The sequence below is a fragment of the Saccostrea cucullata genome, unplaced genomic scaffold (genome assembly GCF_032062105.1).
Source record: "Saccostrea cucullata isolate Sc308-1 unplaced genomic scaffold, CSIRO_AGI_Scuc_v1 ctg47, whole genome shotgun sequence".
NCBI classification, from domain to species: Eukaryota; Metazoa; Mollusca; class Bivalvia; order Ostreida; family Ostreidae; genus Saccostrea; species Saccostrea cuccullata.
This window is the reverse complement of record NW_026936653.1, coordinates 577,766-649,854: the sequence shown is the minus strand read 5'-3', so window position 1 is coordinate 649,854 and position 72,089 is coordinate 577,766. Positions and strand designations below refer to the sequence as shown.

The 72,089-nt window shown below is 33.6% G+C and overlaps 7 protein-coding genes across 16 annotated transcripts in view; 4 read left to right on the top strand and 3 right to left on the bottom strand.

Moving 5' to 3' along the window:
* The window catches only part of LOC134246157 (1-phosphatidylinositol 3-phosphate 5-kinase-like), a 33,746-nt gene extending 29,821 nt beyond the window's left edge, over positions 1–3,925 (top strand). For all 5 annotated transcript variants that reach the window (XM_062728471.1, XM_062728468.1, XM_062728469.1 and 2 more), the window contains 4 exons: positions 1–26; positions 1,525–1,686; positions 2,231–2,290; positions 2,400–3,925. The exon at positions 1–26 is cut by the window's left edge and continues 77 nt beyond it. In XM_062728471.1, coding sequence (XP_062584455.1) covers positions 1–26; positions 1,525–1,686; positions 2,231–2,290; positions 2,400–2,521 — 370 coding nt within the window. In that variant the 3' untranslated portion in view covers positions 2,522–3,925. The remainder of the gene's footprint in view (positions 27–1,524; positions 1,687–2,230; positions 2,291–2,399) is intronic.
* A 1,834-nt stretch (positions 3,926–5,759) lies between these two features.
* On the bottom strand, positions 5,760–13,057 carry LOC134246156 (androgen-induced gene 1 protein-like). Of its 3 annotated transcripts, none has more exons than XM_062728464.1 (6): positions 12,803–13,057; positions 8,796–8,939; positions 8,407–8,508; positions 7,332–7,447; positions 6,848–6,999; positions 5,760–6,543 (listed from the first exon to the last, which is right to left on the bottom strand). In XM_062728464.1, exons 1-6 carry the CDS (start codon positions 12,965–12,967, stop codon positions 6,503–6,505), a joined length of 720 nt encoding a protein of 239 aa, XP_062584448.1. In that variant the 5' UTR covers positions 12,968–13,057; the 3' UTR covers positions 5,760–6,502. The 3 variants fall into 3 exon arrangements, with proteins under 3 accessions (XP_062584448.1, XP_062584450.1, XP_062584447.1); XM_062728466.1 differs by lacking the exon at positions 12,803–13,057 and adding an exon at positions 11,591–11,759; XM_062728463.1 differs by lacking the exon at positions 12,803–13,057 and adding an exon at positions 11,138–11,358.
* Positions 13,058–18,729: 5,672 nt separating this feature from the next.
* On the bottom strand, positions 18,730–21,287 carry LOC134246155 (uncharacterized). The gene is made up of 3 exons (XM_062728462.1): positions 20,772–21,287; positions 20,059–20,202; positions 18,730–19,853 (listed from the first exon to the last, which is right to left on the bottom strand). Exons 1-3 carry the CDS (start codon positions 21,043–21,045, stop codon positions 19,396–19,398), a joined length of 876 nt encoding a protein of 291 aa, XP_062584446.1. The 5' UTR covers positions 21,046–21,287; the 3' UTR covers positions 18,730–19,395.
* Positions 21,288–30,274: 8,987 nt separating this feature from the next.
* Positions 30,275–32,286, top strand: LOC134246121 (uncharacterized). Its single transcript, XM_062728397.1, has 3 exons — positions 30,275–30,392; positions 31,459–31,757; positions 32,017–32,286. The coding sequence occupies exons 1-3, from the start codon at positions 30,296–30,298 to the stop codon at positions 32,134–32,136; spliced, it is 516 nt and encodes a 171-aa protein (XP_062584381.1). The 5' UTR covers positions 30,275–30,295; the 3' UTR covers positions 32,137–32,286.
* Positions 32,287–33,571: 1,285 nt separating this feature from the next.
* On the top strand, positions 33,572–35,007 carry LOC134246160 (uncharacterized). Its single transcript, XM_062728481.1, has one exon. It carries the CDS (start codon positions 34,114–34,116, stop codon positions 35,005–35,007), a length of 894 nt encoding a protein of 297 aa, XP_062584465.1. The 5' UTR covers positions 33,572–34,113.
* A 5,328-nt stretch (positions 35,008–40,335) lies between these two features.
* On the top strand, positions 40,336–55,054 carry LOC134246154 (uncharacterized). The gene is made up of 3 exons (XM_062728461.1): positions 40,336–40,386; positions 40,773–41,020; positions 54,893–55,054. Exons 1-3 carry the CDS (start codon positions 40,338–40,340, stop codon positions 54,968–54,970), a joined length of 375 nt encoding a protein of 124 aa, XP_062584445.1. The 5' UTR covers positions 40,336–40,337; the 3' UTR covers positions 54,971–55,054.
* Positions 55,055–55,226: 172 nt separating this feature from the next.
* Positions 55,227–68,606, bottom strand: LOC134246152 (uncharacterized). Of its 4 annotated transcripts, none has more exons than XM_062728458.1 (8): positions 68,277–68,606; positions 66,069–67,103; positions 60,946–61,118; positions 60,526–60,600; positions 58,827–58,910; positions 57,795–57,923; positions 57,418–57,664; positions 55,227–56,604 (listed from the first exon to the last, which is right to left on the bottom strand). In XM_062728458.1, the coding sequence occupies exons 2-8, from the start codon at positions 66,985–66,987 to the stop codon at positions 56,180–56,182; spliced, it is 2,052 nt and encodes a 683-aa protein (XP_062584442.1). In that variant the 5' UTR covers positions 66,988–67,103; positions 68,277–68,606; the 3' UTR covers positions 55,227–56,179. The 4 variants fall into 4 exon arrangements, with proteins under 4 accessions (XP_062584442.1, XP_062584443.1, XP_062584441.1 ...); XM_062728459.1 differs by lacking the exon at positions 68,277–68,606 and adding an exon at positions 67,833–68,059; XM_062728457.1 differs by lacking the exon at positions 68,277–68,606 and adding an exon at positions 67,458–67,770.
* Between the last annotated feature and the right edge of the window lie 3,483 nt (positions 68,607–72,089).

The following is a 72,089-nucleotide window of genomic DNA, read 5'->3' as shown; positions in this document are numbered from 1 at the left end:
GCTACTCGATGAAAATCTCCTCAAGTGTAGGTTCAAACTGAGCATTATTCAAGGATTTGTTTTTTGGCTCTTCATTTTATGTCTTGAATGAATGATAAAAGAAATCATGGTAAATGAACTGGAGGATGTCTTGTGTTATCAATTTTTATGACAAAGACTCCAGAGGGATCCCTTCCATTATATCTTTTTAGCTCACCTGAGCCAAAGGCTCAAGTGAGCTTTTCTGATCACAATTTGTCCGTTGTCTGTCGTTGTCGTCGTTGTCGTTGTTGTCGTCGTCGTTGTCGTCGTTGTCGGCGTTGTCGTTGTAAACTTTTCACATTTTCGTCTTCTTCTCAAGAACCACTGGGCCAATTTCAACCAAACTTGCCATAAAGTATCCTTATGTGAAGGGGATTCAGGTTTGTACAAATGAAGGGCCACACCCTTTTCCAAGGGGAGATAATCATGAATTTGTTAAAAATTAATGGCATTTTTAAAAAATCTTCTTCTCCATAACCGCTGGGCCAGGAAAGATGAAACTCATGTGTAAGCATCCTCAGGTAGTGTAGATTCAAGTTTGTTCAAATCATGACCCCTGGGGCAAGGGTGGGGCCAAAATGGCCGACCAAAGTTTTACATAGGAATATATGAAAAATCTTTTAAAATCTTCTTCTCCAGAACCACTGGTCCAGGAAAGATGAAACTCATGTGGAATCATCCTCAGGTAGTGTAGATTCAAGTTTGTTCAAATCATGACCCCCGGGGCAAGGGTGGGGCCAAAATGGCCGACCAAAGTTTTACATAGGAATATATAGGAAAAATCTTTAAAAATCTTCTTCTCCAGAACCACTGGCCCAGGAAAAATGAAACTCATGTGAAATCAACCTCAGGTAGTGTAGATTCAAGTTTGTTCAAATCATGACCCCCGGGGCAAGGGTGGGGCCAAAATGGCCGACCAAAGTTTTACATAGGAATATATAGGAAAAATCTTTAAAAATCTTCTTCTCCAGAACCACTGGGCCAGGAAAGATGAAACTCATGTGGAATCATCCTCAGCTAGTGTAGATTCAAGTTTGTTCAAATCATGACCCCCGGGGCAAGGGTGCGGCCAAAATGGCCGACCAAAATTTTACATAGGAATATATAGGAAAAATCTTTAAAAATCTTCTTCTCCAGAACCACTGGGCCAGGAAAGATGAAACTCATGTGGAATCATCCTCAGGTAGTGTAGATTCAAGTTTGTTCAAATCATGACCCCCGGGGCTAGGGTGGGGCCAAAATGGCCGAAAGTTTTACATAGGGATATATAGGGAAACCTTTTAAAATCTTCTTTTCAAGTACTTCAAAGCTATGATTAGTGATATTTATATGGAATCATCCTCAGGTAGTGTAGATTCTAGTTTGTTCAAATGATGAACGCCTGGGGGGGGGACTAAATTAAAGCCTGATGTGCTCAGGTGAGCGCTGTGGCCCCTGGGCCTCTTGTTTCTTTTTGTAAATAAACCTGTATCATGAACATTTATATGTTTAAATTAATTTCAGTGAGTGTTGATTCCCCATTGTATGTTTACCCTCATTCTAAGACTGTCTTAAATCGGGCAATAGAGAGAGACTCAGAATTCCTAGCCAATAACTTTGTTATGGATTACTCACTCCTTGTGGGGATTGATGAGGATAAAAAAGAACTTGTTATAGGCATAATAGGTGAGTCTTTTGAAAGAACATTATGTGAACAATTTATGGATGCAAAATTTGAACATAGACAATTAGAATAAAAATAGATTGGAGTGAACATATTTTAAGCCTTAGACAGTTAAATATTTTCACCAGGAAATTGAGGTACTTTGCATATCTTCTGGTGGGTGCTAAAGGGTACAGTGTATATGCCCCCCCCCCCCCCCCTACTCGTTTAGACCCTTTGACCTTTTTGAGCTTTGTTTTAATAGAGAATTTTGCCAAGCAGTCCAGACTTAATCTAATACAGTCATGTATATTTTTAAAAGCAAAGTTTTTTCCTGATGTAGAGTATTGAATGCAATGTAAAAAGTGATGGAAATAAAATGTAGGGAGAAAGGTCCCAAGTCTGAAAAAAAGGGGATGAGTTATCACATTCTCAAATACCTATAAACCGTATGGAGCAAGTTTTGGATAGCAAATTTTGATTTGTCTTGCCAACTTTTGTGAATTTAAATTTACAATCAAAAAGAATCAAGAAAAACATGAAATGATCTCTAGATTTATTTTTCAGATTATATCCGAACTTTCACATGGGATAAAAAGTTGGAGACTTTAATCAAATCAACAGGAGGTAAATGATTTATCACATTAGGGAAGAAAAAAGACAAAAGTTGTAATCTTTAATCTTATTCAAAGTAAATAAGGTATTCATATGTGCATTTCTTGTTCATTATCAACAGGCAAACAGCCCACAGTTGTGTCCCCTGACATCTATAGGACCAGGTTCCTGGAAGCCATGGGGAGGTACTTCCTTCCTGTTCCAGACCAGTGGAGCTTCCTGGGAAGAGAAATCAATTACTAAACACTGATACAGGAAGTAGCTAAAGAAAATCCCTCCCATCCTTATTGATGGGCCAGGAAACAGGATATGCATAATCAGTTTGAGAAAATTTCCTTTTGATGATGAATATGGGACCAAGATTAAAACCATAAAGTGTTCAGCAGCATACAGTTTGTGTCTCTGTCTCTGTTCCAATACAACTAATGCTGAATTCATCAAATTTAGATTTCATTCGTGATTTGATATTCATGAAGTCACAGAGTCCTCTACCTAAGAAAAATTGGGGACATGTTTACTGGGTATTAATGACAATTCACCATTAGGAAATGAATTTTGTGACTACTGTGATACTCAATTTTTGTGCCAAAGTTTGAACAGAGCACTTCAGGCATTGTATTTGTAATTTAATCATGTAATAACTATTATGTCAAGGACACCACTTTCTTTTAATTTCATTTTGCTGATATACAAGCTATGACAATTACCTTGACCTTGACCTACAGATATACTGTAGATCACTAAATTTTCACGACACCTTATTTTCGCGAGATTGTCATTTACTCTTTGTAAGCGAGACATAATTTTCACGAATAGTTGTTATTCCTCTATATAAGTATGTAAGGAATACTTTTATATGCGAGAATTAAATTTTCGCGAACGCATTGTCTCGCGTAATTACGCGAAAATAAAGTTCTCATGAAAAAAAAGTGATTTACAGTAGTGAAATCACAATGTGAAGGATGCTTGCTATTAGAGGAATCCAGTGTTTTACTATGACATAAATATAAACTTGGATCTTTTTTTTGTGTATACTCAGTACATATCATTTGAGAACAAACGTGATGAATAATGACAAATACGGTATAAGTAGAATTTTTAGCGAGGATTTAATTTTGGCATTATTAGCGAGGTTGCCAAGATAGCTAAAATTTAATATCGCTAATTATTAATATCGGTTTATTTGTAATATGTTCTTTAGTGAGCTTTTCAAAAATCGCTAAAATTTCTTCTTGCTAAAAATAAATTAACAATTTTAAGGTTAAATCGCTAAATGTGTAAATTTGCGTCTCGCTAAAATTTTCACTTATACGGTATGTTAATAATGATTAAATATTTTAATCACATTTTTGTCTTAAGTGATATTTTGTTGGATATATAAAGGCCATAATAAGTATCATTTTCTAAGTTTTTGTTTATTTGTACGCAATATGTGTAATATTGTTATACTTGCTTCATTGAAGCAAAAAATAATTTTTGTTTTTTTCATATTTGAAGTGTTTGGTTTTTTTTTTCCATTTTTGTACGATACATTCCTATAAAATTTTAATCAGAATCACCAGGGGAAGTGTGCAATCATTTTCAAAATTACTAATATATAGGATAAATTCCATGCATTCAATTTAATAAAGGAGAATGTAAACTGTGTGCATGTTTTTTTTTTTCTTTTAATACAGTAATGTTTGTGGTATGACTTATTTAAAGAGGAACTTAACAATCCAGACTTTTGCTTTTTTCTTCATAAAAAAAATTATAGAAAATGAAAGTTCTGTTTGCGTGAGCCAAATTTATCTATCTTTGATTGCTGAGGAGTTTGACTTCCATGTCTTTATTGTTTTTAAAAGATTTCAAATTTACAATGTACCGGTATGTGAATTTTAGAAAGTACATGTTGATTATGACTAAGTAATGTCTACTATAGGAGCAATATCTATTTTTAAACCCTTGGCAAAACAAGTTGTTGGAGGATAGATTTTATATTGAAAGAAATTTTAAGATTTGGAAAAGGGTCTTGGAGCCATCTCTTGAGGCCCCCAATGGGTCCAATGCAAAGCCCTTGTGGTTAAAACCCCCTGAAGCTATTTGGGCAAAAATTTACCTTTTCTATGTAGAAAATTTCAATATTTCTTGCTCTTGCCTTTATGATCAATAGTATGCATTTAAAAAACTAGAAGTATGTTCAAGTCTGAGGAATCAAGCCCTTTAGGAATATAGAATTAATCCCATTCATGTCTGATAAGTCATTTCTTTTCACAGATCCCCTTGCAGTAGAGTTTAAGGGGATATAGTACATGTAACACAATCGTTTGTGTTCATTGTGGGCGAGTTAATTCTGTGCAAAACAGGAGTGATGTAATTTGCACCGGGATTGATGTTGAATGCTGCCTTAATTTATAAATATGCTCTTTGTGAGAGGATGCTCCTCCTTGCAGTGCCCTTGTTTATCTTGAATTTGACAATTTAACTCCCACCCCCTCTTAAATCCTCCACTTTATACATAGTGTGTATCTTATGTTCCATTCAACCTATATTTTATGCTCCATCGAGTCCATTCACCGGTATATGCAAGGTTATGGCAAGCACTTGGGTATCTTTTCCATTTATTTCCATATAATTTAATTCTGTTTGTATTCTTGTCTCTCATTGGTTGATTTCCAAAAAGGAACGCATAACATTTTGTATAATCTGGTTTGGTATGGGGACACACCCCCTTGACAACCAGCTGAATCATCTGTATCCATCAATCCCCTCATTTCCAGTCCTTCGGATTCATGAAAAATTCAAGATTTAATGAATGTACCTTTAACTTCAAACAGTTGCTCGATCTTACCTCATGTAAACAAGCATCATGGCTGCTAGATCTATGTATCAGTTTTTACCTCCCCTTGCTTCCCATCACTTCCGTTACTACGGTTGTATTATTGCGCGGTAAATTTGAACTAATAAAAACAACACAATTTTACATCCCCAGTTGTTTAATTATTTTAAAATTAAATTATAAGGAATGACTCTAATTCTTGGCCAGATTATCGAGTATAATATGGTTTGGGTCAGTTTACGCTTTTTTATAATCCGCTTCGCGGATTAAAAAGCGTAAACTGACCCAAACCATATTATACTCGATAATCTGGCCAAGAATTAGAGTCATTCCTTAAGTATTTTGCAGATATTGGAGCATCTAGAAATATTTGTTGTATGTTCCAGTAACTCCTATGACCTGCATTTTATGGATAGAAACTGCAGGCGTCTTTCCAATTATCACAAGTACTTTGGGATGCTATATCTAGAGGCTACTTCAGATGCTGTCTCTGACCTACATTTTATGCTAGACCTACCCCTTTTAGGGTCAGCACTTATATAAGGTTTGTTCATTGCTCATAATTTTTAAATGGTCTTTTCTGAAACATTGATTTAAGCACCATGAAAGAGTATACAATAAAATACATGTATTTTATTTTGTGTAAAACACAAAAGAACTTAATTGATTTACTTAATTTATTCTGATTTTTAAAAATGTACAAAAAAGTCATACAAAAGACAGGCTTCATAAATTAACAATTTCATTTGCTCATAACTCTGCATAAAAATTTTCTATTCTGAAACTGTGGTATTTTGCTGTCACAGTATTAGACAAAGTTAATGTTTACCCGATTTTAACTGCATACATGCTTGAAGAAAAAAAGATTCCATTCAATATAAAAATGAAATTTTGTTTTAAAAAAATAATATGTAAAGTTATATTTCACATCTTTGATGTACATTCAATCTTCAAATATTAAGAATGTAATAAATACAGTAAATCGTACAAAAATATACAACATATATAAATTCTATAAAATCACTGGTGTTGAACTAACGTACAATGATCCATTCTGAATTTAGTCAGGCTCACATTCATTTTAACACACTGCTATAATTTCAGTACTGAATTCAAAATTTCATAATTAATACAAATACACAACTTGTGTGTCCAACAAAGATTTTGAATGATAAGCATGACTTGATATGTAGCAATCTGTGACTTTTAGCCATAATTTCTTTTTTTTCAGAAAAAACAAAAGGCAAGATGCTCTGGGGTTGATTTTAAGCATAAGTTGACCATGACTAAATTAAACACAAATTATCTATGTCCTTTTTCCCTGGTGAGCTTCAATGACAACAACACTATGTAAATTGATACAGATCACATGGTTTCTAAAAATAAACATCTACATTGCTTTGTCATCAACTGGATTTCACTTTCTTTACATGTTTCCTCTCTTTATCTGAAAATGAAAGAAAAACTGTATTAAAAAATTCATTCTGCTAAAATATTTCAAATAGATAAGTAGTCCTATACATATACATGTACATCTATAGCTCACTGTCCGGAATAAATTGAAAGAACAGAAAGCTATGACTCCATGCCTTCCAAGCCATGGAGTCATGTTCCAGGCCTTTAATCCCCATATTCTTAAATGCTAGTGTTGCAGATCTGCTGATATTCAGCTAAAGACATGTATATCTTTTCCATTTCCACACAAAAATACACATTTTAAAAAGTTATTGATGCTTCAAACTGTAACTTACCCCAGAGAGTTTTGTTGATAAATTCTCCAAGGAGATAGAGAAATACAAAAAAGACTAGCAGGGCCATAATGAACACAGCCTTCTGGTGAGGTGATAGAACCTTCAGGATGGGATAAACCCAGATATTGGCATAGAATGCCACCCATAGGATCCTGTAATAGAGAAACCAATTACAAGTATATCATTATACTGTATACCAACTATTATTTGCGTCATCTTTTATTAGTAAGTTTGAAATCTATCTGCGGCGATTAATTTTCACAAATAAGGAAAATTTTTCTGCAAAAATAAATGGTTCGCAGTGATTAATATTTGCAACTTCAACAGGTCGTGAATCTTGCAATATTTCTTGCACACGAATAAAAATTGGGTTACAGTATACAATTAGCTTAATCGCCAATACGAAATGGACTATATATATGTGTGAAAAGTATTACATGTATGCTAAAGTGACAAAACAGAAATATACTGCTTATTGACTTACCAGGCAAGATAAGTTAATGCTAGAGACAGAAGAGTGATGAAGCCAGCCTTTCTGCTTGGATACTGATGGTAAACTAGGAACTTGTCTATCAACAGGAAAGGCAGAATGGTGGTGTGCTGAAAAATAAATTTTCAATATTTCACAAGATACCTTTTGTGTACTGAAGGCAATAAAATTATGTGTTTATGATATTTGCTTTGGTGATACCTTATAAGAAATAGAAAACTGATATCAGTAATTTTTTGCCACCACAAAAAAGAAACTTTTATATGCATTACTACTAAACATTTTCCAACCACGAAATCAAATCTCCACAAACCAATACTTTTTCCTCAAACCTCGAAAATTTGACCTCATCAAAATATGTGATTTTACAGTACACATCTTCGCTAGCCAAGGATTTCTGATACGCTACTCTCCTCATGAACCCTTGGCATATGGTGAAGTCAAAAGACGGGATTGTTTTCATCACGTGATCTCGAATCTTTCAGGTATGCACAGATTGCATCATCGACAGGAATAAAGACGCGTGTTTAAAAAAATTAAATCAAAGTTTTTTTTCAAGAATAATTAAGAAGCAATAATTGAGTTATGTTTATTTATTATTAATAGTACAAATAGGAAGCTTCAATATAGATTCTTAATCACATATTCAGAAGATATTGGATGACACCATAGCTATTCATAGAATTGCATGTTATCTTACGGATCGTTATTTACTTGCGTTTTTCATTTCCAAGATTAAAGAGTCAAGAAGTATTCCGAGTGCAAATATCGTAATTTACAAAAAACAATCGCTGATTGGTTGACCGGGTGTACCGAATCCCAATCAGAACTAGAGAGAAAAAACCTAACTTCTATCAACACCGTATGCCAAGGAATTATGAGGAGAGTAGCGTATCAGAAACCCTTGACTAGTGAAGATGACAGTAACATTTTTAAAAATGAAAGCGACTTATCTTTGACAAACAGACATACAGAGATTATTACAGGGCTTCCTCATATTCTTACGACCCTAATTATAACTTGTGAAACATGAATGGTTATTGTTTGTCAATTCCATAAATCTTCTTACCATAATGTGATTGAGCCATGATGGAATGATTTTATCCAGTTCTTTGGGATACACCAATTCTCTGTCTATGGCATATATTCCCCAGAAGGTTAAAACAACAAACTGAAATAAATGGTACATGAATTAAGTCACGGTGAAATTCTATCTTAAATTACAATATAAAATTTCCTCTCTTATCTTTCGGAAAAAAGGCATGGACTTTTTAAGTGTAATCATTTTTATCAAAATACATTTTTCTTAAAAAAGGTGTACTGTTTTCGATTCATTCATCACTTTTCATTAAATAAAGCTTTGCATTGCTGTAAAAAATTCAAAATACAGTAAAAGTGAGGTTAAATCAAATAATTTATAAAACATTTGAAGCAATTTCTATCGAAGCAAATACATACCATTCCCACAGGAAACACAATGGTCGCCAAGAAGTTGTCCCTCCATCTTTGTAGGCGGCTTCGCTGACCTTTCCCAGAGGGTCGGACATTTGTTCCGCAGAAATCATTGGCTACACACAGCCCAAAATATACTGTCTGGATTATCTGGAGAAATAAAAAATTAGATATCTTACACAAAAAATTTCAAGAGATTCACACTTGATACTTGATAAGACATAGCATGTGCATGATAAAGCTAGATTATGTCACTTTGATACTGCATTTATGAAATAAAACAAAAAGGTGAATTTTCGTATGATATCATACTCAGTATATTATATAATCATACATAATCAATACACATGATAAAGAACTGGTACTTGTACATAAATATTACATGCAATATTTACAACTTACAAAGAACCAAAAAGTTAAATATTTGAACTTTCCACCAAATCCATCATAGGTCAAAAGAGAAGTAAAAACATCAATTTCCTGACTAATTTTGATGAATGTCACATTGTAAATCAGTGAATAAGACAGGAGAACCCAAACTGCCACATGGAATAAGTGTAACAAAGCAGCCATTTTCAATGAACAAACAATGCAAAGGGTCACTAATCATGGCCATTAATAAGATTACAGGTCCATTGATAAACTCAGATGATAACAACACAATTTTAACATCTATACATATATTTAAATTAAATGGACCCAAGAGGTCAAGTACAGTCTTCCTGATACAGTGACTGTTGCAGGAGGGATAAATAAATGGTCAAGGAGTTAAACCAAGGCCAGATAACTGTAAGAAGATGTACTTATTGTAATATCTCCTTGAACAATTGTTTACAAAATTTTAACTGCATTATGCATTGGGGTATTACATGCATTTGAAAGGAGGACCTATCAATTAGACTAGGAAAATTAAATTTCACTGTTCTGAAAATCTATGTCGGCTATTATTAACTTATGTATCTTAAATATATAGAAGATGCTTTTAGAGGGCCAGTGCAAATGTAACTAATTTAAATGTAGAAGCAATAAAGATGAGATCAAACATCACCCTATGCCACAGGCACCTGACGTATAGGAGCTAGGATTTCCTTGTATCACACACTTGTGTCTACGTAATCTAAGTTAAACTTTTAGTGAAGGTGCATCAACTGTTGGTGTATTATGAAGGTCAGTATTTTCAGCTGTTACTAAATCAGATACAGGTACTGAAGTATTTCTTCAACTGTTGCACAGAACATGTGGCAAGAGAAATATTTAAAAAGCTCCTACTCCATTACAAATCTTGTCACAGAAATAAAATTTTGAGAGTAAGTGAACAGGTAACTAACAGGAAATTATGTTAGAGACAGGGGGTTTGAATCATCCATGTGTGAACGCTCTTGCAGTTGAAGAACTTCAATGCTCCCACAATAAAATGCAATCAGGAATCAATGCTGGAAAGGAATTCAATATCTAAATTGATGATTAGCTTATCCTTTCTCAGGTCAGGCCCATCTTTAAATTTTATGCCTAGTCCTTAAGACAAAGTCATTTAAAAAATGATGGCATTCTAACAGATGAATTATTAATGAATAATGCATTAAACCTTTCCATGAACTTTGCTGCAGGATAGTTGACTTTTAACAATCTGAAGTCTGTATTAGTTTCTATTAATTTGAATGAACTACAGTCACTTTCCTCCCTCCTTAATATTGTCTTCAGCTTTGAAGTAACCAACCTAGGTTTATCCCTGGCAGGTTTCCCCCGTGTTGCTTCCAGGGCATGGCACAGCATGACGCCAAATGTAACAGGCAAGAAAACAATATCAAATAGCAGACGAAGATTCAAACCTGGGTCCCTTGAACTTGAACATGTTTAAACAACTAATTTGAAAAATGACTTATCTGGCCTCTATATAGTGAAAGAATTTGTTTAATCATCAATATATATGTCCAAAATACATGATATGAGTTGCATGTGCTCGAATTATTTTCTTCATGTTGTGTGTCACATATACATGTATATTTGCTAGCAATTGTATTATTTTTCAGCAAACCCTCACTTATTGCTGACATCTTCATTTTACAAATAAAATAACAGGACTGTCTTTCTACTTTCAAATCTATTAATAAACAGCTTCCTGCTTATGAAATGATTGAAAACAGAGATTAATCATGTTAATAAATGTTGATCGATTTAAAAATGATAATAAAAAATTATAGCATAGCACTGTGAAAACTAAGTCATTTAAATCAAATGCTCTTAAACTTCGTTTAATCTTCGAGTCTGTCCTTGGATTTAATCTCTACCTTGAGTCAACGTGACACAATGACACATTAACCCAGTCTACATCACATGTATCTACTTACAAAATACCAAAAGGTCAGATATTTAAATTTTCCTCCATATCCTTTGTAAGTCATCAAAGTTTCGCCTGGCCTTGTTCTTACGTAAAAATGATTGTAAATAAATGAAGAAAATATCACTACAAAAACAGCAGAATGGTAACACTTCACTTTCCACTTTGTTTTAAGATGAACACGACGAAGTTCTGCCATCCTGCAGATCAAAATGAAAGTAAAACTACACCCCACTAGAGTTATCTGCCCCTTTACATTTCGTCGAGATAAAATCTATGATAAGTACTGTACTCGATGTAATATTTGTTTATATTATGAATTGTGCAAATAAATTGAAATATTTCTTTTAATCTCAGACAGGTGATACATTGCAGAATGAATCAAATCTTCCACACAAGTAAATTATATTGAACATCCATTGATCTCAAGTTCATCAAGATAAAACATGCTCACTCAACCTACCATATTAATGAAAGTGAGATATTTGAATTTTCCACCATAAGTTTCCCATCCCATAGGAAGGAGAAAAATGTCCCATGCTAGTCCATATACCTGGACAATATACACAGGTAAATAAAACACTATTGATTTCGAAACCATGACTTGTTCTGTCTGCTGCGGGAGCCACTAATACAAGAAACGCCAAAGTGAAGAGGCCTACTTATTGATAACACTTAACCATACGCTAACAGAGAGCGTTTCATCATATAGATAGAATATTATACTTTTTTTGGTTACCAGACAAATGAAAATATAATATATATATTTTTTTAATTTAACTTTATTTGTTTGTTATTTCCCAAAAATATTTTTAAAACCTAAAATATTATTAATTCACTTCGTTGAATAACTTGAGAACTCATGGTAGCTGCATTACTCTTTTTGGATGTACAGGCCTGGACTATGGATATACCCTCCCCAGACTTAATAAAGGGGGTAAAGGTTATTGGGATGTATATACCTCCTCTAAAAATAACCTAGAAAATTACCTTTTTAAAAGTAGCTGGATATTTTTTTTTATCAAACTTAATTTATACTCATATACACCCTCATTTCTAGCTTTAAACAGGGACCTATATACTAGAAAGCTTAAAAGCACAAAAATAAGATTTCCTACTATTCAAGCAAATAATTTTAAAAGCTATCGCTTCTAAAAATATCACATCCCCTTTTAAAAATAAACTATAAAGCCTCCTCCTCGTCACAAAGTTTCGTACTGGGGTATTTATGTATATATAGAATATAATATGTACAATTTTTCTTTCAACGGTTAAATTGATATGTACATACAGTTAATGACCATGCAGTTACTAATCATTTGACGTATAAATCATCTTCATATCTGAGTTGTACACAAGATCATTTTCCCCTATATTTTTAAACAACAGTGTAATACAATGCAAACTTCTATATATTTGTATTCAACTGTTCAATGCATTGCATATTACACGATTGTATAACTATTTTGCCTATAGGAACCTTATAATTAAGTGACCATGGAAACAGTTATATAAATTACTGATTTATACTAATATTGATTCAACGCGATTAAAAATGCTTCATTTGCATCATATAGTGTTACATGTACATGCGTCGCATGCTTTCATGCGTTTGTTTGTAAATAAAAATTATTGCGTGCAAACAATCAAAACTATATTTAGAAAGTAGACTTACGAAGTTCCAGTTGGTCAGGTATTTGAATTTCCCCCCGTACCCTTTATAGGTGAACACATTCTCTTCCTCATTGGTGACGATGTATTTACAATCATAGATATAAGCCGCTGAATGGGCGATAAACAATACTGTGTGATAAACCGAGACGATCAAGATATTCTCCATTGCTTAGATCCACTTCCGTGAAAATCCCTGTTGTAACATGCCTGTGTGGGTATATAGAACATTGGATATAGTTACCTCGTGTAGAACTTGACATTTAATGAAGGTCCAGCTAGCTTAGCATTGGAAGAATGCGTAAAAGACCAAAATATTATTATTGTGGCTATAAATGAATTATTCATGCGTGACTAGATTGTCATAAATCTGTGTGATATTTTTTCCCCCTTTAGATTACTTTAAATTTATTAATAAAGCTGTTATTTTAAACCAAACATGGAATTTTGACTAAGGTTCTTTTATTAAAATTTAAACAAAATCCCTTATCAGCCATATGTATAGAAAATATTTTTGAAGTGTGTTTCTCTGCAGAAATATCGATCTTAAAAGATTCATAGGAATACGGGCGCGATAAATACTCATTCTGCATTGCAGACTGACTTTAACTTAGCAACCATCTTGTCAACAAAAGCTATTCACTAATAGGAAAAACATCAGAACTGACAGTCTTCGTGTTCGAGCGGACTGTCTGTACAAAATTATTTTATATTTGACAAGATTGGCCTGATTGCATGAATTGCGACGTTAGAATGAAAAATAAAAGAATATCCGTATCACGGAATCATAATAAATCCAGGATTATCGTAACTTAGAACAAGTTATATAGAGTTTCCAATATGTTAGGAAGCTTTTACATTTTGAGTTGTACTTCTCTGAAATGATGGTTCTTTGAAATTAATGTTTCCACCCCTCCCCTTATTTTTCATAATTATATCCCATTTAAAGAGTTGGAAAATGCCCTTCATTTGAACAATCTTTGAATATATTTACCGTCCCAAGAAATGATTTGTGCCATGTTTGATTGAAATTATATAGTTTCTGTAAAATTTGAAAATAATTTCATTTTACAAATGGACAGACATACGCATGCTGAACAAAAGGGTGATCAGGAAAAAACTCATGACCTTAATAGCTTATAGATGAGCTAAAAACCAACAAAAGTTTTATTATTGTGACCTCTTAACAATTAAATAACTTTCAAAAACAGAAATGAGAGAATAAACGATTTTTACTTTAATTATGAAATACCCATGCTCAAAAGCGAATTGAAGAGCATATACTTGTATACGAAATTTATTATATTTTTATGTACGTAGTGCACATTAACATGGCTACAGAACTATAGCTCTAAAAAAAATACCGACGGACTGGTCGTTCATCCAAATTTTTCAGACCAAGGAGCTTTACAGACCTGCAACCAACATTAACATCAATAACAATTTAAGAGATGTTTGTAAAACACTTAATGCCCCTTCCCCATTTTCCAACTCCAAGGGGCATAACCCTATCAAAAATGACACGATCGTACCCAAAACGGAACTTGATCTAGATATTCAGTTGATAAATCTGTATACCGAATTTCATTTCAATATATATACATTTGTGGTATCTCTCTATTATATAAACATACAGAGAGAAAATATCTTCAATTCTATATGAAGTTTGTCAGAGGTCAGAGGTCAATACGTGACCTAATCACACGGCGCAATAATATTTACCAGTACATAAATTATAAAATGACCTGCTCTACTTGCTTTTCATGTACAAAAATGAACAAAATAAGCAAGTAAAATGATAATTATTTTATTTACATTGTAAAAAAGTATTTCAGATTGTTGGCTATCGATTCAACCTGTGTACATAGAGAAAACTAACACGTTTGGGGCCTAGGCCTAGCGTTTGTTTACATTTTTTTCAATTTTGTCAGCTGCACAGTCTTTAACGTTCATCCTTATTTTTTGGGTAGACCTTTCGTTAAATTTTCATGATAAACTATTATTTTATCTTTAAATTCTACTCACGATAAATGTGTAAATCTGTTGGAAAATATCATTGCAGTCATGCCATGAACAGCTGCCAAACACCTCAGTGTTTTCGTAGTTCAATGTAAACATGGTAAAGCTGTCGCCAGTGTCTCCGTGTTTATCAGTGTTTTACAATAAGTATGCCTTTAGTTACTGAAATCGTAGAATGTTTTTGATCAAATTGCAAATTAACAAGTGTCTCAATCCATCGGATCCATCCATCCCTTTCCGGCGACCGAAATTCCTCCAACTTTTTATCATCAAACTTCGGACGTGTTTCTTGTGTCTTTTCAGCATCGATTATCAATTTTCACGAATAAAAATATTCCCAGAAACAATCTGTTCACTATTACTGATCACAAGTAGCCTTTCACAAAATATTCCCTTCGAAAAAGATTCCTTAGCCTAATGAATTCGAAGCCTAACCGCCATGCAAGCCGATTTACACCTGCGTCATTTTTCAAAATCTACGACGGACGGTTAGTGCAATAATTAAATTTGAAAATATTCAATTGTCTGTCTCAAATGTATATATAAGAATAAATAACAAGTTTATAAACTGGGAATTGAAATGGGTCGGTACGTGATCAAATCTTTTCTGAGAAGGCCTTCGGCCTTCACAGGATTTGATCACGTGACCGACCCACTTCAATTCCCATTGAAGTTTATAAACTTGTTATTTATTTCTTAAATGTACAACCTCTGCAAAGAAAATGAACGGAAACTGCAAATGATCGGAATTTTTCTAAGTTAAAGGGGTATAACTCTGACAAAAATGGTTCGATCGTACTCAAAACAAAACTTGACCTAGATATTCAGCTGATAAATCTGTATACTAAATTTCATTTCAATATGTGCAACCTCTGCAAAGAAAATGAACGGAAACTGCAAATGATCGGAATTTTTCTTAGTTAAAGGGGTATAACTCTGACAAAAATGGTTTAATCGTAATCAAAACAGAGCTTGACCTAGATATTCAAGTGATAAATCTACATACTAAATTTCATTTCAATATGTGCAACCTCTGCAAAGAAAATGAACGGAAACCGCAAATAATTGGATTTTTTCTAAATCCAAGGGGCATAACTCTGATAAAAATGGCACGATCATGCCCCAAACAAAAGTTGACCTAGATATTTATCTGATAAATCTGTATACTATTGGATTGGATGCCATTATTTAATCACCAAAGTTAAAATTTTGGAAAATTGGGTCAAACTTGAAGGTCAAGGGGTCAAAAATCATAGCATATTCGGAAAGATCCTGTTACAAGTATATAATGTACATGTCAAATATCTGAAAGCCCTGTCTCTTCTCAAACAAAATTCATAAGGACATACATAACATTTTTATTAATCACAGGGTAGAAAATCACTGTTTATAACTTTATACCAGGTATTTGGAAAGTTCTTGTCACAGATAATTTACATGTGAAATATGAAATCCATCTTTCTTCTCATTTAAAAGTTATGACCAATGTAAAGTTTTTGTGACATGTAGACGGACAGACTGACAGACAAATGAGAATTAATGTCCCATCACTTTGACGAAAGCGGGGAACAAAAAGCATTGTCTAAAACACGTTCATACATACTTACAATATTACGGGATTACATGCGCTGTGAATTAGAGGTGTCGCCTTGAAATCGACCCAGCAACTCAGATGTCCACAACAAGGAAATAGGCTCTCCCTTACAATACATTGACACTACCGGCGTAACGAAGTAGCTAGTACCGGTGTGTGATTAAATCTGTTGACTTACTGCATGATGAGATATGTAGCTTTCCGTCTATTATAATTTCTCCAGAATTTATAATATTTATTTATATACAAACAAATTATATGCATGTGTTAAGCAGTTTTATTACATGATCAAAAGAGCATCCATTGCATTGAGGAGAAATTTCAACAAACAAAAATAAATCAATAAAATTCTGTCAAAATATAACTGAACAAGCAAATTCAAAGAATTGTTGTCCCCCGCTTTCAGTGTCTTTACGGATGAGATGTGATTATTTATGGCATATTGTGCCAAATATGAACATCCTATCATGTGTCATTCAGAAGTTATCACAAAGTTGATTCTTTTTTTTTGAAAATTAGGTCAATTGTCAAGGACATGGGGTCAAAAATCATTGCATGCTCGGAAGAATCTTGTTACAAGTAATGCACACATCAAATATGAAAGCACTGTCTCTTCTCACTCAAAAGTTATAAGTATAGATTCACCATTTTTGTATAACATTTTTGAAAAGTAGGTCAAACTTCGAGGTCAAAGTCACGATATAAAAAAAAATCATAGTGTCTTTAGAAAGGTTTTAAATTGTTACAAGTAATACGAGGGTACACAAGTTTTTTTTTGTGAAAGTTCTATCTCTTTTCATTAAAAAATTACATGTATGGCCAATTCAAAGTAATGTTTAATTTTTTTAAAAGCGGGTCAAACTTGAAGGTCAAGGTCACAAGGTCAAAATGATAGTATACAAATAATTTAGAAAGGTCTTGTCTCGGGCAATACACATTTATAATATGAAAGCCCTATCTCTTCTCATTCAAAAGAAATGACCAAGGTTAAAGTTTTTGTTACGGACGGTAGAACTACATGCATGCTGACAGACGAATGAGATTTAATGTTCCCTTCGCGAAAGCGAGGGACAAAAAATACAATGTAATTTTTCTACAGGAAAAAAAAATTGCACGAACTTTTTAAATTTATGCATCAACAACAATGTCATTATTTAAATTTTCAAATAGATGACGAACGAATTTTTGATTTGATATTTAAGTCTTTCCAACTAGAAGAACAAAGACAGAACAATTATACTGGGTTTATGCAAAGGTGTGCGGGAAGGATCTAGGATGTATACTCCTTAAATTCTGATCAAGAACTTATAAGCGGATACTACTTTGGTGGATACTGATGCATTTGTTTTAGTTTGTTAGTTAAATTCACTCTCGAGAATTTTTCACTCATATAAAGCCACGAACCTGTCACATCCGCTTCCCTTCTTGGATATTTTATTTATTTTAAAAACGTTAATGTCCAACAACAGCAACAATAAACTAGGTGATAAAAGGGATGACAAGCTCTCTGTTGTCAGATCTCCGTATGGTTTTAGTAAAATATCACAGTATCCTGCATACAGTGTTCATGTCTAAAAACAGATTCGATACTCAAGAGAATATTCTGATAACTATGTTTTATACAGAGGTAGACTACTGATAAATAAGTTGAGGTTTCAGTATTTAATTATCCCGACTAAAGTCAGCATTTGGCATATATATGAACGTTATAATAACCTATTTTGAAATATCACCTATATCGCTTGGTCGTCTTTTTGACTGACGTGTTTTCCACTTATCATTTTCTGTTTAACTAATCAATATAAAATTCAGTTTCACCGCGGGTGACGATAGACAGGGGACGTTTACTTCTTTTTGGCGGCTGATTCTACTATGTTTTGTCCTGTTCACGATTCATTTTCAATTTACAGGGTTTTTTTCTTATTTCATCAAGTTCTTAAGGCTTTCATATGTTGAAAGAAGTTTGTAAAAACAATTCCATCTTAAAAATTAATGCTTGATTTTTTAACAAAATAAATATATATTTCATGAATTCAGTGAACACATGATTTTACCGTGGAGATCTGAAACCATGTGATGTTAAAATTAAATAAAAATAAATTACTTCTTACTTAATTTATAATTTTGTCTTTTTCAATATGGATGAAAGGTCACTTTATGCCAGACTCTAAGGATAAACAAATATGCTGGTGCTATGGGCAGACATTAACAAAAAATTGTTTACAAGGCTAACTAATTGTGAAAGTATCAAAAATTTCCTAACAGAGCTTAAAAGATCACAATTATGAAGAACTAAATGATAAAATAACATATGAGTGTTTTAAAGCTTGTTTATTCAAAAGTTTACAATATACAATTGTATTATACATATTTGTAAATATAAAAGATGATTATGGAATGTTTCATTTAATATACAGTGTAAACCAAATAATGATATGAACAGAAAAATGAATTATGTACATAATCATAATTATAGTTTGTCTCATAAAATATAATGTAAAAATTGTATATATTTTTTTTTAAAAATTACAATACCTAATCAGTGTCTTCATCTAATGATTTTATAGTAGATAAAATTCCTAACATAAATAGATTCACAGTTTATTTTTTCTGTATTGAAGGATTCAAGTATAATGCATGAACAGAGGAATTATAAGAAATCAAAGTTCCCAAAGCAGTCCTTGCATTTTCATACAAGTTTTTTTTTATTCATATGGCACAAATATTGTTCTTTTTTTTCATCATGTTCTTTAGATTACATTTAATTCTTCATTTGATAAATATGATCCCTTGACTAGCATAGTATTAATTTTTAAATTTGACTTGAAGCATGCCATCTTGCCTATACAATATATATACAAGACTGCTAAAATAAATTCCATAGATAAGAAAATGCTGTATGCTAGAGATTACATATTCTTGAAGTAGTAAACCATAGAGTGGAATCCCAATATGTCTGATTGTTATATACACATGTACCAAAATTACAAGTCTAGCTCCGTAGCTGTATAACCCGTTTGTGGTGGCGCGTATTGCATAACTGGGGCATATTGCGGCATCGGTGCTGACTGAACTACAGCCGGATATTCCATGGGTGACGTACGAACAAATCCACGATTAAAGTATGAGCCTTTGGTCGGAATGGGACTAGAGCCCAGATCAGGTTTCTCCCGCAGCATGTTGTATCTGACGCGTTTCAGATGACAATACGTACAGCATGCCTGCATCCATAACATTACTGCTGCCACTAAGCTGAAGAGGGCAGCTGCCCCTCCGATGAAATAGCCGAAGTTCAGACTCATGTCTGGGTGGGCGTTAAGGATGGTGTAGTAATTATAACGTAGAGGGATGTAGTCTTCCGCCGGAAAGTTTTGCCAGGCTTGATGACTGAAGAAGGCCATATGTAGGAGGATGAGGATACAACCAATTACTTGACTCAGGGCTAAAAATAAAAGCAAAATATAGATAAATAAATGAGGGCACCTGCAAGAAGAAAACTTGTTTTTCTAACAACTTAAATTTTACATTGCATAGTTTAAAGTATCCTTTTAGCTAGTTTTCTACATGTCATTGAGGAATTTTAATAATGCTATTTGGTAAATAATAAATATCATATAAAATTTTTACAGTCATTTTAAAATACTTACAAAATCCAGTTGCTCCTGCAGCAAGGAACATTTCTCCTGTCGGGGAGGCATACTGCTTGAATGCCAGGATAAATGAAGACCCACAGCAGAGCACGATTCCTATACTACCGAGTAGGTACAACAGCTGAGAGACGCGAAGGAGTGCTGAAAAGAAGCAAGCGTCATACTGTAGATCACTTAATATTTGCGACACCTTATTTTTGCGAGATAGTCATTGACTCTTTATTAGCGAGACAAAATTTTCACGAATTGTGGTCGTTGCTCTATATAATCTTAGGGAAATCTATTATATGCGAGAATGAAATTTTCGTGACGTCTTGCGTAATTACGCGAAAATAAAGTTCTCACGAATAAAAACTGAGTTACAGTATTAATTATTACAAGAGAAAAGGTGACATAGGATCAAAAAAGAATGTTTTAGTATAAAATCTGAAGAATTAATGTGCACTCTGACAGTATGTTTTGAATTTTTAAATTCTGATTCAATGATATCACCTATTCAAAAGATAATAAAATTTGTTCAATATGGAACTATAAGATATCAACAATCAAAATAAGTTTTGTAGTTCTTATTTTGCTAGTTAGATATCTTATAGTTTCATATTCAACAAATGTATTTGTTTATCAAGTTTTGTAGTTCTTTACAAACAAATACAACCCTTTCTTTGATAATTCAGTCTCAATACTGTACCATAAAATATAAACATATATACCAGGCATGAAGTGAGTATTGTCTGCTTTGTCCAGCATCAGTGTGTTGATGAATCTGTCTTCGTCCAGGAAATACAGGCCACAGTTGATTGTCCTATCCACAGAACTCTGTTGCGCCTCGGGTCTGCTATCCTCAACAAACACTAGATGCATCTTCAGACTGAACCAAAACGGCAGAAGACACGCAGTTATCGTGGCCATGGTTGCTATCAGCAAAAGTAGGGATGCAAGCCCTAGTAGCTTGCTTTTTAAAAAGTTTGAAATAGGGTCCGTCATTTTGGGAATGCGTGTCGGTACTACTTCCGTACTTGGGAAGGTACCGGGCCTGCCTTTGCCTTCAATGGTTGCCGTTTAAAAACAGTTCTCAAAAAATAAAATAAAAATGAAATATCGAAATATGGCGTTAAAAAAGTAAACCTGCTCGCTAAATTTCCATTTAGGTCATGTTTTGGTCAACATACCAAAGAAGTTACACCTTACGCCATGTTTTGAAGCGCACCTGTGATAAGCGCCGCCTAGTGTCATGACTCACGGTTTTTATTACAGGGAACTAACTCTGGCTCTTGTTAAAGATATATCTATTGCCTAACTTTTTAGTGCCAAATTATTTCTCAAGTTTGCATTGTTTAATTTGTTGTCTATTTTTAAAACGGGAAGTCTTATTTACCGGGGAGGTAAATAAGACTTCCCGTTCTAAAAATAGAAATTATACAATGCAAACTTGAGAAATAATTTGTCACTAAAAAGTTAGGCAATAGATTGGTTTATGGATAGTATTTGATGAAAGTTAAAGTAAAAAATTGGAATAGCACTTTTTATGCAAAAGTTTATTATTAGTGTAATTAGATGATTAATATGATTAATATCGATGTTAATTAGGGGGATACATCCGTGTTATTTTTACTAATTGTGCTAGGTTTTGAAAAAGACTGACACATTAATAGGTCCATTGTCGGATCTGAACAGCGAAAGAAGGTTTTACCTTTGAAGAATCTCCCTTTGATCTAAAAAAAAAAATGATTTATTTGGAAAGAAATTCATTAGATTTTATTCTACATTAAATTAAGGCGAACGGACCCTGTGCGAACAAGTTTTAAGGCGAGCGGACTCTGGGCGAACGGGAAATTGGGCGAACGGGAAATCGGGCGAACAATTTTTAGGGCGAACGAACATGGAACCAAATTGGAGAGTCCCATAGTATCGCGGCATAGGAAAACATGGAAACTTGTGGCTGACATGGACATCAATTTTTATTTTTATATTTACGGTGTAAATCTACATAAAAAATAAACATTTATACAAACTAAAGACTTTCGAAACATGAACTTTATTATGGCTTTTACTAGGTTTTAAAGTCAATGATCTAAATATGATAAAAAACGGGAATGGAAATCTGTAAAATTACGTTTTATTTAAATGAAAAATTAACCGGCGCATGTTCCGTACTTTTTAATCATCACAAAAGTTTACATTCGGACGACAAACAGATAGTATTTTAACAGAAAGGATATGAGCTATGTATCTGGGTTTTTGGAATATACCGCGATACAATGGAACCCGCGATATAATGAGAAGCGAGTATATACACTGTGCATCAATATCTAATTCGATAGTCATTAAAGTTAAAGAGTTGATTCAACTTTCATATTATCACCGTGTCTTTGTAATGAGATAATGATTCGAAATCTTTTATCCGGCGGCAAATTATTGCAATCAAAATGAAACATTTATTAAATGTGTAATTCTTGTATAACTCAATTCAATAGATTTTACAAAATCTTCGAGAAAGAACGAGGGCGCTTTTGATTGGCATTCGGCAGGAATCTGGGCGTAATTGAAAAGTGAAAATTTTATCGACATGTCACATGAAATTTTAACATTTTTGTTATTTATCAGGTTCCTGTGCAACAGGAAAGGAAAATATTTTCCCGAAATTGAGCTTTGATTTGCTAAAAAATAACTTGAAAATTGGCCAGATCAGATATTTGGTACAAAATGGTACATTTTTAAACACGTTTTTCTAAAATTTTTCTATCTCTGGGTCTTCTCTCCATGATTTTGAAACGTTATTTGTGTGTATTTTGATCCAAAGAAACGAATACACTTTTTTAAAAAATGGAGAGAAGACCCAGAGACCACGAAAAACGAACTTTTACCCAAAAAATCCAAATGCGTGAATGTGGTGCTTCTTTGTCCTTTTAAAATCCTCTATATATGTGTAGCGGTGATAGCTACCTATTCAGTGCACTGGATGTGGGAAGATTTTGGTTCGAGCCTGGGATCGGGCGTTATTTTATTTTTTTTATGCAAACAACCATTTATTTTGTCAGTTTCGTTTTATGTACTGATGTATTAAAATTTTGAATTGCATAAATTTTGGTTCAGTTTGGTTCTCGAGTGAAATCAATTCTAATCTTCTGTTTTATAATGTACATGTACACGTATCATGCATCATGCATCTATGCATTAAATATTTTAGGTGTTTATTTTTTGTGAAACATTACTATGTTATAGTAACCCCGAGGAAAAACGGGCATAAATGTTACAATTTCACAAGGTCTTTCAAACCAAATGAAAAAAAACAACCTATGGCCGTGTTTGTAAAATATGACCAGCTATGTTCAGCCAACCAAATCATGGACATTTAATTAAACCATAAATGTTTCGTACAAATCACAGGTGCTTGAGGACAGGACCCCCCCCCCCCTTCGATATAGACCCCTGGGCTTTTTCGATTTTTTTCTCATAAAAAATCTGTCATTGCCATATTTGTGATAAGATCTATACAAGTAAATCTAAAAATTACCTAAAACAAACGTTCTATTCAATCTACCCTACATTCTCTATATAAAAATCTATAGGGAGGGTAGATATTTTTATAAAATGTAAGTTTAAGCAAATTTTCTGACTTGGTAGGATAGATTCTATCACAAATGTGTCATCCATACATAATTTATGTGAAAAAAGTCGAACAGGCCCGGGGGTCTATATTGGGGGGGGGGGGGGGGTCCTGTCCACAAGCACCTGTGGTACAAATGATTCCTGCAGATCACTCGCCAAATACGCCCATATTCTTTTATTGTTTGATCCACTAGAATATGATTTAAAGATATCTGAACCTCAGCTAGGAAGGATTAACTCATTAAATTATCATTATCTAATTTAAAAAAGCTCAATAAAATGTGCAACCAGTTGAGTAGCCAGAATGGAAGCGAAGTGCACACAGGGAAAAGCAAAAAGTTCTGGGGCGACTTAATTAAGGCCCCTAGATCTAGTGGATCCAGGGCAAAGTCCTTGTGGCGGCTCAAGGGGGCGAAGCCACCGGAAGCTCATGGATTTTACCAAATAATTTATTAATTTTGCAAATAAAAAAATCATGTCAGTTTATTTTTATAAAAAAGAAGAAAATAGAGTAATTTTATTTTTTAACGCAAATTAAAGTTGAAAGTTTTTTTTTTAAATTTATTGTACGTTGAGGTAGTCCGATATTCCCAGGTCCTGAAAATCAGGGTCATAGGTGATTGAAAATGCTCATAAATATGTCTCTGAGTTTTAACAATAATTTGCATTTGCCCACGGTATTTCTCAAAGTTCATCATTAAATTTAATCAGATTATGAGCGGAAAATTATCAAATCTCAAATATATTTTCAGAAAATGTTAACCAAAGTACCCGAATCAAGGCGATATATTTATGCGGAATAATAAAATACCGTATAAGACCATTTTTTAAATGTGAGAAAAAGTACAATCTATTTGCATAGAACCACATATAGATGTGTTTGACAGGGAAATTTATATATTTTTGAGATAAAATACACTCTTACATTTTTTTATTTAAAAAAAGGGCGGGGGATATTGATCCACATTTCAGGTGCCTGTGGACAGATATTATACAGAAGATAATGAATCAGAAGACACATCAACTCTCTGGAGAACAGGCCTTATAGTTAAACTGCCAAAAAAAAGGAGTGAAATCTCAAACTAAAAAACTATATATTTAAAGGAATAACTTTGCTCTCGGTAAACATGAAAGTTCTAAGCAGAGTGATATGTTAGTAGAATCGCAGTTCCCTGAAAGAAAAAGCAGGTTTTAGATTGTTGTCTTTTGTAGAGGACATACTGAAGGTCATGTGCCCACTAGGTATTTATTCTCAAACGAATATTAGAAGAGAGCAAAGAATGGAACTCTCCACTTTACATCTATTTTACAGACTTTATAAAAGCTTTTGACGGTGTTAATCCTATATCCGTAGAAATTCTGTCATCATATGGGGTCTCCGACAAACCGATCACCATCATTTTATAAGATGATTTAAACAGATCTAAATGCCAGAGTTATCTATGGATCAAACCCAACAGAGGAGTTACTGGAGTAAAACAGGGAGAGCTGCTCTCCCCTCCTCTCTCTTCACTTTCTGCATTGATTGCATGGATCATGCGAAAAACCACCAAAAACAAGCGTACGGGAATCGGTTAGGCTATGTCAAAAATGCCAGAAGACCTACATTTTGCATATCGATGATTCTAACACTTCTAACTCATCGACATCGTATGAAATTTTTAGAGGTCCATGTTTTATGCCCTCTTCACAGTTTGATAGTTTATAGCTTCTTCTTCTTTTTTTTTTTTTTAGATCGTTCACTATTTGTTATTTTCACCTTTTTTCACACAAGGAAAAGGGAGGATACAAATACGACAAATATTAAAGGTTGATATGAACATTAATAACACCAAAATTTAGCTAAAGATTGTGAAGATAACACTTAATCAGACAAACCCATCACCATATAAGAATAAGCTGTCACATCAGACCTTGTCTACCTAGGAAGTAAGATAACCAAAGATGGGTACCATAGCTCCGATTTCTAAAGCCACATGTATGGAGGCCAGCAAAAATCAGCATAAATACCAAAATTAGAATTTCGAAAGTAAAGTGATTGGTGAATAGTGGAATTAAGGTAACAATAACCATTTCAAACAAACTAGACGCCTTCCAGATCAACTGCATTCTCAGAATATTGCTAGTCTAGTCATTCTACTGAAAAATGAGAACTAATTGCAACAGTTTATATTTTAATGCAGATTTGTAGATAAGCTATTAGTAACTCACATATAAAAAGTTTAGAAAAATTCACTCAGGGGAAAGTTGGGAAATCGAAAGATTAAAATTAGAGATTAATATGAATTTTGAATTACCCACTTGCACACCGTACTTTTTCTATATGAGCTCTCTGTGACAGACAGCCTGTAAACAATAGCCAATTAGCATTAAAAGTTGTTGTTTTAACCTGTAGTTTGTTATGCAATCAAAACTAAATAAAAAAAATATATATTTTGATTTTCAAAGAAGTGAAGTTTTAACTTCCACACCGGCCAAATATCATCTACACATATATAATGGTTGCAATTACCACTCATGTAAACAAAAAAGTATGGAACGCTGTTTGTATTCACAATATACATGTATGTGAAATTCCTAAATGTGAATGTGTTTACTTTCATTTTATTTGTAAACGCCTGATGGATATAAATTTATACCCCAGTAGTTTTGGAATTTAAACACAAGAAACAAAAAATGTATGGAACACAGTTTGTATACAAAATAAGTCAAAACAGCCTTTTCTAAAGAATTCTGCAAGGAAGCTTATCAGACAAGTACAATGTATATCAGAGTTGTAACATACATCATCACAGAATATATTTTGATTAATTATCTAGAAAATTAATAGAAATTTATCATTTTGAAATAATAAAGAGACAGATTTATGGAATCACATGAACATGATTTGATTTGAAGGCCTCCAAGTTAAAAAAATCAAATATTTAATTCCATTCAGGCATCTCCGGAACTTAAATTTGAACTGTGTGATTCAAACAATTTTTTTACTCTCCAGATTTACTGCTTATTGATTTTGTAAAGAGTAGCGAACCTGATATAAAAAGCCAATTGATATTGACCTTTTTCTCTATGAAGACTGCACCATGCATCTATACATGTACGAAAGCTGCATTATGTTTATAGTAATGGAAATAATTCAAATGAAATGTTTAGACAGAATTAAATACTTAAATGCTCTTTTTTAAATTTCTTAATGTAACTTTTTAACAAAATATTTGAAACCCATTTTTAAAACTTAACTTCTCCTTGTAGATCATATTGTCATTTTTGCAACAGTAAAATGCCTGACGCGGCACTTATTGAAGCTCCATTTTATGGGGACTGGTGATAACGGCGTTCCCACGAGCATGCTTTAGAATGTGAACAATCTGGAACACTTTCAAAGTCACTTCTTAATAAGAGCAACATTGAAAAAAGAAAAGTAGATGGACGTGAATCTTTCTACTATAATTGTATATTGTTTAACGTCCCTCTCGAGAATTTTTCATGCATATGGAGACGCCACCACTTGCCAGTGGAGAGCTGCACAATTTGTTCTATACTCAGCACTTACGGCCATTAAGCAGTGAGGGATCTTTTTTGCTCCAGTGCCTACTGCGACACGGGACCTCGGTTTATACGGTCTTATCCGACCGGTCTCCACATCCCACAGTGGGATTCGAACCCGCGACGTAAGGATCGACTCCTTACTTCGCAACTCTAGAGCAGATGCTCTAACCACTGCACCATGCGGGTGTATTCCTAGATTAAAGCCAAAGTCTTATAATTTCTATTACTGTTAGGATAAAAATATTTGGGGGAAATATAACAATAATACTTTTACATGTGAATTTGAACAAGTAAAAATTGACTACCAGTATCTACCAAGAGTTGAACATTTAATTCTTCCTTGAAACAAATACTTGGCTTGCTCTCTTTTACTTCATTCCATTTGTGTAAGTGCTTTAATTTGACCTTAGATTTTTTTTTATCAATAAGAATAAAATAATCTACTATGTGCTTTCAATTGCCCCCACCCTCTTCAAGTAACATTACATAGCAACGGTTTGAAATACATTAAGATTTAAAAAGGGTAACAATATAATAACTAGAGGTACTGTGAGCGATGAGCTCACTAAATGATACCCCCCGCCTCCCATATGGTTTTAACTGGTGAAAAAGTCCATGTTTTCCTGTGGCCGGGAAACCCAAAATATGTGTCGGATCAAAAAGTAAAATAGGAGGTGCACAATTGCAATATGTAATAAAGATTCTGTGAAAGTTTCATCAAATTTCATTCAGTGGTATGAGAGGAGTTGCGGATAAGAGATGGGTACCCCAAAGCGTAACAGACGGACGGACGGACGGAAATACCGATTACTATATACCCTCCCGCTTTTCAAGCGGGGGGTATAATTATTAACTGCGCAGAACCTTTGCGCGCATATTTCACGACATTTTGTACTCAATGCAATTTAATATTACTGTTGATTCGGCTACATCTTGGTCAACCATGATCATTTTCAAGGGATAACAATTCAGATTTTATCCTAAAACGCGTCTTATCTTCATATTATTGAATGTAGTTGAGGGTATAATTACACTGAAAAAAATTTGAAATATTTTTTGGAATATCACCATCCATGAAGCAACATTGACTGCATGTTGCTATAATGTTCTTATCACACCGGAGGGCGTAGTTTCAATATATGGAGGGTAAAAAAAAATACATTGATCCACTTAATATGAGTAAGATAGCACTTTTATTAAACTCATGACAAGAAATACCCTGTAGGGTACCCGGGTGTGGGGTGGGTTCAAGTTCTGATCAAGCAAGAACCATCATACTCATTATAGTGTACAAGCATTTTATGATACTGATGTAAGCAGAGTATTTTTTTTTATTTCTGAGCATTTTATACAAGTTACCAACCAATCATATTGCAGGGACTCAAAACTGGTGTCACATGTTGAAAGAAAATTTTCTGAAGGGTGGACAACACAACTACACGGGGAACAGCTTTGCAGTGCGTAAAAAAATTCAGATTTCAGAATATTTTTCGACAAAAAAAAAATTAACAACTTACCTAATCCAGAATAAAAACATATAAATCTATTTCGGGGAGGAATGGGGTTCTATGAGATCTTCCCACAATTTTCTTCATATACGGGGAAAACCTTTCAGTTACAGGAGGGATTCAGTTTTTTTTTTTGGGGGGGGGGCATTTTCTGCTACTTTTTCATAAAAAATTCTTACTGGGGGATGTCCCCTGACCCCTCTAAATCTGCTCCTAATTATTTTCGGATATTACCTTTCATATGAATTAAATCATTTTTATTGTTTCTTAACTTTTGGTGATTGAGTATATTCGTGTTATACTTAGCATTGCTGAATACCGAAATTTTTCATGTCAAATTCATTTATAATATATCCATGTTTACCACCTATTTACATAAATCTTCTAAATAATTTCTTTGAAGCATTTATGGCAAAAGAATGCATTTTGAGTATGTGTGTAAACTAACGTAATGACTGTATTCATGTTTGTAAAGGTTCATTGTTCAAAAGTAGGTGATATTCTCAATTTATACTGTTTCCATGGCAACCAGCACATATAGTAACCAATATTTAATATTTTTCCAATTCAGTTTATTCAGTTAAGTTTATTTCCCTACTTACATGTTTTTTTTTAAACCAGTATAGAAGTTTCTACTTTACATAGTTCGTTTAACACTTAATCAGAGTGAACACAATACGTCCCAATAATGACCTCAATTTTTCAATTTTCCCATGTATAAATTTTTCTAAACTTTTTGTTATATATTCAGATCATATCGTAGATTGATTAAAACTAAGTTTTGAAACTGTTGCAATTAGTTCACATTTTGATGGAAAATTTGATAATTTGACTAGACTATGCGCATATTCTGGCCTATTACCATCTCAAATGAAGAGTTTTACACACTTCTCTATCCCTGGTAACAAGAATAAGAAAATTGCTGTGGATAGGACACATATGCAGATCGCACGCAATATCCATTCATTCCAATGTTACATTGAGATGGACACCAACCGATAACAGACACCAGGAGAAGATTTGTGGGAAAAGAAATTAAAGAGAACTGAACATGTGGACAGGTCCAGAGATGGACACAGAATGACCAGCATGGATGTTTCTGGTGACGGCCGTCTGTGCTGATCAGCATGGAGAGGACTTAGTCAGTAGAATAAATGGAACACCTTTGGTCTTTCACAGAATGCGTCTCTTTTAAAGGCCTAAGGTGTTCCGAATGCTCTCCCCTCTCTCTTCTTTATTATTCCCCTTGTTTCCAGTATGGTTGAATCCCATTATCATATAAGATTTAATTGATGAACACTGTACATGTATACTGACTATGTGCTCGTATAGATTTTATTAATAAATTAACACACCTAAATAGTGAATAATGTTTCATTCTTCATTGTTTGCAATTTTCAATTTAAATCACAAGCACAATTAAAAAAAACTGGCATGTCCTTTTAAATCTTGCCTGTAATTGTCTAATTCTTCATCAAGATATGAAACATCCATAGTAAGCTTGAAGAAATTTGATACTTTAAATAGAGTTTAAAATTCGTGTCTACCACTTGAACTTGTAGAATCTTATGTGGAAACGCGTAATATTGACTAGTTATTTTTGGAAGACAAGACAATTTAAGGCACTTCCTGTCATGGGGACCAAGGAATTACTTCTATCTGCTGGTAAATAATTTCTTATATCAACTTAAAAACAAAAAATGTAATATCTTCAATTTTTAACTAACTTAAAATAATTATCTATTGCCAACCCATATTTAAGAGATTTATTTTCTAAGTTAAAATGTAACGGGTATTTCAAAATGTATTTTCAGTTATACTTCTAAGCAATAAAGATTGAGGTTTCAAAACCAGAGATTTAAGATTATCATATGTATACTGTATATAAGATATAAATGTATCAATGAAAGTATTTCTGGTGTTAGTCTATCTAATTACCTTCATCATTTACACTGTACTGACATTCCGTATTTACATTCTGTCTTCATTTTATATTTACACAAAGCAAATGATTGATTAAATTTAATATTCCTTTAACCCCCTAAAACTTACTTTTTCAAACTTCCTTGATTAAGTTTAAGCACCCCCCTTTCCAGTAAATACTGATTAATTAAGGCATAACTAATGTCCCCAGTGCTCAAAGTTTAGGGATTTACAAAATATGATTTTAAATATGATTTTAAATAAAATTAATTTGTATGAGGTTATTTTAATGAAACTATCGGACAATTTAGTACGAAATCAGCCAATGTTAGGACGGTTTTAATAAGATGTTTGTGATCAGTCAAGCAGACCGGTCATTTTATGTAAACACTTCTTCTTTTTCTCTTAATGAGTTACGATAGTTAAACTGCATCAAATGTTGCACAAATTTGAGGATACAACTATACTATAGTACATTAAAGTCGGTTATTGGGAACTCACTTATAAAGAAATCATTAATTTTTATCGTGAAAATTTCACGAATCTGAATTGAGACGTGTACATGTACTGTGTAAATTGTTGGAGAAGAGGTTTAATAGCTAAAAATCCATGGATCGAGGTCAATAAACTTGGTTTTCTTTCTGATGTTTGCTTACAAGTATTAATTGTAACTTTGATAAAGTCAAGGTCATAGTATCAATGGAAATACATGTATTTAAAGAATCCTTGTTTTAACACCGAAAATTTATGAATCATGATAGATATACAGTACACTCATAACTCAAACATTTTTTTTTCAAAATCACAGGTATTCCGAATGAATTTGGAGAAGCTATGAGAAGCGAGAATGGAATATATAAAGCAGCGACCTACGAACCGTTTAATAAAAATAAACCATATCAAGCGAAGAAATGTTCCACCCCTAAACCTTACAAAGGACACACATACAAACATACCATCAAACCAATACGTGAAAGCAGAGAGTACGAGCCCTATACTTATGATCACGTGTACGTTATGTCCAGGATATATCACGAAAAACCAAAGAAAGAGGGACCAAAGAAAACAAAGAAACCGCCCCCTCAGAAACCGAAAACACCTCCGCCAGTAAGCTCAATTTTTTTTTTAAATTTAAATGCAAGTTATAATGTTTCCTCATTTTGTATATGTGTGTCCTATACATTGGAAACACGAAAAAAGGAATAAATAAATATAAATCAGTACAAAAATCCAAGCCATGGAAACAATTAACATGATTTACATTTTACAGTATTATATTTTGCATAATCAAACTCATGGTATAAATCAAAAACTCTTTTTGATAAAAAAAAGTTTGTATGAAAGACTAATGTTTATTTTATTTTAGCCTCGCCAGTCCTCGCCTTCTCTACCATACAGTGCTGTGGAAACCATCAAGCGGTCAAATCTGTTATTAGCGGAAGTACGCACATCATCACCGGAACACAGCTATTCTGTGTTCAGCTGACAGGAGATATACTTCCGGTTTTGCTATACGTCTACTTCCAGAACGTGTTGTGTGCAATATTTAGATTTATTGCAAGCATGATGTCCCACATATACAAGCAGTGTATATAATACTACTTGAACTCTTAGTATTGATGACTCAAGCAAGTGTTCATAAAAATTGAAATGCTTGAATATGTATTATTTGAATATATATGTAATGTAAGCATTTTTATGACTTTATAGTTCTTTCGTTTATGTATTCCAATGTTTTTTGTCTTGAATGCGAAGAAGATAAAATATTTCACCATCGCCAGTCCAGTGTTTCACTTAACCAGTCCAATATTTCAATACGTCAATCCAATATATATGTTACTTTTTCCATCTTACTCTTTCGGTTCATTATTTAACAAGAAACATATGGAGATAACGAACAGTATCTAGGATCAAAAGTCCATAAAACAATACAAAATAGGAGCACAACAAACACGGACCTCCAAAACATCAGAGGTGGGATCAGATGCCATGGAGGAGTAAGCATCCCCTGCCGACCAGTCACATCCAAAGTGTGCTCCTTGTCATGATCGGAAAATAACGGAAAAATCCGTCGTTAATTCAGTGTATAAATAATGGACTAACTATTAGTATGAAAAACGTCAGTCAGCATTTGAGTCAATGATAAATTGCATAAATTTGCTAACAAGTTCATTGTATCGACCATAGAACTTACGAATTGATAACTTTAAACGAGACAGCTTAAATTCTTGTTTTATCAACTTGTTTGTCAATAATTTACCTTCTTTAAGAAATTGTTCATACGTAGAGCATGCTCTGGCGTATCGAATCAACTGAAATATATAAACTCCTTATGCAGGGGTTTATTCCCACTTAGCCAAAATTCTGAAATTCTTATTCCCACTTAGCCAAAATTGATATTTTCACACCTGAGTGGTCACCTGTGTATAGTCTGTTTTAGATTGATTACCTGTAATTTACCTGTAATTTTCACCTGAGATTTATATATTTACCTATATACTTATATATAGGTATTAACAAAAAATTAAATAAATAAATGAATGAATGAATGAATGAATGAATGAATGAATGAATGAATGAATGAATAAATAAATAAATAAATAAATAAAGGAAATTAATTATACTTTATTTAAAGAAGTTAATGAATAGGTAAAAAAATATATTTAGAAATATTTAGGAAATAGTTAATTTAGTAATTCATCTTTCAAAGCTTATATTTTGTATAAAGTTTTTACACAAAAAAATAAATTGTTGATAATTATCAAACCAGAGATAAATAAACAAGATGCAATTATATAGTGATAAAATAAACAAGAGTGCCCTGTGATGCTTTTCCTATGTTGGTATCTATTTGATAATTGATGTAATTAATGAATCTAGAAAGGACATAATTGTTATTAATTCCGTTTGAAATCTAGGATTAAAGCAATTATTGTTTATTAAATGCTCTCTTTTTACTTATTCTAAAAAAGAAAAAAAATACTATGTACATCACTGTATTAAGTATGGCGAACGTGCAAGTACGGGTGGATTTCCTGGAGAATGGCAGGGGAGGTTTCTTCCTTCTTCAAGGTGGTTTCAAGTACTCCATAAGAACAAGATACAACGACAGAACCTACTGGAGATGTATTGACAGACAGTGTCCAGCTTCATTAACAACATCTGAAAACATCGTGGTGAAGTTTGGCAGACCACACAACCATGAGGACAACTACATTGGACTAGCAGCCGAATCCTTCATCAGTGGTGTGAAGAAGAGGTGCAGAGAAGAGGCAACACCAATCCCAACCATCTATGATGAAGAGTTAGGAGGTTTGCGCAACACCGAATGTGATGATTCAGTGGTGGATATGATTAGGAACATTCCAACATTCCAGGCCTGTAAGTCCATTTTGTACAGAAACCGGGCTAAGACAACTCCAAAGTTGCCTACTTCGCAGGAGGAAGTTAACCTCAATGGACCATGGACCTGTACTTCAGCTGGAGAAAGGGGTTCCTTCTCTGTGACGACACTGATGCCCAAGGAAACCGAATCCTGATATTTTCTACAGACTCCAACTTACAGCACTTGTGCGCGGCGGACACCGTTTTCAGTGATGGAACATTTTATTCCTGCACCAGATTCTTCACGCAACTCTACACACTGCATGCCAATGTGAACGGAACTATGTTTCCCCTCGTATTTGGACTTCTACCCAACAAGAGTGAGGCCACTTACAACCGTTTCTTTGTGCTTCTGAAGGATGCAGTTACTGACCGACAGTCTGTGTTAACTCCCGAACATTGGTTACTGGACTTCGAAATCGCCGCAAGGAATGCAGTTCAAGGAAACTTTCCCAGGACATCTATCAAGGGATGCTTTTTCCATTATACCCAGTGCATATGGAGGAAAGTCCAATCCTGTGGATTGACAACACAATTCCGGGAAGATGAAGACTTTCATCGCCTAGTAAGGAGAGCGGCTGTTCTTCCTTTGGTTCCAGAGCAGCAAGTGGAAGACGTGTGGTTTGAGGCACTACAGGACAACGAAGACGATAATCAAGATGTTGGACGTTTTAAGGACAACGAAGGGCCACGGACAACAAATGCAGTGGAAGGATGGCATCACAAGTTCAACCGGATGTGTCGCCGCCCCCATCCAAATTTGTTCATGTTTGTACAATTAATTCAGAAGGAGCAGGCAGCCAATGAAGCCAAGATGATTCAGCTTGCTGCTGGTGGTGTTATCCGTCCAAAGAAGAGAAAGTATCGACAATTAGATCGTCGTATCCAGGACCTAAAGACCAGACTACGCCAAGGAGATATCCAGATAATGGACTACGCAGATGCTGCCTCTCATCTACTGCATTTGGAGTGATGTGTCTTTGAGTGTTTGAAGGTATATTGCTGCATAAGTAAGGGAAGTTGACGATAGAAAAGTTAATGTCATCACGTTTATCATAGAGCTTGGTTGTTAGATTACCATTAACGTCTTTTTCAAGTAAAATATCCAAATATAAAACAGATGTGTCAGACATTGTGGTATCTTTTATCTCAAGCTCACCAGATTATATCGTATCGACATAAGAATGGAAATTGCCCTTGTTAATTGACAATACGTCGTCGATTTATCTAAATGTCGAGTTGAAGGCACGGTAAGTGTTTTCTTCTTTTCACGCATAAGATTTTGCACCAATTCTGCTTCATATGAATGCAAAAATAGGTCTGCTAATAACGGGGCGCAATTGGTACACACTGGAATTCGAATAGATTGTTGGAAGACCTGGTCTCCATAAACGACGTAGATATTGTAAATCACAAATCCAAGCATCTTTTTGAAGTCAACATCAGAGTACTTGTGTTTACAATCAGAATGATTTTTAACAAAATAATTTTGCAAATAACCAATGACAAGGTAAGTAAATTTACGAGTTCCATTTTTACTAAAAAAGCAGCTGTCAATGATATCATAAAGCCTGGATCGGGACTTTAATTAATCGTGGGGAATGGTTGTGTATAAAGTTGAAAAGTCGTAAGTTTTAAAGCTGTTGATTTTGGTGATATCTTGAGATTTCAAATTGTCCAAAAGTTCCTTGGAATTTTTAAGTATCCACGTCGGATTTACACCACTTCTTGAATATATTGTTTCACAGTATTCTTGAAGTTTGTCCTTCACTACTGTTAAAATTTTAGTGAGGAGTAAAGAAAGAGGCTTGATTGAACATTTACCGGAACCCGCTATGTATCTTTGTTTGTAAGGATTCTTATGAAGATTTGGAATCCCGTATATATACTTATACAAATATAACTGCCTGAAGAGCCGAGCATGGCGAAAGTGCTTGTAGTAAATGTTTTGTGATATTTTTTGAATTTTACTTTTAAATATATACATGTATATATATATACATATATGTGGTAGTTCAAATTCATTTTGGTTCTTTGGAATATCAAAAATATTCAAAACTGTCATATGATTTTGAAGAATTTCCACCTTAGAAAGGGAACTATGAGTTTAAGTTGGATTACCACTTGCAGAATTAAATCCAAGTTCTTCTAAAATACAATTTATATAATGAGTCTTACAAACGAAGACAATGTTGTTACCTGCTTTGTCAGCAGGGACCAGTACGTACTGATCATGTATAATCTATCTAATTCTTTTCTCACTTCTGGTTTATTGAATACAGAAGGATAGATGGTTTTCATACTGCCCCTCAATTTTTTAATACGTGATTGTAACATGGATCTGATGCATTTAATCCATTCTGACGAAGTGTCAACGCCTTCTTTTTCATATCTGGCCCATCGATCGATGATGTAATTATGCGAAGACGATCGTGCGATGGTACGATAGAGCGATGTTGATTCTATAAGATGGTGATGTCACAACGTTGACTCGATATTCGATATCGCTGTATTGCGTTATTATACTATTGCCATGGCGCATCGATTGTCACCATCGTCATCACACCATGGACTATGGATCGAATGTTCGATAGTGCGATAGTAAATAATCTGATCCAATCCGAATTCTTTAGATAAGTATTTTTCGTTTCCTGATACAAATGCTTTGAACAGAAAAAAAACTATGATCACTTCATCAAAATTCAAAATATCATATGAATCTGAATTTTAAAAGCCCATGAAAAATATAATTTATATTCACCTCTCGCAATTTTTTTCTCCCTTTATTTTTAAGCGGTTAGCTTCGCTAGCCGCTATATGGCATGTGTCGGCAACCGGAAACCTCCATAAGGCGCTACCTATCGGCATCGCTTTATCGCTCGTAACCTTATCCTTCTGCAGCCAAAACCGGAAACTTCCACAAGGAGCTACCTATCGACAACGGTAACTTCAGCAAGTGATTTGTATACTGTCGGCGTAATACGCCCCCTGGTTAGAGATTGACAATATGCTGTGAAGTCTGACTAAAGCCAGCCCCTACTATATCACTTCGTACTAACGAAGTATATGCTGTGTATGAAGAGTGGCTATTATAACGATTATATCGAATTCTTATTAGTATATTTACCAAAGCATTGACAATACTTACAACACTTACTTTTAAGAACTGAGAATTTGGTCCTTATTACATGTGTATCGCGCGATCGCGATTTCTGGCAATTGTTAGTTTATTTTTGAAAGTTGAACGATACGGTTTATTATACAGCAGGTTGGAGGTTATTACAGACTGCAAAAACATCAGCAAATCTCTCGATCGAGTTTGATTTTCTTTGCCAAAGTATTAAGAAACACCATTTACTAAGTTAATATATGAAAAGCGCTTTCATAAAAACACCGAAGGCATCTGTAAGTTTTACACTTTTTGTAACGTTCTATGGAAACAATAGGGTTACCTCCACTATGAAACGTTTGTTTTCCTTCTCTTTTCTTCTCTGTCTAATAAACAGATTTAAAAGCTCTACTCCCAGGGATAAATTCTCTACTCCGTCTTTGACAATTTATAACAATCGATCATAAGGGATTACTAACTATTAGTTTTGTAAAAAATAATGGAGCACTTAAAGTAGTAAAATCAATTTTGAAAAAAAAAATGGCGAAATATATATTAATTTTAATCAGCATTGTAATCTTCTAAAAATCAACCGATATTATTTTCACAGAAGAATGAGGTATGAAAAATTTTGGCAATTAGCAAAAATTTAAAATATATACTTAATGCTTATTTATAAGTTTTGAAAATTTGATCAATTCCTAGGGAACGTATTATTAGCTGTGAAAATACTTTTAAAATTTGAATTTGTCCAATTTGTCGATTATTGTTTTAAACGTTTGAGAAGAATAAAATTAAAATACAGGTGTTTAGAGGCACATTGATAGAAAAGAATTCAGTGCATATTGTTTAACCGACATATTGAAGAAAGTGACACTGATAACTTTTTAAGTTACACTGATTTTTAATGTACATTTGAATTTTTAAATACTAGTATTGATTGATTACACAACTTTCCTTTTCATGTTTTATTTGAGAACAATATTGCATGAAGAGTATATGATAAAAAACACCTTATATGTCCTTATCTAGATATTGTGCCTTATATTGTGCAAGACTTCTTTCAAATGATTCTCATATACCATTTACTTTATTCGAACATTTACTTGTTTAAAAAGTCAATAAAATATATTTCATAAAGCTTGATAATCTTGTTTACTCGCCAGTCTTCCCGTAGAAGTAGTAGTTTATAATATTACTAAAGGAAGTATTCAGTATCTGTATCAAAATACAGAATGATCAATGATCGATTTTAGAAGAAAAGCTGACTCCTGAAAGTTCAAGAGGTGGGATCCGTTGCCTAGAAAAAGTAAGCATCCCTCGTTGACAGGTTAATTATATTGCCGCGATGAGCCTACATAACTGAATCTCTCTGATATCAATTCATTTACAAAGTCTCTCCGCAGCCATCCTTTTTTCTCTGACTAGCCAGCTGTAGATCTACACTACTCCAAATCCGTTAATCTAAAGAATTTAAAGGCCGGTATTCACGGTAAGATTTGTATTATAAGATTTGTATTATAATACAAAATCTTACTGTGTATACACTCTTAATACAATGTATCATAAGATTTTTCGAATCTTATAAGACTGTATTAAGAATAGAGCAATGCTCTATTTCCTAATACAAGTCTTAACTCACCTTTCACTTTCAACCAATCAAATGTACTCACATTGGGGGTCATCCTATTTATATCATTACTAAATAAAGCACATGGTAAATAATAAAGGCCGACTTTTCGAGTAAAGATATCGAAAAACTCGTGGTTTTATGGGAAGGGGAAGAGGACTTGTGGAATATATCAAGCTGTAGCTACCACAAAAAAGATGCTAGAAGCAGAGCTTATTATTATCGTTTTTATTATTTTGACAGAGAGAGAAATATAGCAGGAGAAAACACGTGGGGATAATAGTTTATTTACAATCTTATAAGATATGTATTAGCGTGTGTACAAGAAAGTATTATAATGCAAAAGTATTATAATACTTGTATTATACTACAAATCTCATCGTGTATACCGGCCTTAACTTGTCATTTTTTAGTTGTTTGTTATAGTAGGCTTTACAATTACCTAATTTCAGATTCAATAGAGAATAAAAGACAATGAAATTTTCAACATCAACATAATTTTTTTTATCCAGAGAACAATTGGATGCCATCAAGAGAGAATTTTTAAAAATGCACTTCCTGTCTTTCAAACTGAAGAAATCTCATGTTTAAATTTTGAAACATGCATTTCAATCTTATTAAAATTTATTTAAATGTTCCAAATCCGCTACCGCTTCTGAAACATCTAACATCCCATTCGGGGTCACATCAGAGCGACCTTTCAATTATGAATACATGTACAAGTAAACACAAACACTTTGGCCATGTAGATTCAAGCCTCGGTAAACAGTTCTCAAATTAATTCCACGGCTACATATCATCATTATTGATACTGTTTTACGTTGAATTAAAGTAATTTTGGAATAAATTTCATGTATCTTCTGCAGTCTGGCATCTAAACGTGAATAATGCAATCGAAAGAACACAAACTATACAAGATACCCCACACGTCATACATAACACAACTTTTGCAATGCATATCTTTTTACTACAAAACTCCTCGGGTGTTTTGGTTGAGTGGTGAAAACAAGAAACCCATCTGAACTATTAGCCAGGATTTCGGAGGAACCATTTTCTTTGCCTAATCGAAGATTCACTCTTACATGACCCCAAATAGGATGTTGTTAGATGTTTGAGAAGCAGTAGCGGATTCGGAACATCTAATTTTAATTAGATTGCATCCATCTGTGACATCAGTTTGGAATGTTATTGGTTTTACTATTGAGTAAAGTATTACAAAAACAGAATGTCTGGGTTTTTCTTCTCTGATGACATTGGACAAAGATATGCATACTTAAATATCATCATTTTATGCACTTTTTCGGTACATATTAGATGAAAGCATGCTAACCGCTTTTCAGTACTTTCAGTACTTTGATCTTTAAAAGACTGCACATTGACTGTTTGAATGATGACGATATTTATAAATCATTAAGAGCAGCTTTGTAATTGTTTTAATTGTTGATTTAAAAAAAAATAACAAAAGAAATCAGCCATCCCCAACAGAACTGTTAAATTCCTCGTCCCAGGATCTTTATCATTCAGTGTTATAGCTGGTGTAGACCAGTCAACAAGGAGCCACGGTATGGCTGAATCGCCAAAACATGGGGCGGTTTTTCTTGGGATCGCCAAAAGTAAGTAAAAGTAATATTTTCATATGGTTTCATTATGATATCTGTACGTTTGGTAGAAATCTATCATATACATGCATTTTAACTTTCTTTGTCTCGACAACCTGAAATGACAAAATACTAGTATCTTATTCCTTACGCACAAATTTATCGCTGATGAAAGTTAATATCTTGGCAAAAATCTTCAATGTTGTGGATTCAGGACAATTTCTTATAGCCAATTTTCGTGGATTGCTTAAATATTACTGGTTCTTGGGAGTGAAATTTCGAGTTTTAAATGAAAGAAGGAGATATGAACTCTTAGTGTATGAATTCGTGGAGGATGTAAATTCACGAATTCCACGAATATTGAACCACCGCAAAATTTATGGTATAATTATGTTCTATAGGCAATTTGAATCAAGATGGTCGCTCAGACATGTTGGATTCTAGAACTGGAATGTACAAAACTAGAGAATACAAACCAAAAAAGTATGTACCAACATTACGAGAGTACAACCCAAAACCAAGAGAATTCAAGAGGCGGGAGTATGTGCCAAGAACGGAAATAAAATTTCACGAGTACGACAAGATCCGGGAATATGATCATTTTTACGATGTGGAACCACCAGAGGACGAAACAAACAGACGCCCCGGGGTAGGTCTAATTTTCACCGGAGACATATTTCACTAAATTGCTAATAAGGCAAGTTCTGAATGTTAATGTCAGTTCATTAATTTTATTTAAATTTCATTGGGGTTATTATTTTCTTCTTATCATACAAATTTACACATTTGTATAGTGTTAAAGAAATCTTAAGCTTTTGACATCAACTTCAAGACCCTGAAGTTGAAATCCAAGCCTTGTACTGATTACACCACTTTAATTTATATACTGTATACAGGGTTATTTTCGCCCCTATATTTACTTTGCAAGAACCACAGTGAGTATGCAACGTTCATATACATTATTTTGTTGTAAGGGAACAACAAAATATTGGCAAAACTTGTCTATAGAAAGTAACGATTGTCCCCCTTTTTTGAACCATGGCGGGACCATAATAAAAGTTTTTTTGTAAATTTTTAAAGTAACATGCATATTGGGGAAAATCTTATCAAAAATTCTCAGTATTACAAATTGGATCTACGTATTATATTATATACACATACATATAGCTCTGTCATTGTCCGGAGTCTGTTTATATCGTGCGGAGCCTAGGTAAAGAATTGAAAGTACAAAACAAAAACAAACAAAACAAAAACAAACAAAAACCTCTTAAAATTAGAAATTCTTTAAATGATCGTAAGAAGGACAGATTGACAGTATAAAGGGTTTGCATACATTTCAAACAGTATTATTTAAAATATTTATCACACAATAAAAATAAGTTTGTACACGTCATACGTCATAACTTCTTCATTTCAGATGCTAATACATTGTACTATTATGTAGTAAATGAAAAAAAGGCTCGACCGGGATTCGAACCTGGGCCTTTCACATGCGAAGCGAGAACCTTTTCCCTCGTCCATCGACGAACTTAAATCCAATTAAATAAAAACAATGGGTCACATTCATATGTTGACTTCACCTTCTACATTGTTAAGATTAAAAAAGAAAACGAGTGTGTCTAGTTTACCCTCTACTAAACCTTTTGACTTAAAAAAATAGGCTTCTTCTTAGGCCGTAGGTAGTTGTCATGTAGAATTTAATCGCAAAAGTTCAAAGGCATCTCGAGATATCGCTTGGAAATGAAAGTGTAACAGTCAAAAATACAGCCCAACGGAGGGACGGACAGAAGGGCGGTGGGGAACAGAATGAGTTATGGTATAATGTTTAATTGCAAAAACTCAAATGCTTTTAGAGATATTGCCCGGGGATGAAAGTTTAATAAACACATACATAAAATGTATGAATTTGCGACCTTGACCTTTGACCTTTTTACCTCAAATTTAATAGAGGTCTTCTTTAAGCCATAGCGAGTTGTGATTTTAAATATTGCAAAAGCTAAACGGTTAATCGATATATCTTGCGGAAACGAAAGTGTTAAAACAGAATTGCTTTAATTTATAACTGATCTTTGACCTTTTGACCTAAAAATTAATATGGTCTTTTTTTTAGGCCAAAGGGGGTGTAAGATTGTGTAAAATTTCACTGCAGAAGCTCAAAGGCTTCTGGAGATGTTGTATGGAAACGTTTCAAGCGTTATGCACAGACAGAATTGACTACAGACGGACGGACGACAGCTAGACGGACAGACCGACCGAAATTAGATATATCAATTCTTGTATAATTCAAAGTAAAATATACAAAAATTCAAAATTTTTTGTTTTGGAATAAGTGTACAAAAGTATTTAATCTATTTATAAATAGACATTTTAATGTAGCACACAGTTCCAGGCTCTATTGACGGAGTATTCGAACTCTTCAACTTCGGGGAAACATATCCCACCCATATTACAGATTTTGATTAGAACATACATGTATTTGTTTTTTAACTTAAAAACTTATTAATTTTACTATTTTTATACTGTATCTATCTCTCACCTCACTCTCTCCCTCACACTCTACCAACATACACACATACAGTATCTCTCTCAACCCTCTCTCTCGCCCTCTCTCCACACACACTTTCTTTCCTTCTTTCTCTCCCCAAACACACTCTCTCTCTCCCCACTCCCTCTCCCCACACATACTCTTTCCCCACTCACTCTCTCTCCCCACCCTCTCTCTCCTCACACTCTCCCCCCCCACACTCTCTCTCCCTACACACTCTCTCTATACCCACACTCACTCTCTCCCCACACACACTCTCTCTCCCTACTCTCTCTCCCTACTCTCTCTCTCTCTCTCACACACACACTCTCTCCCCACACACTCTCTCCTCACACACTCCCCACACACACACTCTCTCCTCACACACTCCCCCCACACACACTCTCTCTCCACACACACTCTCTCTCTCCCTACACACTCTGTCTCCCCACACTATACCCACACACACTCTCTCTCACTTCGCACTCTACCCACACACACTCTCTATCCTCTTGCTCACTCTTCTCTCGCTCTCTCCTTTCTCTTGAGAGCGCATTTTGACAGAGTTATCTTCTCCCCACTCCAAACAGGAGTAGGGAGTCGACGAGGCATAGGAATAAGGCAGGTAAAAAGAAAAGGAAAAGTTTCCCTTTCATTTTTTCCCTATTCCATGTCTCCCTCTCCCAGCAAAATTTCTCTCACACCACTCTCTCCCTCTTTCTTACCCTCTCTTTCTTTTTTTTTTTTATTTTTCAGCTTTACAACATTTTCGTCGTAGAAAACTTTATGTACGGAAGCTTTATTAAAAAGTAATAGTGTTTAAAGTCTGGCTTTACTATTATCTCCAAAATGTGCGTTATTGGTTAGTTAGATTCACACTAAATCACAACCAGTTATTTCTAATTATGATTCTTAACATTCTTGAAAAGTTAATTTTCCCAAGAAACACATCTGTGTATTTCTAATCAAGAAATAAACCATAGAAAATTGATTACAACGCATAGCATATAGAACGTTTACGCTAAGAATAGAGCTATTGAACCACTAGAAGTGCCATGTGCTATTCCATTTCCTACTTAAACATTGTATGTGTATGTCAGATTTTCAGTAACTGTTTAAAATTGTTTTGAAACTTTTATTGGTAATTAAAAAGACCTAGTACATGATATAAACCTACTTGATTATTCACGTATGGGTTGCAAATTTTATTTTACTGTAATTTATTTATAATGATATGACAATGAATATAAACTAAATTAAAAGACGTATATCAATAGTGAACATGTCAATACATGTATATAATTCATATTGATTCTATTTCCTTTGATAGTTGTGTGTAAAACATGTTTTTTGCCATAAAGGACTTGATTTTTATGTATTACTAGTATTTGGTTTACTCAACTGACGATTTGGTGTTCACTAAATCGCCTCCGGTGTAACACTCCCGCCTTTGCGTGATCTTCCTGAATGGGGTGTAAATTGGTTGATTATTGGACCAATCAATTATAGAGTTTTTTAAATTCCAAGTCATTCTTTTAAGGAAGCTCTAAACACTGACAGAAATCGCTTTTTGGACTTCGAGAAAAATATATCATATAAAGGTGTGCATACTGAGGCTTTTTCATTCATTTATAACATAGGATACGTGCCTTATTTCCGCAGGAAAAATGTTCAAAAGTAATGGACTTTTTTTGAGCAGAAAATATTGCTGTTTACTTACACTGGGAAAATGAATGAAAATAATGAATTCAATTACTTATTCTTGATCTTATATAATGCTAAGCATGTTTTAATCTTTTACAAAACGTGTAATTAATTATAAATACCAATTTTTAGTAATCTTACTTCTAAGGGCAGATCACTCTAACTGCATAAAACTACCCTATAAAAGAAGCTCTTCAGTGTGCAGTGTTTAGAGTTTCTTTAAGTACTGAAGTTATGGAGAAGGCAGGGGTCAACATATTTTTTTATAAAATGTTTTACGGTAGATTCATAAGACAAAAATAAAGTGGGTGTATTTGAATGTACATGTAGTTGCTAGGGAAATGGGTGAAGGGTGGAGGGGGGGGTATTCACTCGACAAAAAACATCTTATGAAACTAAGACTACATTTTATTACATTCTAAAAAAATCATATTAAAGATTATTGGACAGATAATACAATTAAAATCACCTTGAAATCCCAGCCAGATACAAATTCTATTACATGTATTCATTACCCCTGTAAATACACGTACCATATATAGAAAGGTAAAATGTCCAATTTCAAAGTGATTTTTAAATCAGGAACTGTAGATAAAGGATATTAAGAGATAAAAAATAAAGAAAATCATATCAAATTTATATTTACAAAAAAATCATAAAAGTGGGGTACTTTGAAAAAGGAGGGTCCTGTCCACAAACACCGGTGGTATACAGGCCCAGAGATGCCAATGACGACAACCTTCCCTCTGTTTTACTGGTTTCGAATCAATTTTTCAGTTAGTATATATTGAATCAAATGCCCATTACTGTTGCTGACTTTAAAATCTGCAGGTCAGAATTATTGTAGAAATAAATTATCTACATTAAAAGTCTTTCCATCCTCACAATTTTAATGGGTTAAAAAATACAAGCTAATGTAAAAAAGAAAAAAAATGTATTCCCCGCTAAAAATGTCATATTTACTATATATACTCTTTTTATATACAGTAAATATAACATTTTTAAAACGTGCTAATTTCGGCGAATTTTTGTTTTTATTTTAATGAGAATATTCAGAAACACATAGAAAAACACGTAATACACAAAATACACCATTCTGTAACCAAGCGCCTATGGGTTAAGTGATTCCTTAGTGCCGCTCTGCTCTGCAAGCGATAAACAATGATTTTATATTGCGGCACCTATGGCACGCCAATTTCACAAAAATGAGCTAAACATAGTTTCACAGTTGATAAACTAGGTTATCGACTGTAAACTATAGCTTACAAACCGTGAACTATAGTTAACAATTCGTCAACTATAGTTTTCATCTGTAAAACTATATTAACAGTTGTTAACTGTAGTTTACGAATATCACATCAAATTCTGGATAACATTTTATCTCGTGCATTCATATATTGTAAAAAAAAAAACCTCTTTGCTCTAACAGAAAAGCATGGAATCAATATTGATATTATCCAATATTATATTCGATATTTAGATTTGGAATACCAATGGTTCCTTTAGGCGAGGATGGTGCCTATGGCATGCCATATTCACAAAAATGAGCTAAACATAGTTTCACAGTTAAACTAGTGTCTTTCCACAATTTTTCATTAAAATAGAAATTTTGGTGTTATTACTTAAGTTGATAAAAATTGGCGGAAAGACACTAGGTTTATCGACTGTAAACTATAGTTTACAAACCGTGAACTATAGTTAAGAATTCGTTAACTATAGTTTTTTTTCTGTAAAACTATATTCAACGGTTGTTAACTATAGTTTACGAATGCTAATCTAAGTTTATCTTTCTGTAATAAGCATTAACAATAGATTTTGTTGATAAACATAGATTCATGTCTGTAAACTAAAATTTACAATCGTGAATTATAGTTAAGAGTTGTTCATCATAGTTTCACAAATCGTGAATCTATATTTATCAGATCATTATTTACGGAATGAAAGTTCTTTCTGTTGACACTGAATTGCTGATCGGAACATGAGTTCCATCAATGCTACCCAAAAAGTTAGGAAATCTTGATAACTCGTGATTTTCTCTCCATTTGGAGTTTGGAAATCTTATATATATTCGTCTACATGATTTGCAATACTTGTTGATACCTGTGATATTACCCGTGACATTGCCATTCTAGACATACCGTAAGCATCTCCTAAAATACTAAAAAGACTACTGTCTTTGAATGTCCTGTTCTTTTTAATATTTCTCAAATATACGTATAAAGCCGCCATTCTTGTACAATTTTTTACTTATAGTGAGTAGTGTTTATGACGTATTTTAGCATCAATCCCAACCAAATAAACTTATGAATGTGTGTACCAATCTTATTTTGTACGATTAATAATGTTTATCAAAATTAATCTAATGAACAAATTACTTAGATTTATATACCTCGCTGTATTGTAACATGTACATATTCATCGTGTTTAATGAAAAACAAATCTCATGAATGTTTTAATTGCCGGAATTTAACAATATCTAATTCAAATTTTTGGCATATGGTACTTAAGACATACTTAAGTCACCTCTACCGGCCGCCTAAGTCTTGCTTAAATTGTGAAATCTTAGCACGCTTCTAGTTACGGTCTTAAGACTAAGAATGTACTTAAGTCCTACTTAAGCATAGTCTGAGACTTAAGTACCCTTTATGTTACGAGCCCCAGAACCGTAAACTATACTTAAGGTCATACGCAACGTAGTTTGAACTTTTCTGTCTTTTTCCATGGAGCTGAAGAGTTCTAATTTCTGAAGGAACTGTGTGTTATATTTTAATTTCTACGTATGGTATTGTACACTTATTCAAAAACAATTTTGGATAAATGGAACATCTAGAATATAAGTTTAGTATTTTTTATACATTTTTCTTTGAAGCATCCCAAAATTTTCATCAATTTTTATCTTTCAAAAACTCCTGGTAATGCATGCTGAGTTTTTGTCTATGAACATCTGATGACACTATAATCTTAAATTAAGAATACCTTGAAAAATTATCAGTAGGTAAAGTACGCTGAGTACGAGGGGTGATCAAAAAGTTCGCGAACTACCTCTATATTTACAAAACCGCAATTCAGATGAAAATGACGTCATAAGGTAGATCACTTGTAACAAAGAATGCTTGACTCAGTCGTATTCGAGAAAAGAACGGCTGTAAAGTTAAACGAATATCTTAGAAATTCCTTTGTAGAAGTTTACTAGTATAATAATTTGTGCACGGTTTATGAAGACAAAAGACTTGCCAAAACTTTTGTCATTAATTGGCTTGATTGTTTAAGTGAAGGAAGGGAGATGTTTAAAAATGATATTTGTTCTGTTGCCCGGTGAAAGCAAACTGGGAGAGAGACGTGTCCTGGAGATTAAAAAAGTATAGATTTGGTTGCTTTGTTGTTTTTACTCCTGATGTTTCTTTAATTTCCCAAAAAATTAATAAAGTGATATTTCTTTATAATTTTATCCTATAAAAGATTACGATGAATGCATTTAGTTTACAATCAAATTTTATATGGAAATAATTAAATTATATTCAGTTTAGTTTCACTCAAAATTAGACACGAAACGTGTAATGTTGATCCTGATTACCAAACACAGACTTCCTGTGTACTGCTACACAGGTTTTTGACATCTTGGGTATTCACACTGCTCAATGCGTTATCGGCTACTCGGTTGTTATCGGACACTCGGTTGATACCAATTTTTGACAGGTTAGTAAATATCATAGATAAACTCTGTTAAAATAGAAACAGAGAATATTCATTGTGCTTTTTGTAAACAGAAATGAATACGGATACAAAATAAAGCCTCGATACGTACTAGTAAAGCATTAGTTAGCCTTTGGAAGGCTTTAAAAGTCAAATTTGTTATATTTTGCAAGTTTTTCTCCGATTGGTATTGCTGTAAATAACTTTTTTCTTCAAAATCCTTATGCATACCTTGAGTTAATGATTGTCCACAAGAAGACTTCCTCAGAATCTTGCGAATATGTAATTAAAGGGCAAAAATTGCCCGAGTTTAACTTTCAGTATGTTATCGGAAATACGGTTGAGTAATGCACTTTGTTATCGGATAACTCGGTTTTGGTTATCGGAAACAAAGGTTGTCATGAATTAGGGAAAAACGCAAAGAAACGACAGAAATCTGTATGAAATCTAAATATTTAATGTGGCTGGCACGAAATTCTAATTTTTGGCTATAATTTGCCTCTTTTGAGAATATGTAACTTTCAAGAAATGAGTGTTTTTTGGCATGTCTCACTGAAATCTGCATGATCTTGACCTGTCTGAAAATATGGTTTAAGTCTTAAATTTCTTTTCAAGGTACCGAGGCCGCCTGCGTGGCGCAGTGGTTAGAGTGTCTGCTCTAGAGTCGCCTAGTAAGGAGTCGATCCTTACGTCGCGGGTTCGTATCCCACAGTGGGACGTCGCACTAGGTGCTAGCACAATAAAGATCCTTCGCTGCTCAATGGCCCTGGGTGCTGAAAAAAATTTTATAGTGATTAGATGAAAGCAAACAACAGGCATATTCTTAAAATAGAGTCATAATGCAACAATATTGGAAAATTTCATCACTTTCCAATAACCATTAAGGTCACACGAGCTTTCTGAAAATGGAATGTTGTGAAACCCGGGGGAGACTTCGACGTAACGTAAAGTTGTATATGCCACGTCGCGTTATAGAAGCATCTAGCCCTAATGTCCAATTTGACTACGTATTTCTATAAAATACCGCCCTTTTCTCCATTTTTTCTCAAGAAAAGCATAATTATCTTCTTGCACCAACTTATCTTCATTTTTCACTCATATTTCAAATTACTACCATCTTTCCATATGATATTCCAATTTCAGTAACAATGTCAAGGACAGCACGGCAACCGGCAACGTCCATTAAAGCTTTTAATTTGTCTAGGGGGATACGCACTTAAAACAGAGCCCCCCAAAAGCGGACCACACCTTTAATTAACGTCCAAGGAAGTCCTATTTTTCTAAATTTCTTATGCCACTTGGAAACCAGTAGCTAAATGCATTTTTCCCAAGCCTATGTCAATAATATACGCGTGTAAGATAGAGTGATCCCGGGATTTTTACAAAACGTATGACTTGACCGAAATTTGACGTAGTCTAACAACTTAAAGATGAACAATAAATCATCAACTTATAAACTAAATATCCAGTAAATTCAGTAAAACTCTCACACAAAGGCTTAAAAAAGATCAAGCAATCGTAATAATGACATGATTTTGGATTTATATACCACATAGGGCGGTTTAATTCTCATTTCAAGATTTTAAGAATTTAAACAATAATAAACGCATTAATGTCTCCCCCGCATTTCCAAACAACCGTTTCTATGCCAACTGCCATAGAGTTACTGTCAAAGATATTTAAAATGTTTTTCAATTTAAAATATTCCTCAAGTGTCTTTATTTTCATTTGTAATTTTCAACCAATTCCACTTAAAAATAAATAAATTATGAAGAAATTCCACGAACTTTTGGATCAACCCTCGTATATGACAAATTTTAAATCTCTCCGCCGGCAAGTGATGGCGTCTCCATATGAGTGGAAAATTCTCAAAAGGGCGTTAAACAACATATAATCAAGTTGCTGAAAGCATGGCGAAGGAACAGTTGCTACCCATTTTTATCGAATTAGGTCAGTCGCTGCTATGTTTCGAATACATTTATCAGTTTGGTATGTACATGGTACTTAAGACATACTTAAGTCACCTCTACCGGCCGCCTAAGTCTTGCTTAAATTGTGAAATCTTAGCACGCTTCTAGTTACGGTCTTAAGACTAAGAATGTACTTAAGTCCTACTTAAGCATAGTCTGAGACTTAAGTACCCTTTATGTTACGAGCCTCCCCCCCCCCACTTTTTTTGCCAACAATACTTTTACTGTTGCAAATGTTCATTGAAAGGCTGTTTGTCCCCCCTCCCCCACTTTATAGTGAAGTAAAGTAATATGAAGGGAATGTAGTATTGTAAGCTTAAAAATGGATATGGAAAGGAATTGTTATTGAGAAAAGTTTGCCTCTACTCTCCCCCTCCCCCTCCCGAAATAGGATATTCGAGTTTGGGCAATTTACCTTTTTTTTTTGCTTGTCAACTTTTTCAGGTAAGTACTTTCAAAATCGATGCTACGCGCCTGTAGTTAGACCAAAATATATGACATAAAATTCAAAATTTTGACTTTAAAAAAATTACAAAATCTTAAATACGGATCTCCAAAACATCGGAGGTTGTTTAACGTAGTACACCAAGAAGGAATAAGAACCCCTTGATGAACGTCACATTCCGCAGTGTGCTCAAATTCAATGTGTAGATAGCGCTAATGCTCGGATGGATTGGGGGGGGGGGGGGGGGTGACATGAATTTTGCATTGCTATTGGGTGTGTATACTGGAGCAAAAAAATTCTGCCACCCCCCCCCCCCCTTGTAATTGAAAACGCAAATAACTGTTTGTAGAACAAGTTAAAAATACGAGGAACTGAAGTGAATCAACCAGCACCCCTCCTCCTAAATAGGTATTTTTAACGGTTGGAAAATAAGTTATGTATTTTTTTTTTTATTAAAGTGTTTCTAACACAATAAAATTCCAGTTGGCTCCCCCAACATAAGTCCTGACGTCACAACCACTTGTTTCATATACGGGGCACTCCTACTTAGGCCACAGCTGCTATATATGTGTAACTGTGACGTGATAATACGATTGACATTACTGTACAAAAAAAATACTTCCCCGGGGATCATGGGGGAAATTGAACCTGTTTTTTTTTCCAAAAATAACGTAATACATGTAAACTATATCGGAAGACTAAAGCAAAATTGTTATGATTAATTAAACATGATATATTTACGTTTGAAACTGCATGAAGCGGTCTCCAAGAGGTTATCTTTTGGAAAACAAGAAAAATGGTTGAACAGATGAGTAGTTCTATTATAAATTTATAATTATTAATCTTATTTATATACATTTATATCAAAACAAACTTTTACGTTTGCTATTTTCAAGGATTGGCAGATCATAATGGCTTTTTTCCAATCTATTTATGAAGCTAAAGGAAACTTTTTAACCTGAGTTTCCGATAACGTACAGCCGTCAAAAACCGAAGTATCCGGCAACATCAACCGAGTTGACGATAACATGTTTTCAACTAACGAGACGTTTTAAAAGACTGTTTACTAACACTCAATATGGATTTTTAATCTCAGTTTGCTGATCTAAAGGTATCCGATTGTCCATAAAATAAATAGATCAGTTTGTTTGATAGAATAAACTAATTTTGAGTTCTACATAAGTTAAAATATAATGACATAGTCCGAAATTTTTGTAAAATATCATTTGAAAGAGCTGTAGATCTTTTGAAAGAGAGTGATTTGGTTTGTGCTTTCTGCTGCTGAAAGTATAATCAATTATCTGTCATAGATCACAAACTTTGTTTGCTGAAATACAAAATTATCGTTGAAATATGAAATTTAAAATTACCCACATTTTCTAAACATTGCTTTTCTTGCACCGAGTGTCCGATAACAACCGAGTAGCCGATAACGCGTTGAGCAGTGTGGTATTGGGGGGTCTCCAGATAAATAACACCACTGTTACTTCGACCACTCCCCCACCTCAGGTAACCGTACGGTAAAAAAAATCGGGTCTTTAAGCAATTTGATTTGAAAGGTCGCCAACTTACAGTTAGAAAAATAAGATGGATATCTTTACAATAATAATTATCAAATCCCTAAAATATCGTTTACTTTAGACTTTAAACATATCAGATATAAAGTCAAGGCACCTATAATTTATCCACATGAAATAAACGACGCTCAAAAGACAGAGTACTTGGGTTTTGATGGTCACCATACTCATTCTGCAAAAGGATATCATTATCCACCCAAACTATTGCAGAGATTAGGCCATTTCTGACAAATAGACTGTTTCTGTTGCAAAAAATAAATTGCATGATAAAAAATATAAGAGTCCGAAAAATGTTTAAGCTTCTGCGACTGAACGCTAAAGAGCATGTCACGTGATCCGCGCATGGGCAGAATGGTTGCAGATGCGCTTAAAATAGGAGAGGACTACGTTGAAACATTTTCAATACTGAAACCCCATATCATTTCTTATTCGAAAGTTATTCAATTAGTTCGCGAACTTTTTGATCACCCCTCGTATGTCCTTAACACAGAAAACAATCATTTGCAATTGCAAAACATAGATTACCTGATAAAAACAGTTTCACGATTTGTAAACTATGGTTTACAACTCTCAATCTGATAAATATAGTTTCACGATTTGTGAAACTATGATTAACAACTCTCAACTATAGTTTAGATTGTAAATTATAGTTTACAGACGTGATTCTATCTTTATCAACAAAATCTATTGTTAACGTTTTATAACAGACATATAAACTTAGATAATCATTCATTAACTATAGTCAACAACCGTTAAATATAGTTTTACAGATAAAAACTATACTTGACGAATTCTTAACTATAGTTATGGCACGCCAAATTCACAAAAATGAGATAATCATAGTTTCACAATCGCTAAACTAGGTTTATCGGTTGTAAACTATAGTTTACAAACCGTAAACTATAGTTAACAACGTTAATCTATATTTCACATCTGTACACCATAGTTAACGCGATAATCTATGTTTTACAACCGTAGACTATACTTAACACCGAAAACAATCATTTGCGATTGCAAAACATAGATTATCTGATAAATACAGTTTCACGATTTATAAACTATAGTTTACAAACCGTTAACTATAGTTAACGATCTGATAAATATAGTTTCACAATTTGTGAAACTATGATTAACAACTCTTAACTATAGTTTACGATTGTAAACTATAGTTTACAAACGTGAATCTATGTTTATCAACAAAATCTATTGTTAACGCTTTATTACAGACAGATAAACTTAAATTAACATTCGTAAACTAAACTAAACGTTAACGAATCGTTAACTATAGTTTACGGTTTGTAAACTATAGTTTACAGTCGATAAACATAGTTTATCAATTGTGAAACTATGATTATCTCATTTTTGTGAATTTGGCGTGCCATATATAGTTCACGGTTGGTAAACTTTAGTTTGCAGTCGATAAACCTAGAGTCTTTCCACCAATTTTTATCAACATAGTCATAACACCAAATTTTCTATTTTAATAAAAAATTGTGGAAACACTTGTTTAACTGTGAAACTATGTTTAGCTCATTTGCGTGAATATGGCATGCCATAGGCACCATCTTGCCTAAAGGAACCATTGGTATTCCAAATCTAAATAACAAATATAATATTATGGGGATAATATCAATATTGATTCCATGCTTTTCTGTTAGAGCAAAGAGTTTTCTTTACGTTTCTTTACCATATGAATGCACTAGATAAAATGTGATCCAGAATTTTAGCCCAGTAATTTGGAGCAAATATGTCATTGAAAACTTCAATTATACAAGAAGATTTTAAAGACATTTTCCTATATGCATTTATCCCCTTGTAAAACTTTTCCCCCCGACATATTCTTATGTAAATTTAAAAAAAAACTAGCCCAAGGGGCCATGATTTGAATAATCCAGATTTCATCCTTTATTAGAGGGCATAGAGATACATTTCAACTTTTCTGGTTTAGAGTTTCTTAGGAAAATTTTTAATGACGGAGGTTTTACCCATCAATTGAACAATATCAAATCTCCTTGATGCAAAAATGCTTATTTTGTGTCAAGTGTAGCTGAAACTAACCAAGTGATTTTTCATTTGAAGAAGTCGAGATATAAAGTAGACAAACAGACAGACACCCGAACGCTAGACAAAGGTTAACTTTTCAATCAAGTTTACTTAAACTTACAACTCAGGTGAGCTCATAATGTATGAATCTCTTTTGGTATCATTAATCACAAAATGGCCGCATCAGAGGTTTGTTTTCCAACGTACTGAACACAGACTTTGTCTAATTGACAAGCAAGATATATTTGCATTTTCTATATAGTGAAATTGTTAATTTTTAAATTTTTTTTGTTTAATTTTAATTTGAATTGTGATGATTAAACTTTAAGGTCAAAAGCATTTGAAATTCAACAATAAAAAGTTTTCTTACACGTTTTGTTTTTTTTTTGTTTCAACTTTTCTAGGGTATAAAAGTAAACCAAATATTTTAAAACCATTCACAAAGTATTAAGTTGCTAAGTTGACATAATTGAAAAGATGCTTGCTGGTCAAATAAGATTATAGTAAATTAAAAGACTTGTGTAAATAAAGTCAGGATGTGGCAATATTTTTTTTTCCATTTCAGAAGGAACCTCCATTTTGTAAATCATACAGAGCGCTGGGTTCTATTAAGAGGACGATGTCTATTATAACACTTCAATAGAGCGCCCTCTGTCGTTTCCTTTTTCCTTCACAAAGCGCCATTATGAAACCCCAAGAGGAGCGCCCCCTGTGGTAAACTTTTTCCTCCACAAACTTCCAACTATATTCGAAATTGTCGGGAGAAAATGATGTAGGAAACAGTCTGTGTGTCTCAGGAGGACATTTTTTAAGTAAGACATATGGATGTGAAAAAAATGTCGACGATATTTTGGGTTGAAGTTTGGGAATATTAGTGAAACAACACAAACCTTTCACTGGAATGTTTTTAATCAAGAAATATACATAATTGGCAAGAAAATAGCCGATTGTCTATTAAATCAGAGGCACTTTAAACAATTAATCATTCAAGAAAAATCAACATCAGTGCATGAATAAATCTGATTGGTCCATCAATTCCTATTCTTTACAATCGCCTTGTTTTATTATTTACTGGCAAGAAAAGCAATTTTCATCAACAATTTTATAACCGTTTCCTGGGAATGTTTTTTTCTTACATATAATATACATTTTATGAACAAGAATTGTGCAATCCAACACTAAAATTGTAAACACTGTATTCCCTGGCAAGATTCGTCTCAATCTACTCACAAACTACATGATATATATACAATGTTAATATTTACAAAATGTATAAAATTACCCTACATGTGAGACATGTTTTATAAACTCACAATTTTGTAATACTTTTTTTAAATTACATGTAAGATTATGTAAAAATTCATTTTTAAAAATTCTAAATTAAGAATAGATGTTCAACATCTCTGTATAATGCAATAAATGCCTCCATCTTATTTGTTTGATTTATTATCATGTTTAAATTAACACTTTGAATTTATTTCATCTGATTCAAAATTGATTCATTTTGATGACCTGCATGAAATTTAAAATTATAGGAAAATTCTAAACTACACATATTACATAAATTCAACGATGCAAATGCATACTTTTTGATATCAATATTATGACATTTTAATATACCCTTTATGAAAAAAAATTCTCGTCATAACTCTCCAACGAATATTCTGTGGTGTTTGTTCTACTTCAACCTGTAACTGATGTTTTATAAACAGTCTTGAGTACAATATAAGAATAATGTCCAGTCTCTTTGTAGAAATGTGATTTTACGTCATAAATTATGCTTGATTCGAGCATTGGATTTCTTTTTCGGTAAGCGTCCATGAAAAACACTAGATATGTCTCAAACCATTAACTATTTGGCGCTCACTGTTGGTGGACAGACGTTCCGATTGCTAAAATCGCTTTCGGAATCCTCGGCAATTACAGATGCCGCCTTTAACTGAATGATGTCGCTGTGCGTAGAAATTCCATTTGACCTTGGTTCTAACTCCTCCTGTTTGATTTCGTCTGGGTTCACGGCGACAGGAACAGCTTTAGGAGGCGAGGGTTCAAAAATGTGTGGTTCCTGTTTCAGCATTAGGTCACTGTCATAGTTCATTCGTAGTACGTCATTTTGCTGCTGCATGTGAGATGTCACGTGATTAATGGAGGGAAGCATCCCATGCGAGTGCCCTCCAACCTGTAGCAGGGCGGGAGGAGGGGAGCTTAGAGCTGCCAGCACGGAACTGTGGGTCTGATATAAGTTGAAATTGGACACACTTGGCTTCATGTCTAAACCTATATAAAATTTAATTATATTTTTAATTCCAAAAATAATATGATACACAAAACATACATTTTGAAATTGTGCGTATTGTGTCTCGATTCATATTAAATATAAAAATAATGAGTATGGTATTTAATGTCGATATCATTTTTACAAAGAGAGAACTATATAATACTTATATTGCAAAATTGAAAAAGATAAGTCAAAATATTTTAATATATCATTTATACGTGTGTTCAGTGCTGAAGAGTTTTAAATAGCACCGGAATCTCTATAAAAATATAAGATTCATTCAGAAAGCTCAAGGCTGTTTACTACTTATAGAATCTACATTCCTGAATATCTTGATAATGTTATCTTTTAGGTGTTATATAATCGCACTTGTTATTTTCGACTGCTTTTAGGTGCCAAAAATGGATTCTTACTCTGCTGAAGTAGACAAATTGAGTTTTAAAAAAATGAAGAAAACATGTACATTCTTAATCTAGAATAGAACTTGTAACTCTAGTTATTCCTTTGAAGTATGTATATTTATTACATGATGTTCTTTACGATGCACGATACGTTCAAAAGTAATTTTCTAACTGCTCATGAAAATTATTATTAATTATTCCATAGAGATAACATGTATTATGTGTTTAGTTTCTGGAACCATCTGTCATTTCTGCTATGAAAATGAAAATTCACACTAAACAATCCATCGTTTCTAAGTCTGCGTTTTACGTCATAAACATTGATGCTGTAAGAAAAACGGTTCAGAATCATCACCTTGCGATAAGTATCTACGAATTTCAAAAGTGATGGGAAGGAAATGTAGAGCGCACCTGTCGAGTGGTTATCGCTGGGATCTGAACGCGCCACGGACAAATCCAGGAGCCCCTGGGACGACTGCTGAGGGAGGTGATAGGAGGAGGTCACCTGGGGCGGGGTGTAAATGGGCGGGGGCAGGGAAGGCTCCGGTTGATTGTTGTGAAGGGAATCCTTGGAGGGGGACTTTGATTTTCCGGGGGTCTTAGGCTTTCTCTTGCGTGTTTGGATTCCGTCTTTCTTCATAGATAATGGCCTATTCACCTGTTACAAAACAAAACATTTGTTTTAAAATTACAAAAATAGACATGTTCAAGGAAAATTCCGTTAAAATTTTCAACAGATCACCATATTGTGTCGTTGTGGAATATTTTTTTTTCAGTTGTAAAAATACCTGATGCAGTTTGTAATACAGGCCGCATGCGTTACAGACTGGCTCTCCCTCGCCATTGCGTCGCCATAGGGTCGTGGTCGAAGTATTGCAATTAGCACACGATAAACCCATCCTGCTTCTGTTGTTATTCTGTACAAAAATATATATAAAACTTCAGATTTTCATGTTTTCTTTCATTATTCTCTAATTTTTGTATTAAATCGAGGAAATCTCTGGGATTTTATCCCTGTTCTTTAAATTGTTTTTCCGAATGCTCCTCTTAAACCATATGATTTCAAACAGGGCTACTTTCCAATCTAGATGTTATGTCATTAAAGTCGGACCTGAATCCTTGTGACTCAGAAATAAATAGATCTATTTCAGATACCCTGCTGGGTTAGCATGCACATGTGAGCACCAGTTAAGATCTTCATCAAAACGCGCGTGTATTTCTTAGCAACCAATGATTACAAAAATCCCATCGGGACCTTCATCGTGGAAAGATATTTAGAAACAAACCAGGAATGAAAACAAAGTTGTATTTATTCTGAAACTCTAATAGTTGGGTGTGTTTCTTCTCTGAATGTGTACATGCAGAAGTCATACTTTATATTTCACTCTGATTGACATGTCGGGGAGATAAGAGGGAATTTTTTGGTGCTATTTCAAACAGAAACTAAAAATAATACTCCCGAAAATTTTATTACAACAAAATTTCACACTTTCAGCAAAACCCACAGATCTTGTGATTTAAATGTCCTGTTTGCCAATCAATTATGCGTTAAAACACTATTTTTCATTAGCAATTCACGTTGTTGTATGCAGTAGCACGTTTCTCTCAACAAATTCTTGAAACTCCCCCGATTTATACCTCCTCTGGCCAGAATTTCTGTGTGAAATTCTCTCTGCCTAAATATCTCCATGTTTAAATAACTCATTTTTAATTTTTTTAAACTATATATTTTTTTAATATCAAAAGGACTTATATTAATCTATATGACATTAATTTTTCACAAATAAAAACCTTTTGAAATAAAATTAAAATGTACTCACAATTCCGCTAAGCTTGTCAAACTTGTTGTCCTCTATCCTTTTGATGGGCGTCGGTGCCTTCTCCTCCTCAGAAATGGGGGACTCCTGCGGAGGAAACAACATGAACTGAGTATAAAACAGGAATTCGTCCACCTCCATCCCCACAAAGATCAACTCAAAACTCAACTCGGGACACTACGGCCCTCAATATCAGACTCAGAATGTTCGTTCAACTGAGGGGTTTGAGAAAAGTTTATAATTTCTCCCTCCCCTTCGAAGAAATGTCGAGAGGCAGCACTCGATGGTAAACTTTAGGGTTGAACTGAAATTTAATACCCTCCATGTGGACTTGCATCTCTTTAATAACCTGGGGCGCCTTGCGGGGTATACGTAAGGCGGGGATTACAAATAGAGTTTACACCAGATGTTTCATCATTAAATAACGATCTGTGTATAAGCATGTATTTCCTCAATGAAATGAATGGCAGCAGATTTTTTTGAGTCTTTGATTCCCTAGCTGATAGATAGAACAGATATCGGTTCAAAAAGAATTTTTACGCATGGCAGAAATTTTCAGAACTCAACACTGCGACTGAAATTATTTTTTATACAATGTATATAACGAATTATATGATAACAAGATTTCGTTACTTGAACTTTGGCTTTGCAATGTCATAAAATGATATTTAAGACAAATGATAAAAATTTCGTTTGGTTTGTTATATGTTCTTTTTTTCTGCCAATATATTTTGAAAATAAAAGTGCGATATGGAAAATACTACATAACATTTGTAAATTTTCTGTTGTTTGTTGTTTTCAGGTTCTGAAAATCATAAGTTATAATTTTAAAAAAATCACAAAAATAAATTGTGAATTTTTGTGTTAAGTGAATATACCCATGTTACTTCGTAAGTTTCATCATTATAGTAAATCTCAAATTTCAATATTATTAGAAAATACGAGAGAAATAGACATACGTGTATCTTTTTACACAAGACTGTTCTAAGATTTCAAAGAACCCTTGGATCATAAAAAGATGCAAGAAATAAAAATTGTAACCAAAAAAAAAATCAGTTTCAAACTCCATTTTGTGATGTATTCAATTTACATGTAACCCATCTAATAGTTTTATTGATTATTGTTCCTGTCTGCATTGGTAACAGAGATTTGTTTATGAATACATTATAGAACAGTCAAGTTTTACAGTAAAGAAACATTGATCAACTGGACACATGTAATATTTTTTTTTCTTTCAAATTTCTTAAAAAAGAATTTTCAAGCAACAATTCGACAAGGACACTGTTAGACTTGAAACTAATAGGTGTAGACTTGTTGATTGTTGTCCAACCAACTAACTTTATTTATTACCTTGCAATGACATAATGCAAATACTGTTCGCATCATTTAAACAAGCACCTTTACCCCATATTCCCACCACAAGAACAAATCAAGTTTTTGGTAACAAAACAAAAACTATCTGAAGAATCAATTGACAGACAAGCATGTTTGCCACAGTGATCAATACCCCTATCACGGACAGACAGACAATTACTTAGTGAGAGATTGAGCTTCCAACATGGACAAACAGACAATTATTTATACTAACAGAGCGAGCTTCCACCACGGACAGACAGACAGTTACTTACTGACAGGATGAGCACCCACCGCGGACTTACTGACAAAGTGAGCACCAGCCACAGACAAACACACAGTTACTTACGGACAAAGCGGGTTCTGTGAGTGCAGTCAAGGCCCAGACTGGAGGTTGTTCGTCATTGAGAATTTGAGTTAAAATCTGAGATCAAAAAAGGCCAGAAAATAAGGAATTACACCAGGACTGAGACACCATGCACATCCCAACACCAAACTAAGAGCACCTTTTGGTTCAAGTGTAGAAAAACCAGGCGTTTATGATTTTATGATGAGCTGTTATTGACACAAGAATTAACTCCTAATAAAAACGCTGCAATGTTCGGATAATGCCTTGTTTAAACATACTGAGTATATTTACCAAACATTCCTAAATAGGTTGGATGTCTGGGATATTTGAAAAGTCATATTTGCAGGGCAATGAAATGAGAGTCTCGATTTCCTGAATTTAGACTGATTATTTGGTAATTGAGCTTCATGGATGACTGACCTCGCGGTTGGGTTGTTTGACTGGAGTTCTTGTCTGTCCCGGATTCATCTTGTGGAGCAGTCCGCAAGCGTTGCACAAATAATGGCCGGTCCCGTCTCTCCGCCATAATGGAGTAGAAATGGCGCCGCAGTTGACACACTCCCGACACTCGTTATTGAAGTAGTCTTGTTCTTCTGTTAAAAGGAACATTATAATTTTTAATTGCTCATGCAAATTCCTGTAAATATTCAAGTATGTACTCTTTGATCGAAAACAGAATTTCTCTACCAAAGGTCACCCAGGAAGGGGTAGTTTTCCATGATGATGTTCATTACTTTAATCCCAACAAAATGTTTAAATAATCTTCTGTATGATTAAAACAAGATTTTTACAGGCTTTCATAGAGAATTCAATACCAGAAAGAAGGGTATGTAATAGAATGTTGATTTGACATAAACCATTGCCTCATTCTGCACTGAATGTAATCATGGTGTCTTATCTTTCGAGATGTCCGCGGGATTGAGTGAGATCTTCGCGAGAGGTGTTTTCCTAATCAGAATATTTCACGGGGAGAGGAACCTACACATTGGAACTAATCCATCTATATCGAACCCTGTAGTGATCTCTCACAGGTGCATAAATTTTAATTCCGTGGTGATGTAATTTTTTTTATCCATCTTAATCAAATGAGTCAAATTCGACACAAATCATGTGAAGAAGTTCGATATAATTTACTCTTGTTTCTTCCCAAAAAAATAATTACATGTTAATGATAATTTACAGGTTTTAAGTTTCAAATAACATTCACTTATCATAGAGCAATAAATAATACATTTCATTTTATTAACTAAGAAGATTTAAAAGTAAAATTGTTCGAAAAAGCTGTTTTCTAGACAAGAACTCAATTTAGTCCGACATGTTGCCGTCCCACCCATTTTATTTAACAAACACGCCACTTTTCCTTGAAATTTTAATGAGAACTTTTGAAGAATTTTTCGATTTTTCCAAGTCGTGATCGTGACAAGTTCCCGCCATTCTGACAATGACCTCGTGTTGCGTCGTCTGCCGGGGAACGCATGTGGTGAGCAAGCCTAGTTCTGATAAGCAGGGAGTTTACATTTATACGATCAATTGATTTCCGCGCTAGAAAATGTAGAAGTTTCATTAATATGTGAGTGTTTTATAAATCCGAAATCAATAGCTGGCACTGTTTGGTGTTTAGACCCTTCGTCTACACAGGTGACTCAATATCCTTGCCACGAAATTGTATTTTTCAACCAAGCTTTTAAGCTTGTCATAGAATTCAGATATTACTTTGAGAAAGAAAGTATTTATGAGAGATCGTAAATTTAAGAATTGATTAATAAAAGAATATAAGGAGAACGAGGGTAGAAAATATATCAGAATATTGACCAAATGTTTACAAAACTCTACAAACGATTTCTTGGTTAAATCATTACCAGATCTTCGAAACTTTTAAGAAATACGTGTAAAATTCTTGATTAAAGCCGCGAGGACGTTCTTAATATTTTTATATAGACCGGAGGAACCGTTATTTAATAAAACGATCTATGATACTCGAATTGAAAAAAAATATGACAGTATATGTTTATTTTCATCTGTTAAGCCCCTTAATATATGTTTTTATTTCAATGTCCAACAGTATGTGTATATTATTTACCAATTAATTAAGCTGAATTAATGACAATAAAGGAGAAAATGGACTTCCTTGCCTTAATCCAATATTTTTTGAAAACAATATTTCATGTCTATTTGTGTGTTTTAGATAAAGATCAAAAGATAGAATTTTTCTTTGTTATGTGCATTACGTTATCTTATCTGGGAAGTTATTTTAGTCGTATATATCGTCATAATGTAATCTTTGTCCCCATCCGAATCTACAGACATAAGGATCATGGGGCAGCGTGTCAGGACGGGGTACACAGAATGTGTAATATTGTTTATTGTACTCAAGCTGTCTTATCAATGACACTTGTGTGTACACAAGTACATGTAGTTGCTTGCATATAAATACATTTGTATAACATATCTGCTTCATTTTATTAGCAAAATAGCGAAAATATATAATTTCATAAAAAAGGAAATCATTATTTGTTCAAGTTAACACTATAAACAGGGAAATAAATTGTCAGATATTAAATACACATGTTGCATTTATTAGCATTTGTATTTCATACCTAATATTTCAAAGAATAAAGAATAAATTTAATTCCTGAATGAAAATTGCTATCCGAAAGAAATTTTATGCATAAACTGAGATTCTGTTAAGTTTAAAAATTATACTGTCAAGAATAGGAAAATTAATGAAAAAAAAATGTCGACTATACAAAATAAAAATTAACTTTTAAAAAAAAAGATAAAACGATAAAAAATACGAGGGTGACGATTACATTTTTATAGTGAAATAAAAATAGGTGCCTGTATTTGTATTTTTATGATACATGTGAACCCAGGAATTCAAATGTGCAGTAGGAAGTTAAGTGAACTAAAGATAATAAAGCTAAACAGGAAATTCATAATATTGAAAATCAAAATAAAAACCTAATTTAAATTAGATTTTCCTGTAAGCCATGTTTTACAGTCTCTGCCTTAAACAGCAACTCATTTGGAAATAATTGTTATGTGAATTTCAGTCTCATTTCAATTAAAAGTTAGAAAATATTTTTTTTTCAAGTTTCGGAATACTTTCGTGAATAAATTTTAAATCTTTATTTTTATCTTTGTATAAGTATATACAATGAAATACCTATTGTAGATAAGGAGATCGGGGTATCATATGACGGAGTCAACTTTCAACAGTACTTGAACTTGAAGAACTTGGATCATGAGAGCAAACAGACTCGTCCTTTAGACTTTGAAAGTCCACAAGCTTTCTGTCTCTTCTGGTCTTATATGATAAACAGGGCTGGGATAAAAATGCTCGTTTGTTTGTCTTTCAGATTACAAAGTTGGGCAAGATACTGTTGCAACTACTGTTCTAATAATCGAAATAGACAACGTATTTTTTCTGAAATTAAATTAGATTTAATTCAACCAGAAAAAATACACGAAATTTTATTAATGTACAATGTACCTGTATTTTTAATAAACTATTTATAAACTATGTTGTTCATTTTAATGCCTGTGTTTTTAAAAAAGGAAGAAAAAATACTAAAGTGAAGTTTTTAATTTAATCAATAAATAGAGTACATTTAGAATTTTGTTTTGAAGAATTCCTTTGTAGTCAGAATGGTAACCCAGATAGGCGGGCATAAACTAACACTGAAGCGCTACTTCCCTACAAGAATTAAGGTTCAAAACAGGGCGGAAAACATAAATGTCTCTGAAGAAATGGGTTCTGACTGTGAAATATCACGGTTTCTATGTAAAACACGACTGAGCATATTTTGATTTTGAGAGAAAAAAATTCTGTTTATTCTGAATCCGTTGACTTAAATGAGAATATTTCATATATAAAGATGAGAAAAAAAAAATAAATGTATTGTTTACAGTGCTAATTATAGTATGTTGCATAAATCATGTGATGACTGCATATGTTTAAGTTCTAACATTTTTATCACTTTATGATCTATCAGATTCAATGGGTCTTGGTACAATTAATAACCAACAAACTACTAATAAATTGATTATACGGCTCTCAACGAGCTGGAACATTTTGCAGGGGCGACAGATTTATTGCAGTGTGAGTTCTGGGGTACACCAGGAGCCTCTAATTCCCATAAACTAAAACATTTATAGGCGGGGACGTCACCTTCTGTTTACAGACAAACAATGAAACCCGGCTAAGGCAAATATTCCAATGGTTACATTTTTCCAAAAACGTGACTCCAAAAAATGAAACAATAGCCAGTTCATCAAAAAATTTAAAAGAATATTTATACTCTAAATTTTATTTTATTTATTATGATATAATATTATTCATTTTGGTTGTTTCTTTTTGCTTTTTTATTTTGTATTTATTTATTTTAATTTATATATTTTTTTTTTCAATTTATATTACTTTAAAAATTTCTTCTGCATTTCAATTTTAATATTTTCAAGTTATCACTATTTTGAAAAGGAAGAAATGTGTCAATCAAAAATTCTAAAAATCAAATAAATAAATAATTTAAAAAATTGGTACAACAATAATAAATTAAAAACAACAATTCCCCAAAGAATTAATGTCACTGAAAATATATTCCTTAATCATTGACCACTTGCCCTGACACCCCAACAGACAGAGTTGACAATACATACACTCTTCATCAGACCTTCTGACAACAGTGTATATATACCCGAATCATGTCATCTGGCAGTATGTGTATTATTTTGATGTGTGACATATTGTCTGTACATATGTGACATTCATAGAATTTCAAATAATTGCGTTTCGTTTTTGTTTTTCAAAAATAATTTTGATAATTTAGCAGTTTCTACCCGAGAAAGCGACTATGGGGAAAATCGGCATTGCATTATTTTCCAGAAAGCATTGATGAACGTCAAGAATCGTCATCATAACATTTCCTTTGTTGGAGACAAAAAATGGCTTCAATTTTGTCGGGTCTTAGCGCGTTTGATTTTGTTTTTAAAACAAAACCTAAGAACAACACTGAACGTATAAAATGCCGACTGTGAAACAGCACGATTACTTTGATGTGCATAATATGGCTTTATATCCACAGAAAGAAATTAAAATAGCTATATAAATAAAGATTAATTTACATTCAAAAAGTAAATTTGATTAATTAATATTTCAAACTAGTAAATTTAATGTAGAATGTATTAACTGAACAAATTAATAAAAAAAAGTTCGATATTCGAAAAAGAAATAAATAGAAAGATAAAAGGAAAAACATAAACAATAAATATATTAAAATTTATACATGCACGAAAACGTGTACAATTAATTCTAAAACAGTCATTTTTTTTTTATTTTATTCCAAGAAATTAAAACCCCAAAATTGTATACATATATAAATTAGCATATTATAAATTCAAATATCGTTCAAATTGAACATTGGAGCAATGAAAGTCTATATTTTAGAAATAAATAAATACGTCTGTAATAGATATTTACGAGAACTTCTAAGCAATTCTGAATTTTTATGCAGCAATTCAAAAAGTACCAAAATACAATTTACCTTGTAATCTCGTTTCTTGGGTCAGCCCGTGATAGGGGTTAAATCCCGCCAAATCTTGGGATAAAAAGTCTGAATACGGGGGAAGCTGGCCTTGTCTCAGAAGAGAAGAAATCCCCGACATACTGTCACTTCTAAGTCCAGAATTCACATTGTCATAAGGAGAAAATTTCCCATTTCCAGGACTTCCAGAGTATTCATGGGGGTTTAAGTAGGCTCCAGTTTCTGATGTAGATACGCCGTACTGCCCGGGGGAGCGGGAGGAGGGAGGATACAGATGGGCCATGGAGTGAAGATAGGACTGCCCGTCGGATAGAACTGTTGCGTGGGGCATGCTGCCTGCGTTTGTGACCAGAGACGGTCCGTTGAGAGTCTGATACACAGAGTGGGCCAGTGACATGGGTGCGTTTGTCAGGGTTGTGTAATTGGTCACAGTGACGGATGTACCCATAGGTTCCATGTGTCTGAAGAATGCGTCCACGTCCTCTTTAGGTAACAGGTGCCCGGCGGGGTCAAGCGTGACGGGCTGTAAATCTGTCACCACGGCCGCCGGCTGGAGGGTGTGTATTTCTGTATAGGTAACAGGCTCCTCTGCCCCAGGTCGGACCTCTAGCTCGGGGGGTGGAGGTGTGGGTTGGTCGTGACCCTCCTCACACACGTCTCCGCTGATGCTCTCCACGGCTTTGGCTGTCTCTGCAGCCGACTCGGGGCTTTCTAAGATTTCTGGGGGAGTTTCTCCATTAATGATCCTGATCTCGGACGTGACAAGCTCTGCAATGGACTCTGAACCTGTATTCTCACAAGATTGTCCTGGACTTCTGGACCCTTCCTTTGAGTCATTACTTTCCCGGGATGGAGAGGGTAGATGATAAGTATGAATACCATTGGTTTCTGACTGCCACTGGGTTTCCACCTCCGACATTTTCTACTGTCCAAAAATTGTCATTGAGTGACGACGGATTAGATTTTCCAAGCGTATTGATACAACACCATGCGCCGACCACCTCGCTCACTTCATTCACCTGAGATAATTTACACCTGTTGAGAAATAAAAAATTAAAATAAAACCAGGTTCAAACCATCTTCTGTATACGGTTCCTGGAGTTCTTCTACTCACTCTTGTTCATTAAAAAGCGTGAATGTAACTAAACGAAGAACTCCAAACAGTAGCAAGATTTGTAAATTGACCTTTAAATTCTGGACCTAACAGCGAGCGCTACCGCGTTGCCGCCATAACTATTGGGCTGTCATTCAAAGCCCTTTACCTTGAGTTAGTATACCAACTAGTCCTCTGTCAAAAACAGGGCTTAACATGCCAAAAAAATCCAAGGAAAAATTCCAAATTTAATATTTAAAAAATAATCCTGTAAAAAGATGTAGTCGAAAACTTACCTTGCAGTAATTTTAATTAATTCCATTTTAACAAGATTAATTTTTGATGTTTGATAAATTCAAAGAATTTTTTTGGAAAGTGAGGCACTATTGGAAACCACCCTTTTCTCTGGTGGCTTGATTCCAAAATCCAAAAGAGGGTTTAAAAAATAAAACTATCTTGAAGTGAGCGTTACAGTGGCCGGGGTCTGAGTGAATCTCGATGGTAGATAGAAATCAACAAAACCATAATGATAAAAATTTTTATCACCGATAGTAGCGAAGGGAGAAGGGTTTGATAGCGACCAACGTTACTGCCGACATAATGACATGTTAGCTGTAAAATGCGATAAATCAGGAATATTTCATTACCCTAGTCTCAGATAACAAACCTACAGAAAAAGTCCTGATAGCGCCCTGGTCCTTACCAACCCTATAACGAGATACCAAAAACCCTTATAAAAATTACGACGTGCTGTATTTTTGATCCCCACCTTTGACCTGCGGAAATTTTACTTTCACTCTTTGTAACAATTTTATGGCGCTCTTCCTTGAGCATTTTGGTCTCACTCTGATTGTCTAAGGGTAAATGAACGGGTAGATGGGCTACAAGAGCAAACAGAAATTCGGACTTGAATATAGTTTGAATGAATTTGCCTTGATTCGGTTCGGGACACCAAAACCTTTAGACATTGTACTGTTTAAAGAGTAACATCGATTTGCATGTTGTTTCTTGAACTAATAAAATTGACACATCATAATTTTAGAGTACCCCATAACTTTGTTTTCCTGCACAACTGAGGATTGTGGTCGGTAAATATCGTAAAGGAAGCCATTTACCTGTACTGTATGGTAGTCCAGAGATAAGGCACTGGGCCTCTTGAGATAACGTCTGCTTGGTCCGGTCTTAGCGATAGGAACAGCCGATAAACTCCTTATTCTCTCTCACCAATCCCTCGTAGAAATGTCGTGCATACAATGCCAGGAATTGAAGAAAACTGGTTATTATAAGTACGAATATGACTTAGGTAAAGTGAAGCCATTAGTCCTGGGAAACTGTCGTCTGTCAGCGTCGCCTGGCGCGTGAAGTGTCCAAAGACCGATCGACAGAAACAGGCCTACCAGCTTCGAGTTCCCGCAGACGACAACAAAAACACGCGCTTAATGGTACCCGTTTTTGTACCTGTTGATTTATTTGAATAGAGGTATTTTATTAAATTTTCTAGAAGGCACTAGGAACACATGTAATGTCTTACATCTGAATTCCACTTGCCATTCTAGACACCGACTTCCAATGGTCTTGAATGGCTCTGGTTGGAAGAACGTGGTCCCAGCATCAGTTGCTTGCTAGGAAAAGGACGCATGATTGCACACGAATCAAATTTTTCTTCAACCATTTCTGTCTATCATTTTAATACTTCTAACATAGATAGTTCATATCAAACCATGGACATTTACTAGAAGTACAAAGCACAGATGAGTACAGAGGACGAACTCCTTACACATAGTGACCATCTGTTGACAGCGGTATTTAATATGAAGAAAACATATAAACATAGTTATTAAAACTTTAATCAATATGCATTTGATTTTGTAGTTTGGGGTAAAAGTCTCTGAATTTAAGTGACTATTTAAAGTAACCCATTTTTTGACAGACCAGAAAGGACAACCATCTTATCTAGAATTTGAGGACTTCGAGGTTATTTCCTTGTAACGTTCACCGAAGTCAAGGTCGATTCTGATTCTTACAGCCAAAATTATTTGCTTGTTAGTTTTGTAGTAATATATGTAAGAATTTATGTTGCAGCATATGTACTCAATATGTTCTTAGTTTTAAAATACATGCACTTGTCAGTAAGGCACATGCAATTCATTTTTCATTCTTTAACTTAACCTTAATTTTCTCAAAATAAATAGTTTAATAATACAATAAGAAAAGGGATCTATATATATCAATGATTATTTACTCACTTAGTTTTACTAATGAATAGATAAAGTACAGGAAACGTTTAAATAAATATTAAATTTGAAAAATTGAAATATGTAATGATTTTGATTTACTAGTACCAGGTATACCATTAATATACATAATAAATTATGTATCATAGGTGAAAAACAATATGAATCAATTTTAAAATTCTTACGCAGAAAAGTAGTCGGAACTCGACGAAATCAATATTGACCACCTGTTTTGGTCATTTATCAACAATGATAGTGATAGGAGAATTCGAATACATGTATATTCTTCACGCAAGACACCGCAGTGTATTGTTTGCAGATATCTGACTGGCCCAGCATTGCAAAGTTAGAAAAAAATGATAATTTACAGTTGATTACACAATTTATGTCAGATTAAAATATTCTTTACATTATATAGACCAAGAATAAGTAATTGAATTTATTATTATACCCCCGCTTGAAAAGTGGGAGGGTATATAGTAATCAAATGTCCGTTCGTCCGTCTGTTACGCTATGGGGTACACATCTTTTATCCGCAACTCCTCTTATACCACTGAAATTTCAAATCAATATAACTTTTGAAAAAAAAATGTTAGCAAAACAAAATTTTCACCATATATTTGAACTGGAATATTATACAAAACCTGCAATTTTTTATAAAGTATGTATTGTAAATTAGAATCTATTTAAAATCAAAATTTGACTTCAGTCTGTTAAATACTCAGTTTATGGTCTTCTGGCCAGGTACCCTATGTTGAAAGATGAACTAAATAGTCCCAATATGCAAACCTTGATATGATGTTTTTCTCTTAGTCCAAAAACACTTTTTGCTATATAGTGTTTAGAGCTTCCTTAAGTACAATGATGGAATTTGAGATGGTATTTAAAAAAAATTCTGAAAAGTATGTACATTGTACTAGTATGTTTTTTTCTTTTTTGTTTTTTTTAATCGAATTTATTTTTTTTTCTTTGTTGAGGAAGATGTAAAAACACGAAAAAAAAATAGCTTATATAAAATTTTGTATAATACATGTAAATACTTTTTTTGTTATTCTTATTAAAAGAATTAAATAATTTCAAACACAAACTTTTTCAAAGTCAAACGTCGTCATACTGCTGAGCTAATAACAATGTACAAAATTCACAATAATCAAGTACCTGAGTACTTAAGCAAAATCATCCCCCCTAAAATAAAAAAAATGTTTCTTTGCACAATACTCAGAACAGTGAAGATTACAAGATACCAATCAGTAGATTAGAACTATACAAAAAACCCTTTTGTATCCGACACTATTCAAAAATGGAACTCATTGAAATTAGAAGTCAGACACAACTGTTTGCTAAATTTTTATCTTTACAGAAGGAATATTATTGAATCTCCTAAATGTATTTGTGGTCAAAATGAGGATGTTTATCATTTTTTCTTTGTTTGTAAAAGATACGTATATAAGAGCAAGAAATAATCTTTTTGACAAACTTTTTAGACTGGACGAATCGATTCTAATAGACACACATCTGTTGTTATGGGGTACTGACACTCTATCTTATGATATGAACGGTCTTATATTTTCAGCAGTTCATAAATTTATCAATGAATCTGGAAGATTTAACTAACATTTCAATGTATTAATGTTACTTGTCAATATTATATACTTTATTATGTTATTATTATGACAACTGTACTAACTGTATCAACTTTACTAACACCAGGGGAAGAACTTGTAAGTTGTAAGAACTTGTTTCTGATCCTTTTGTGTTAAACAGTAAAATATGTTCAAATCAAATTAAATCAAATCAAATCAAAAGAATTTATTAATTTCATTCTAAAATATATAGAGCTTAAAGCACTGAGCTGTAATTCCTATTTGATTAAATGTGAATCCTATTCAAAAATTTGTCATTTCTATTCTATAAATTGTCCTATTGGAAGACATTATTCTCATTCTGAAATATCACACATTTTCAAAAAACATCTCATTCCTATTCGAAGACAAACGTTTCCTATTCGATAACATGTTATTCATATATTCAAATAACACGTGATTCCTATTTGATAATTTTGTCATTCCTTTTTGATAATTTTGTCATTTTTGTCATTCCCATTCAATAATTTTGTCATTCCTATTTGATAATTTTGTCATTCCTATTTGATAATTATTTCATTCTTGCCATTCCTATTTGATAATTTAGTCATTCCTATTTGAAAATTTTGCCATTCCTATTTTAAAATTTTGTCATTCCTATTAGATAATTGTGTCATTCCTATTTAATAATTTTGTCATTCCTATATTTGATCCTTTTGTCATTCCTATTTGATAATTTTGTCATTTTTGCCATTCCTATTTGATAATTTAGTCATTCCTATATTTGATAATTTTGCCATTCCTATTTGATAATTTTGCCATTCCTATTTGATAATTTAGTCATTCCTATTCGATAATTTAGTCATTCCTATTTGATAATTTAGTCATTCCTATATTTGATAATTTTGCCATTCCTATTTGATACTTTTGTCATTCCTATTCGATAATTTAGTCATTCCTATTTGATAATTTAGTCATTCCTAGATTTGATAATTTTGCCATTCCTATTTGATAATTTTGTCATTCTTGCCATTCCTATTTGATAATTTTGTCATTCCTATTCGATAATTTAGTCATTCCTATTCGATAACTTTGTCATTTCTATTCGATA

Coding starts and splice junctions, on each gene's coding strand:
- LOC134246152 (XM_062728458.1), bottom strand. CDS start 66,987: ATGTCGGAGGTGGAAACCCAGTGGCAGTCAGAAACCAATGGTATTCAT. Junction 61,119..66,068: donor CCAAGAAACGAGATTACAAG/GTAAATTGTATT, acceptor TCCTTTTAACAG/AAGAACAAGACTACTTCAAT. Junction 57,924..58,826: donor TTGACAAGCTTAGCGGAATT/GTGAGTACATTT, acceptor ATTTTTGTACAG/AATAACAACAGAAGCAGGAT.
- LOC134246121 (XM_062728397.1), top strand. CDS start 30,296: ATGTGGAAACGCGTAATATTGACTAGTTATTTTTGGAAGACAAGACAA. Junction 30,393..31,458: donor GGAATTACTTCTATCTGCTG/GTAAATAATTTC, acceptor TCAAAATCACAG/GTATTCCGAATGAATTTGGA. Junction 31,758..32,016: donor AACCGAAAACACCTCCGCCA/GTAAGCTCAATT, acceptor ATTTTATTTTAG/CCTCGCCAGTCCTCGCCTTC.
- LOC134246160 (XM_062728481.1), top strand. CDS start 34,114: ATGGACCTGTACTTCAGCTGGAGAAAGGGGTTCCTTCTCTGTGACGAC.
- LOC134246154 (XM_062728461.1), top strand. CDS start 40,338: ATGGCTGAATCGCCAAAACATGGGGCGGTTTTTCTTGGGATCGCCAAA. Junction 40,387..40,772: donor TTTTCTTGGGATCGCCAAAA/GTAAGTAAAAGT, acceptor TATGTTCTATAG/GCAATTTGAATCAAGATGGT. Junction 41,021..54,892: donor AAACAAACAGACGCCCCGGG/GTAGGTCTAATT, acceptor TTTCCATTTCAG/AAGGAACCTCCATTTTGTAA.
- LOC134246156 (XM_062728463.1), bottom strand. CDS start 11,326: ATGGCAGAACTTCGTCGTGTTCATCTTAAAACAAAGTGGAAAGTGAAG. Junction 8,940..11,137: donor ATCTGACCTTTTGGTATTTT/GTAAGTAGATAC, acceptor TTATTTCTCCAG/ATAATCCAGACAGTATATTT. Junction 7,000..7,331: donor GCATTAACTTATCTTGCCTG/GTAAGTCAATAA, acceptor TCTCTATTACAG/GATCCTATGGGTGGCATTCT.
- LOC134246155 (XM_062728462.1), bottom strand. CDS start 21,045: ATGACGGACCCTATTTCAAACTTTTTAAAAAGCAAGCTACTAGGGCTT. Junction 20,203..20,771: donor CAATACTCACTTCATGCCTG/GTATATATGTTT, acceptor GCTTCTTTTCAG/CACTCCTTCGCGTCTCTCAG. Junction 19,854..20,058: donor TGCAGGAGCAACTGGATTTT/GTAAGTATTTTA, acceptor TTTTATTTTTAG/CCCTGAGTCAAGTAATTGGT.